Source organism: Typha latifolia, chromosome 7 (genome assembly GCF_019914945.1).
Source record: "Typha latifolia isolate L0001 chromosome 7, TyphaL0001v2, whole genome shotgun sequence".
NCBI classification, from domain to species: Eukaryota; Viridiplantae; Streptophyta; class Magnoliopsida; order Poales; family Typhaceae; genus Typha; species Typha latifolia.
Window position 1 is genome coordinate 10,547,030 of NC_133092.1, and position 72,089 is coordinate 10,619,118.

A 72,089-nucleotide genomic window follows, 5' to 3' on the forward strand; every position below is an offset into this window, starting at 1 on the left:
AGTTGTTTGGGTCCCTATGGTGAGCCTCTATAAATATGTGGAGGAAACCCTAATTGGGTATGATCTTTGATAATTGAAGTTGGCTTTGACCTTTATCTCCTTCTCAACTGTCTTTAGCCATTGGTGCCCTCTCCCACCTCTCTTTTTCTACCTCCCAAGTCTTTAGTCGGCTTCCTCTAATTCCTAATCCCTTTCTTCTATATCAACTTCTCCCCATTCACAGCAAGGAGATAACCTAGCACTTATCTAGCCATTGGAGGGCTAACAAGTGAGGGTTTACTTGACCTTCGACCACTGTTCGGCCGATATCTTGAGATCTAACTATCTAAATTCTGTGATCGTAGATTCGTTGGAAAGATCTTCCCAAGAGCGACAACATATCCAAAATTTAGGAAGATTTATCGATTAGATTGTTCGCAGATCTCTTCGAAAGTTATGAGCCTAATGGAGTCCAGAACTATTTCGGATCAGATGACACAGAGACTTTTTTTTATACTTTTGTAAGAATCTCTGATATATTTTTCATATTTATTTAGCAATTGAACTATAACATCCCGTAATATCATAAATTCAGAAAAATAAATATGCTCCAACACATGCATGCCTGTGTCTAGTGACCGATATGGTATCTATATACCTATATGTATCCAAAAGAAAAATATAAGTACGGTAAGACTTTAGAATTTTTAAATATTAAAATTATCAATGAAATTATTGTGCTCTTTTAAAAATACCATTTTGATAGTTAAATCTGACCATATAATTTAGATAAGAAAAAACTATTTTAACCCTTATATGAATTATTAAAAATAGTTTATGAGTACAATGAAAAATCTCATAATTTATTTATGTGAGACAAAAATTATTAATAAATATTTACAGTCTAAACTTAAGAGGGGCTTAGCCGCCTAGGTGATGTAGGGGGACCGATCTTCTAACGTGATCCAGAAACACGTGTATTCCGGTGGGCCCCATACGTTGTAAAGCTGTAACGTGATCCGAAGACTCCGTTTAAGTCGATCTCTCGACAAAATAAACTCCAGAATCTCGTCCAGGTACGACAAACCTCACTCTGTTCCCCGTTTCCCGTCCACGTGCATCTCCCGGATTAGAAATAACCCCGGTTTGGTGCATCCTACCCGGGCACCAATCACACGCCGTCACGCAGGTGCAACGGTTACTCCATCTCTCCCCGCCTCACCCTCCAACCCCAACAAAAATTATCCTCGCGACGTGAGCTCTTCTCGGCTTCCTTCCGTAATAAATAATTTAGTTGTTTTTGTTTTGATTTGGCACTTTTGGCTGAGTTAGTTTTGTTCCGGGGGGCGATCTGAAGACACAAACGATGGCGGAAGTGGAGCAGAGCAAGGGTTGCTGCGGCCATGGCGGAAAGGGTCCGGGCTACGCTTCGCCTCTGGAAGCCATGGCGGGGCCTCGGGAGTCCTTGATTTATGTCACTTGCGTCTACAATGGTAAGGAATGACAAGAAAAAGATCTTGCCTTTTTGTTCTATTTGATCCTTTGGTAGAGTGGGGTGGGGTCCTTCTGATTTGTTGTCTTTCTTGCAAATTACCACCTACATCATCGAGGTTTCCGTTTCCCCTTTATGTTACTTTTTTTGAGTATCCAAAATTACGAACGGCATGAAAATTATCAGGAATATACCTTCAAAATTTTCGAAGTTAAAGGGAGGCTTTAATATTGTTGATACGATTCAAGTGTAGTTCGTCGTTGACTGCTGATTGAGATAAGAAATATAGTTTTCTGGTGCTAATTTTGAGAGTGATGATCTAACTTTTTGGTGTCGGTAATTTTGATCTGGGCTTTTTCGATTTTGATTTTGAAGTCTCATTCCCTTTTTATATTGGTTAATTTCCTTGGTAATTTTTATATGTAAGAAATAAGAGGGCGCTTTGGAATAGTAAACTTCGAAATGAAAATCTTCTTTGTATATACTTTTAATACTGTGCTATTGAGAGATCTCCACTCTCCTTTCATGCTTGAACTCTAGTTTTTTACATGCACTTGCATTTGTTTAGTATTTTCTATGTAAGCAATCTTTGTTTATTCCTTGAATAGTCAGACAATTGGGAATATCAGATTAGGAAATTGGAAAATTAAAGCTAAGAATAATCACCACGGGTAAGAGAAGATGAAAAAGAAGACTGGGTCTGTTGGTTGGTTGTTTTGCATCTGGGATTTGATAACCTTCCACTTGACTCCTTATGTAAAGGAATAAGTTAAAGGGTGAGATCAGGAATCTTGATTGTAAGTAATTGTAACTATGCATTATGGCAGTAAAAGATAATTCTACAAGGTTTTGATTATAATCATGCTTTTGATTTGGTCACATATGATTGAATTTGAAATCGTATTGCTTTCTACCTAGCGCATCTTTTGCAAGTTTAATGAAATACATCAATCGTCTTTGATGTTAGGGGCTATTTGATACGAACCGGGTTAGATTGGATCGCATCATGAGGATATTGGACTTGATGGATCGTGCCTATTTATTTTTAATTGATTCATACTTATATAAGCCTTTAAGGCAAGTCTAGTTAAGCAATGTAAGCCACTAAGGTAAGTTTAATTAAGTCATGTAAGTCACTAAGGCAAGCAAGTCATGTAAATCTCTAAGGCAAGTCCTAGTTCGAGTCGTATAAGTCTTTAGGACTAAGTCCAAATAGGACTCATTGTACCCGATCTTTATATATGAATTTCTGATTGAATTCATTCCAAAGCCATTAGATTCGAAACTTCCAATTTTCTTACCCCTCAAAATCTTAGTATCATCCTACGTCTGGATTGGTCTAGATCTGGTCCATAACATTGGTATCAGAGTTGATCTTTCAACCTTCATCTACTTTTATGAAGATATCTTCTAATTTAGCCATCCGATCTGTGGGATATTAGAGTCATTAGAAAGATCTTTTTCAGGGCTACAACCTATCGAAATTTCATATCAATCCAACAACCAGATCTACTGAAAACTCTCTTGAAAGTTCTGTATAATTTTCTGTCTAGAAACTGATTCGAATTGGGTCAAGCCGGTTCGTATCAAATTGGTATCAGAGCTGATGTTTTTCGGATGATGATTAACACGTGATCTAAGATGAACACGGAAGGAGCAACCATAGAGGACTAGGAACTCATCTTTATTCATGTGGGTATTTCCCTAATGGCACCGCCATCTCCAGCGATCGTTGGCGAAGAGCCACCAGCAGGCAAAGGCATGGGTAGAGTCCATGGACTCATTGTGAGAATCATTGAAGAGAGTAATGGAGAGCTCCGAGAGAACTGAGAAGGTTGGCCAAGCCTTGACGGCAATTATCCTAGCTCGACACCACCCTCCTGCGCAGCCAGAACCATTGGCCATGATGGAACTAGCCACCCACAACTAGACAAACTCCACCCTTGAAGGAGATGGAGGAGAGCTCCAAACTAGCACAACCACTCCTCCTGCCATGGTGGAGGTCCCTCTACTACTGTAGAACCTTCCAAGGACCCATACCCTAACAATCACCTTCTCTGGCAGCCACCCTACTACACGGCCGTCCACCACCACTCTTGGCCATCTGTCACCCTCCGACGACCACTGTAATGTTGGATATTTACTTTTCCGCCCTATTTAGACCTCCCTCCACTATTTTATTTGTCTTTTTATCTAGACGTGTGATTTAGGTGAAATTAGAGCCATTCCATGATTATAAGTTCATAACGCCAGCCTATTCCCTTTCCTCACAAGGCCTATATAAATCTCTCTATCCCGGTCAGAAGTAGAAGGCGTTCTAGTAGGATCCTCACATATATAAAAATATTAAACCCTAAAGTCCCAACTAATTTGTTCGAATCTCTGAAATCTATGTATACCCTCTTCCCTCCATTTGCTGCTAACCAGTACTACATTCGCCAACCAATCTGGATAAATGAAAGGACAATCTTCCATTTTGTTTGGATGAGAATACCTTTTGTTTGAAAAAAAAGGAAGTTCTCATTGATTATGAGATCCCGCATGGGCCCTAGAGGGGGATGTATTCACGAGGCTATCACCACCTAAATTTTCATAATTTTTTTATGTCCAGATTGGTCAAGATCTAGTTCATAACATTGGTATCGGAGCTGACCCTCCGACCTCTATCCACTTTTCTAAAGATATCTCTTAATTTGGCCATCCGATCTACGAAAATTTAATTCATTGGAAAGATCTTTTCCAGGGCTACAACCTATCAAAATTTTATATTGATCCAACGATCAAATCCACCAAAAACTCTCTTGAAAATTCTGTACAAATTTCTGTCCAGAAAATAATTCAAATCGGGTCAAGACGGTTCATATCAAATTGGTATCAGAGCTGACCCTTCGATCTTCATCCACTTTTTTTAAGGTATCTTCTAATCTAGCCATTCGATTTGCGGGATATTAGATTCATTAGAAAGATCTTTTCCAAGACTATAACCTGTCAAAATTTCATATCGATCCAATGACCAGATCTACCGAAAACTCTCTTGAAAGTTCCGTACAAATTTCTGTTCAGAAACTAATTTGAATCGAGTCAAGCCGGTTCATATCACTACTCTTGCAGAGCAGCACAAGACTCAACTGAACGAAGAGAATATATTAATTCTGATCAATTGAATTTCTGTATCAATGATAATGATTACATTTTGATATCTTTTCTTTTTTCTGTTTATTACCATTATAACTATTATTCTACATTCCATAAAGTAGTTCTAAGGATTTTTAAACTGTATTATGCACAGGAACTGGAATAAACAAACCTGATTATCTGGCAACTGTGGATATTGATCCTAACTCACCAACATATTCTGAAGTTATTCATAGGCTTCCCGTCAGCTATGTAGGTGATGAGTTGCATCACTCTGGTTGGAATTCTTGCAGCTCTTGCCATGGTGACCCATCAGCAATTCGTCGTTTCTTGATCTTGCCTTCATTAATGTAAGTTGCATCACATCCATGTGATTTCTCCCGTTGTTGACTAAGTAATAGTATTTAAGATCTCTTGATTTGATTTGCTCTGTTCTTGCTATATAGGAGCCTAAAAATTAAAATTTTACGTATGATATTTTGATATACCTGATAAACTTTCTTGGCAGATTGATACTTTCATATGAACCTGTAGGAAAGTGAGTGCATTTTTTCTTGGAAACGAAATATTTCCTCTTTATCTTATGAGTACTAATTGACCAGCTACAGTAGTGTCCCTAGAAGAAAGAGGGTAAAATTATACTCCACAATTCCACATTCAGTTGTCTAATTATTAATAAGAATGCAAAGATGTAGGTCATAAAAGAAGACCTATCCTTCATCATTATAATTGATGATACTTGAGTCCTAGATTTTTGAAGTGTAGAAGTGTGTTGCCTTCAAGGTCTTTGTGGGAAAGTACAACCCTTGGATCAAATAGAAATGTCAATGAAAATGAAATTTGTGAAGTTCATTAGGGAGTAAACTTGTTTTGCTATTATGATTTGATACAACACTTATTTCTTTGTTCAAGCATGTTGGCCCGACTAGGCAAACTTAGAGAGGGGGTGAATTGGGTTTACAAACGAAATAAAAAGATAAAGTATGCAAGAATAAACACAAATTATAATGATAATGAAAAATTTAAAGCTTCATGCAAATTGAGAGAATGCAAATAAATAACTTTAAGTTTATGTGTATGATTATGCTATGAAAACTTAAATGAAATAAGCAAAGAAAAGAAAGAAAAATATAATAGTAAGATTTATAGTGGTTCGGCCGATGTCTGCGTTCACTCCTCAAGGTTCTTTCCTTAAGAATTTACTATGCATAGAAAGACATACACCAGTAGCTTACTAATATTCTAGCAACTTTTACACAAGATTTATCCCCCAAAATCTTTTTTCTCAAAACAACTTTTGCAGAGTCAAGAAGCCCACCAACTTCTTCTAAGAGATCTATTCGATCTCTCACCTACAAACCACAAGGCTTTTCCACCTCTATAAATCACACTGTGTAATAACTCCCAAAGAGTTTGATTTATAAATTAATCTCACTAAAAGAAAGAAAACTTGTCAAGTGGGAACTTCTTTTCTTCTCCAATATAGTCTGAACTAGATTACTCTTTTTTGTATCCTCTAATTTATTTTTAATTTCCTTCAACATGAGGTTTAGATCTTCTTTTATAGGCTTGAGAAGGCTCTCTCCTATTTAAAATAATTTAAAACAATGAAAACTATTTTGCAAAGCATTTAATGGGTACAGATTTTGGTCAGATTTTTTGTTATGCCTTGCAACACTTTGTTGACAGCTAAAACAGTTAGATTGGACTTTGTGATCAAAAGATAAGTTGAAGATCTTTGAGTCATCCTTCCAACCTAAGAAGAATTACATCAAAAATAATATTTTTCTGAAAAATTATGGTTAAAAGAGTAAACTGTGTCTAGAAGATGTCAGCCTGAAAAACAACTAAGAATAATCAATTTGTAGGCCCTATTGCACATAGGTAATATCTGAATTTCAAATATATATGTATATGAAAGTTATAGAATATCAAGTATTTTTCACAGATGTAATATTATATTTATTAGATCACTATAAAGAAAGTTATAAATAATAAACCAGACATGTGTCAATAATGTATTTGTCAGAAATACAGTTTTGTAATTTCTAAATTGTGACATAAATTTGAAAACTAAAACCTAAATTTTTTATTATATAGCAAAGAGCTTCTTAATTACTATTTTAACTTGGTTGGTATAATCAAAATAATTCAATTGTTGTTATGATCAAAATCAAATAGTAAACTATTGAAATCATAGGGCTAACAAAGCATAATGTGTAGCTTGATTTGTGCGATTAAACCAAACAATAATATAGATGCAAAAGACAAAAGAAGATAGAAGATTTATGTGAATAGTCGTCCTCTTTAAGGAAGATCAATCACTATATTCAACCCAAACCAAAACAACCACACATGAAATTTTATGTGCTCCCCTAAATTGTCGCAAGCCTATATAATTATCACAAGCTTTCTCAGTGCAAAACTTCTAATAGGTTACCAAGCCATCTCTCATTCTGCCCCTGATGGGCTATTTATAGCATTCGGGTCTTCCTTTTCCTTTAGAAATAGAATACTTAGAACTAGGGGCATACTCGAGCTGATCTTGATTGACTTTCTTTCAATTTGATCAATTTTCGAGTTGATCCAACTCGAGCTTTAATAAGCAAAATAGTTTTTCCAAATTAAGCTGAATTCAAGTATGATGCAAGCTTAATTCAAGTTTGAATCAAGGTTCCTAGTATCGGGATCGGGAATGGTATCGGCCGTCCAGAAAAACGATACGTATCGGCTGTATCGGCCGTTCGTATTGGATCGGACTATTTTTTAATTATATAAAATTCTAAATATTATTTAAAAATACTGAAAAATCAGAAAAATTTAGAAAAAATGACAAAAAATAAGAAAACAAAAATTACTCACATATGAAGTCTAAAAACTTAAAAAAATATATTAACTTACTCAAAATTTAAAACTTTGTTAAATACCGAGGCGGTTCTCGTAAATTTTTATAGTCTTCATCATCATAATCACCATAAGTTTGTAAATATTGATGTCTGGGACCTGATGTTCCAAAAAGTGATTCCATTATACTAGTTATATTGTATGGATCTTGTTGTGTGACTTGCGTTTGAGGAGGATAATAACCAGTATTTGGATCTTGTGCCTGAGAATACTGAGGATACTGAGGATAATAACTAGCATATAGATCTTGTGATGGCTCCAAATAATAAATATTCGATGTACCATAATCATAGGAACCAAAATGCATCTCATGACGACGTCGCTGATATATATATATATATATATATATATATATATATATATATCCTCAGTTTCTCTATCTTCACTCCTTATGCCTCCTTGATTTTCCTCAACAAATATAGATGGAACGATCTCACCACCATATGTATCATCAGGACTATGACTAGTACTAGTAGGTATACTATCTCTCGCTGCTGAATGACTCGTACCAGCCTCTGCCCTCGTCATGGTCTCCCCCAATATTTTATCTAACCATGGGTTATTTCTGTCATCTAATAACCTGTCCTCTATTTCTCTGATCCATGGAGTCAAGGGGTTTTCTTCATTAAAAACATGATTTAAATCAATCAGTTGTTCATTTTCTGCCTTTCTTCTTAAATCTTTCCCTCAATCTCATATTATAATGACAACAAACTAACTTCTCCAATCTTTCTATTGTCAATCGGTTGCGTCTTTTTGTGTGGATTAAGAAGAAAGTACTCTAATTTTTTTCACAATGTGATGAAGACACAATTTGACTTAAAATCTTCTTTGCTATTGGCGTCAAATTTGGTGCCTCCTCCCATCCATAAATAGACCACCATTCAGCTGGAGTGTTATGAGATATAGCTGCAGCAACTTTAGTAGTACTGAATTGCCCAACTCTCAATCTATATCTCTCCATCTGAAATTAGAAATATATTATTAGCTTATTGATTATATTGAAAGTTAAAACTTGAAACAAATAATAATAAAATTATTTAATTGAATCATAACTCATTTTTTTATCGCACAGGATTTGTTTATGAATATCGAGCTCAAGCTTACTGATTACCTTTCTAACCCCAACAAGACTTCACTATCATTATTGACATTTTTAGAGAATTGAAATCTTAGATTAAGAAAATACCCTGTAGAAATTTAAAATTTGTAAACATTCAAATTTTTAAATATTCATAAATAAAAGTAAATTAAAACTTAAAACTTAAAAGCATGCTTACCAGCAGTGTGTATATCTCTATGTAGTTGTTTGTTCAATCTAAAATCAATCATCTTCCACCACTTCCTATAACTTTGGCCCACATTTTTTTTATTGATTCTTTAGCTATGTCTATTGCCTCATATAAGAAACCCATCTCAGACTTGTCATCACTGTCTATAAATCTTAATACTTTGACAAGAGGCTCAAATACTGTGGTGGCAATTGTAATATTATCCCAAAATGTATTTCTAAGAGCCATATTTTTTAAAATTTCACCTAAAGATTTATCTTTAGGTTTAATATTCTTAATTTTCATAGACCATTCCTGTGATGTAAACATCCGCATAATATCATCCTTGTAGCGCATGATGCTCTCCAAGGCTAAAAAGTGAGTGGCAAATCTAGTGACGCCGGGTCTGATGATCTCCCTACCACCAGTCATCTGCCTGAGTAAATTAAGAACCTAACCATGATTATATATAAAATTTGTTAACCTCTGACCTTCACATATGACCATGTCAATTTCAGACTCTTTTACAATATCCTCTAATATCAGATCAATACAATGTGCAGCACATGGCGTCTAATATAAATGAAGTCTTTTAATCATCAGTAAATTTTTAGCAGCTTTATAATTTGCCCCATTATCAGTAACCACTTTGACTACTCTTTTTTCACCGATTTCTTGTACCAACTCATCCATCAACTGACAAATATAATCTGCATTTTTGAAATGAGCAGTCGCATCCACAGACTTCAAAAATATTATCCCCATGCCAGAGTACACTAAGAAATTAATTATATTTCTTCTGTTTTATATACTCCACCCATCACACATCAGTGTACAACCAAATTCATCCCAATACCGTTTAAATGTCTCAATATAAGTATGAAGTTTATCTACCTCTGAGTCAAGATATTTAGTATCAATATCATTTGAATTAGGAGGGGGAACACTAGGCCCTACTGATTGTATATCATCCACCATAGTGTGATAGTAAGGGCTATCAGCTACATTGAAAGGAATATGGTTGTAGAAGAAAAATTTGGAGATAGCTCTACCAATGTGTTTTTTTGCATTTTTAATTCCTTTGAGAGCTGTCTTGATTGAAGTCTATGTACGACCCCTTTTTTCTAAAGATATATATCCATTGGTCCAATATTTTCAAACTCTGCTGTAACACCAGGAGTCCTATAGGTAAAACTGCTGCCCCCATATTTTCTCTCTCCTTGTATATTAACTGATCTAGATCTCTAAAAGTTACCACCAGTGCTTCTTCTCATCTATTCCTCTTCTCTATGCATATTTCTGCTCTCTTTCATTACCTTCCTCATCCTCCTCACTTTGCTCACTGCTATCATCATCAATGTGTACAAGATTATACATCAATTCTTCATGAATCATTGACTCTCTTTGTTGTGCAGATTGTTTATCCTTCTTTTTGTCAATTAAATAAGCCAACATCTGCTTTCTAACTTCTAAAGACACTTGAGTGCAAGCTGCTACATTTTCTTGTCTTCCAGCTAAATGTTCTTTCAAACGGCTGACACCACCACTCATTTTCTTTCCACACCAGTTGCATTTAACGTGTCTTTTATCTTGCCCAATAGTGCTGCAATGTTGCCACCCAATGTCGGTATCATATGACTTCTCTTTTGGAGCCATTGCTATTTTATCTCTGCAACTAAAAAACATAAACAAAAATCAAAATAAAATATAAAATAATTTAAAATTTATGAGGCATAACTGAATAAACAGCACCAGGTGGTGCTGCTGCTCTGCTGGCAGAGAAGTCTCTGTTGCAGCTCACAGCAGCTGCTGCAGCACCTGCAGTAGCAGCAGTTGGTGCGCAGCAGCATCTACTGCAGGTGCAGCTGTTGCACAATGGAAAAAAATAACTGAAAAAAAATTTACCCAAGGTCGCCGGAGATCGAGGTCGTCGGATAACGTCGCCGAAGGTCGAGGTCACCAGAGAGACGGAGATCTACTCACTACTCAGTCACTGGTGAGAAAGAGAGTAAGAGATCCGTGAGAAAGAGAGAAAGAAAGAAAAGAGAGAAAGAAAAAAAAGAGAGAGAGAGGAAAAGAGAGAAAGAGAGAGAGAGAGAGAAAAAGGAGAGAGGCAGGTGGGGGGTGGGGACATCAATTATTGATGTCCCTCGGGTCAGATCCGGGTCGGATCCGAGCCGTTCTCACCCGTTTCGGTCGGGATTGGCCGAAACGGCCGATTCCGACCGAAACGGATCGGGTTTCGGCTGAAATGGCCGAAACCGCAGCCGAAACCAGTCCGATTGGTTTTGGCTGGGATCGGGATCGGCCGAAACTGGGAACCTTGATTTGAATTGAATAAGCTTGATGGGCTATTTCTTTCAAGTTAAATTAAGCTAGTTTGATCAGGTCACATCGTCATGAGGTGCATCCCAATGTGGGGTTACATAATCTTAGCACCTTCAAGTCTTGGCCTCCTTCATCTGGGTTACCTCCATGAGTTTAAAGCACCTTCTTCCAGTGTTGTTATGTTGATGTATACATGAGTTTATCTTTTACTACTTCCTGTCATTTCATATTTTTACTTGTGAGGTTACTTTTCTTCTGCCTTGTAAAGGTCAAGCCGCATATATGTTATTGACACTGCCACAAATCCAAGAGCCCCTTCTTTGCATAAGGTGGTCCATCCTGAAGATATTGTGCAGAAGACTGGACTAGCATATCCTCATACCTCACATTGTCTTGCATCTGGTGACATAATGGTGTCTTGCCTTGGAGACAAAGATGGAAATGCAGTTGGGAATGGCTTCCTCCTCCTGGATTCAGATTTCAATGTGAAAGGGAGGTACTGCTTCTTTCTTTCAGAATGTTCATTTTCCTTAAGAAGTACTATAGATATAGAATTATACACACTCACATGAATCTTTTTCTCTGATCACAAATTTATGACTCATTATTGGACATAATAATCAAATTATCAGATCTTTACCAGCAAAATGGAGTTGGCATCCTTGACTTTAGTTCATTCTATTGAGCTGGTAAACTGATCTTTCTGTAGTTCTTTAAAAGAGAAGTTTATTGCCTTTATAGACTTTTTGGAAGTTAAAATTATATTAGTTGCTCAAAACAAATATAGTTTGGCAAGTATCTTTCGCGTTTTCCATTTAAAAAATTGAACAACCATGTAGCTGTAGAAACAATGAAATATGTATTAGTTGCTCTATGAATATAGTTTGGCAAGAATCTTTCGTGTTTTCCATTTAAAAAATTGAACAACCATGTAGCTGTAGAAACAATGAAATATGTATTAGTTGCTCAATGAATATAGTTTGGCAAGAATCTTTCGTCTTCTCCATTTAAAAAATTGAACAACCATATAGCTGTAGAAACAATGAAATATGCTGAGGGTAGTTGGCACTAGAAAGATTAAAGGTACTGTCCTTCCTCTTCTTTTACTGATTATCTTTTTGCATCCTCCTCCTTGGCTGAGAAGAATGAATTTGTGATTTCAACTTCAACCTACCTATATTTCATATGAACCCACCATTTTACATTGAATCACACAAACACTCTACTCAAGCTATTGTGGGAATATAATGACAATAGGAAGGATGTGTTAGGGTGTTTTCTCCGATTTAATGAAAATTGAATGGGTCAAACTAAAATAATGAAAAGACAGGGTTAAACTGCAATAAGTAAATAATGTAGGTTTAAAATGAAAATGAAAATATCCCTTTGAGTTTCCATGTTCTTGTAGGAAATAGAAGTGATGCCCATTGACCTGGCACCTCCACTTTAACCTCCATCGTTATTGTTGCTCAAGTCACAATTCACGTTAATTAACTTCTACTGCATAATAGCCATTGGTCTCCGGGAAAAACACTTGCAGGTTTGTCATGACTAATTTATGAGGACAACAACAATGTTGCCTAGTATTTAGAAGAATATCCATGTTAAAAACTGCAAAAGTTCCTTATGCTGCAACATGCAAAGCAAACTTCCTTATATCTGTGTTTATACATATTTATCCTATTGTTATTAGATCCATCGACATACCAAGTTACTGAAAATGTTATCTTGTGAGTTGCGACCAAGGAAACAAAATGTCTCAGGATAATAGGAGAATGATAGGCATTGTGTCTATCTGTTCTTCACCATCCACTAGTACTTGGCACATGATTATTGTTTCTAGTGTATTTAGAGGATAAAATATTTATATGACATTTTGAGTTTGTCAGTTAGTGTGACAATATGATCTGCCTTGTCTGGCCAAGAGGTAGCAGTTCGAGCTGCAGAAACAACCTATCTATTAATGAGGGATAAAACTGCATACATCTTTGCCCTCCTTAGAACACACAGTAGTTGGAACCTTGTGCATAGGGATGTTGTTCATGTTACCGAACATGTAATGAGTTATGACAATTGAAATTGTTTTTCAATTTGGAGATCTTATTTTCATTTCCTATTGACTAATCCTAGGTGGGAAAAGCCAGGTCACAGCCCATTGTTTGGCTATGATTTCTGGTACCAACCTAGACACAAGACAATGATCAGTTCATCGTGGGGAGCTCCTTCAGCTTTCAAGAAGGGCTTCAACCTTCAACATGTTCAGGATGGGCTTTATGGAAGACACTTGAATGTGTATAGCTGGCCTGATGGTGAACTGAAGCAGACATTAGACCTTGGCAATGAAGGGCTCCTTCCCTTGGAAGTTCGTTCTGAATCTGAACTCTTTATATTGATGTTATCATATAAGATCGTGTTTTTGTGGTTTATTATTTTACTATTGTCATCTACAGATAAGGTTTCTTCATGACCCTTCAAAAGACACTGGCTTTGTTGGATGTGCTCTGACTAGCAACTTGGTGAGGTTTTTCAAAACTAGAGATGGATTGTGGAACCATGAGGTTCGTCCAAGTTCTTTGTTCATGAAATGTATAAAGTTTCAGTATGCAAAACTTGCACCAACCACTAATCTCTTTTTAAATTTATAGATTGCTATATCAGTGAAACCATTGAAGGTGCGAAGCTGGATTCTCCCAGAAATGCCAGGGCTGATAACTGATTTCTTGATCTCACTTGATGATCGGTATCTTTACTTTGTAAATTGGTTGCATGGGGACATTAGGCAGTACAACATTGAGGATCCTGCAAAGCCTGTATTGGCTGGACAAGTATGGGTTGGTGGACTTCTTCAGAAGGGAAGTGATGTAGTCTACTTAACAGATGATGAGAAAGAATCACAGTTCGAAGTTCCTGCAATCAAGGTATATTCTAGTTAGATGTTAATGGTCAAGTAGCGCTGGCTATTTTCATGTCTTGTGTTTGAAGATGTTATTTGCTCCTTATTTCTGGTAAGAAAATTGCTTTAATAAAAGAGAAGTAAGGAGCTGAAAAAAGAAATATTCAGTCATAGGAAGAGAAGAGGTGATGAACTTCCACTAGAGATAGAGGCATTGCCTATAAATTATGATACAGAGATATTCAAGCAACCATGAATATTATAAGAGTATAATGAAAACAACCATGTCTTTAGTCCCAAGTATTTCGGGTCAGCTAAACTATATAAGAATACAAGGGCTTCTAGAACTGAAAATTGTTTGGCAGCACAGTTCAGTCATATTTTATTTCCTATAAATGCATCTCGTGGCATCAGTGATTCAACCTCCCATCTCCTAGTTCAGTCATATTTTATTTCATTTATGGGATTGTTTAAAATCAAGACTAGCATATTCCGATGCATTTTCAAATTTGGATACTTGTAACTCTATATAACAGTGTTGCATTATGCAAGAGCAGTTGATTAACTAGTGATATCCTTTTCTGATTATCAGGGAAATCGGCTTAGAGGAGGACCGCAAATGATTCAGCTGAGCCTAGATGGAAAAAGACTCTATGTAACCAACTCTCTCTTCAGCGTATGGGACGATCAGTTCTTTGGTCCAGACCTCATAAAAAAGGGTTCTCACATGTTGCAGATTGATGTGGATACGGAGAAAGGAGGGCTTTCTGTGAATCCTAATTTCTTCGTTGATTTTGGTTCTGAGCCCAACGGACCGTCTCTAGCCCATGAGATGAGGTATCCTGGTGGTGACTGCACTTCTGATATATGGATTTAAGGATGTTTCATCTTTGATAGAGGTTGAATAAAAGTTAATTCCACGTCATGCTGTAGTACTCACTAGAGTAATATCATGGTCTTCTATAACTTTCCCAGGATCTCGTCTTTATAATGTAAAGACGATTTGCTACTTCAATGCAAGAAACTCTCCCGTTGGCAGTCTAGCACATGAGATGTGCTTGTTCTTCTCCCTAAGAAATTTACTTTGAGTTGTATGCACAATTAAGTTTTAGAAAAGTTCAAACTTGACATGCTTAGATCTAATGTTCCACCTGCTCAATCTTAGCTAAAATGATGTGTTCCTCCTATATTTAGAATTGGTATCTCCTTCACAGTATCAAGTTAGTTTGCATCCTTGGATTGCTGATGAAGTGATGAGTGAACAAATAATTTATTTGTTTTCTCTTCATTTTGTAATAAAAGAACAAGTGCTTAGCATTGCTGAAAGCTATCTATGAAAAGCAAATAGGGATTGAACCAATGCTTAATACCAATTAAAATTGACAGAAGCATTTGGAATAGCGTCATATGCCTTAAAATTTAGCATCATAAGATGCAATTTATTGCAACCATAATAAAGTAAACCAAGGAACTTGATATGCAACAATTATAAAGTCAGCCAAGTAACTTCATATATTACAACAAATTAATCTGTGGAAACATCAAAATATAACTGAGACATATTCTGGTAGGAATAATTTTTGCTATAACTTACTTTGACTGATTATCTTAACATTAAACTATGTGGTTGATTTAAATCTAGGAATGAGATAGGAGTTCTTTGAATTAAACTATTTTTACCATTAAACTTGGTGGTTGACTAACTATCGTTTTTGTCTTCTTCTATAATGCAAAACTTTTTTATTTTTATTTTTTATTGTGGTTTGCATCAGTTCTTTGAATAATTCCTTGATGTAGACGTTAACGACTAGGTGACACTCAAAGTGTCAAGTTATGAATGGCCTAGCTTCTTGGTCCTTGTGACCAATTCTGCAGTCAAGAAGTTTGTAGAAAAGATGAAGAAGATCTATGAATAGTTTCTCTAAGGGCAAATTACAGTTTACCTCCATATAATTTGGCTTAATGTTAACAACTTTTTTTATTTTAAACATAAGTACTTAATTCTCTATAATTCAAACTAAGTTATAACTACTAGAGTTTCTATCCAAAATATATAGGGCATACGGTGAAATCAACATGGTTCATATGGCAGAATAATTCTTATCGAATTTCTATAGAGATAATTGAGTCTTTTTATATTTCATTAATAGTTAATTAATAGTTGCAATTTGGTATGGATCACATAAGATAAACCGTAATGTACCCATAATCTAAAAAAAGAATAAGAAAATGGTTGTGTTTGAGATGGTATCTAAGGCCTGTTGAGATCTTCTAAAATTGATAATTTTGTTTGCTTGAATCTGCACGCAATGCTTTAGAATTTTTCAAACGATTGAGATGTCTCGAGTGGGATACTAATAAGATATCAACATCTTTCTTTTTTTCTCTTGTTGTTTTATTGTGTCCACATAATCACCTGATACTGCAAACTGACATTGCCATTTGGATGTATTCATTTGCATATTTACTGAGTAGAAGTTATAAAAAAAAATTCAGCAATATTGATGTAATATTATGATGCATATCTATTAAGAAAGGCATATACACATTTAATAAATTAGATATAGATTAGGGTAAATACGCACTTGGTAAAGTTGTGTATCATTTTGTTTTGAAGTAAAAGTAAAATGCATTAGGAAAGGGACAAAACTACCCCCCACAAAAAGAAAAAAAAAATACAAGCCTTGCTATGGCTGAGGAAATGTCAAGCAAAGATGCCCACACTAAAAAAAATGGATTAGATTGGGAGTTTGGTAGATCTGTCATAGTTATGGTTAGAAAGGAAGGAGAGGAAAAAAAAAAGAACTGAGCCAACAATTACTTGATTACATTCACAAAAAATATGGTTCAAGGGAGAGTTGGATGACCAATGCATCACGATCCAATAACAAGGCACAAATAGTTCACAAGATTTCAGCTCCACCGTTAAGGCAGTTGATGAGAGTGAGTGAATCGAACTCAATGCAGATCACTGAGTAGTTCAACATAGACAAGCATACAATCAAGCTCGAAGGGCCACATCCTCTGCTTGGATAGCATTAATATAGCGGATCTATTCCAAACTAGCAAATAGAGGACATCCATTAGGGTCCTGAATGATGAAATTATTACCTCCCATGGAGTCCCCTAAGGTGTAAGCTCCATCGATATTAAATTTGTTCCACTTAGGAGGAATAGGGAATGACCTAACTCAACAGGTGATATAGGAGAATCAGTTACACAAGGAAGAGGCATAATCATCTAGCATGGCCTAAATGTTCTACAAGATGATCCAATCACGGATGATCTATCTAGAAAAGCAAGTCGAGTTCCTTAGTTTCCAAATTTGCCATAGGGTGCTCACTTGATAACTAAAAGGTTGAAACTAGATTGGTTGGGTTTGCAACAATTTGCCCTCCTTAAGCAAGCCACCATCAACATAGGCCTAGTTAAAGGAAAAACATAGATGGGAGCTGATGCAGTTTAAGTTCTTGAGGCTTTGAAAGGAAGTCTGGGTTCATATCTAGATTAAGGCATGTGCACAGGGCCGGCTTGGTAGGGCTTTGGAGTGTCTTTAGTTGTGGGAAGCACGTCTAAAAGTAAGAGATAACCGACTGAAAGTAGATGGACCCTGGGAATGTCTAGAACAGCATAGGGCTTAGAAAGAAAATGTGGACAAGGCTCGGACAAGACAGGTGAACCCTCGAGTTTGATCTAGATGTGCAGTCTTGGCCAATCCTACCAAAGAGTGTCTCAGCTTGTAGATGGTGAGTCTATGAGCCTTGAATATTTGAGGGATTGTGGCATGTCCCTAGATAGGGTCTTGGCAAGGCATAGCTCAAGGAACATGAGGTTTAGAACTCGTACATGGAACAAGCACTTGGCTAGCTTAAAAGCATGCGTAGTCTAGCCGTAGGAGGTGTCTAGGGATTTTTTGACTTATGTATGTAGATAGACTCATCCAGGAAGGTGCCCTAACATAAGGGAGAGTTGTGGAAAAGGTGACTTGGACTTACGGAGTCCAGAAATAGATGGATGGCCAAGAGTCTAGGGATTTAAGACTCTCGGGTAGAGGTGCACAAATCACATGCATTAGTAGGTGGGCATGTGCATGGTTTGGGTAGCCGCAACTAGTTCTATGGCTAGTGAAGATGTAGGGTTTGCTCTCGATAGAGGTGAGGATGATAGAGAGAGAGGTGGATTAGAGGAGGACTCACGATGGGCAGTGGTGGTGCTCGGCTAGGTGGAGATGGCAGCTAGGAGAAGACTAAGCCAATGTTTTCTCAAGTTGGTGGTGGAGATGGTGGCTAAAAGGATGGTTCCGACAATGGGGGTGGTGATAGAGGCTAGATGGTAGGGTGGTAGGGTGGATACAAGACTGAGGGCAAAGATGATCTTTCTAAAGTTGCACTCCATTATGATGAGCTGCAAAGCAAGGTGAAAGGAAGATGGCAATGTAAAGAGGAGATACGACTAAGGTTACGGTTGGACGAGAAGGGAGGAAGGAGAGGAAGTAAGAGAAGGGAGAATGACTAGTTAGATTTAATGAATAATTCCATTTAGACCCTCAAAACAGTCACCATTTTTTACATACACTACACGAACTTTTTTTTACCACATACACACTTTGATTCAAAATAATTTTTGGTTTAGAGGTTTGTATAGTTACCTTTTCTTTTCTTAGTTCAAGGGGTATATATAGAATTTTATTTATTTATTTAGGGGGCATATGTGGGTAATAAAAAAGTTTAGGGAGTCTATATGAAAAACAATAATAATTTATGGGGTATAAGTAAAATTATCTCTAGGTTTAACTCAAGCATGACTCAATTAGGGCTCGTCTAGTGAAGCCCTAGTACATGGAGAGACTGGAGAATGGTGGCCAATGGTTGGAACAACCAACTGAGGGAATGGAGGCTATGGAGCACTAAGGTTCCTCTTGGTCTAGTTAAGTGTCGGGCTTGGTGAAGTAGCTACAAACTAGTGGTCGGCATGCTCAATAATAGGAACACTGAATTGGGCCTTACTAAATACTAAATTGATACGACCCGATGATTGGGCTCGATCAATATTGCCTAAGCTAGACCAAATTGCAAGCTAAGGTGGCATCAGGTCTAGTCTAGAGCACACATGTGAGTTGGTTGAGTGGGCCTTTGGCATGTCTAAGCCTAAGGGGGGTATATCCAAACCTTGGAGTGGATCAACTGGAGTGGTGAGGACCCTAGTAAGGGTTGGATCAATGCTTGGCTTGAGTATGGGCCTAGGCACGGCTTAGATGCAAATGAGAGTCTTGGTTGGGCTTATGGGTGCATGCACAAGTTGGGCTGCATTGGCTAAACTAGGGTTGCATCTAAGACTTGAGGGAGTAGTCGACCAAGACTGAAAAGTCTATAGGAAAGGCCTATCTAAGGCTTGACCTAGGTGTGGGCTTGGGCAAGGTCCAAACGCAAGGAATAACCTTACTAGTTGGTAGGGGCGTGTAGGCTGGGTTGGGCCGATTGGACCAATGACACATCCAAGTCTTGTAGGGGTGATTCTAAGGTGAGGAGGTGGCCTACTAGGTTGGGGAAGGCCTTTGAAAATGTTGAACCAATGCTCGATCTGGTGTGCGTTTGAGCAAGGCTAGGAACCTAAAGAATGACCCAAATATAGCTGGTAGGTGGAGAGGTCGGACCAAGGCTCAACCCAAGTGTAAAGTGGTTTTGGCTCATGCTAGATGGAGAGGATGGCCGAGATGCAATAGATGCTCTAGGGCAGTGTGTGATGGCTAGAAGTGGAGACAAGGAATGGTCAATAGGGCTACCAATAGAGGTGGTGGTTCCATTTGCTATGCCATATCTTCATGTTTATATGACTTTAGAGGCGATAGGATAGGATTATGCACCTATGTGGCTACATTTATGATTGATAAGGCCTAGATTTATGTTACTTCATCTAGAGAAGAATGAGGTTGTTCTTCGATATGACTGATCACCATTTAGTAGAGAAGAACACATCATGACCATCATGGATAAGAGATCAAGGATTGTACGATAGGTCAGACAATGCCACAATCAGTGTCAAGAAGCTCCCTATCATCGAATGTGTAGTTAGCATGATGAAGAACGTGGCTTTTATACCATTGATGCGGCCCAAGCTTGGGCTTGGATTTAGGGTAAGTGCATAGGGTAGGCCTACTAGGGCTTTAGTACTTCACTAGATTTGGTGAGCCCTTCCAAAGATAGAAGATGGCCCAACTAAAAGTTGATGGACCCTAGGAAAACCTAAGGAAGCATAAGGCTCAAGGAAAATGAGGAACGCGATAGGTGAATCCTTGGGTTACCAGATGAGCACAGTCTTAACTAGTCCAATCAGGGAGCGTGTCTCGACCTATAGATAGTGAGCTTGTAAGCCCAAAGTGTTTGAGGGATTGTGGGACAACTTTAGGAAGGGTCCAGACAAGGCATGACTCAAGGAACACGAGGTTTAGAGCTTGAAAATAGAAAAGCTAATCAGTTAGCATAAAAACATGCACAGTCTGACCTTGGGAGGCATCTAAGGGTTTTATTGCTTAGAAAAGTGGATAGGCTTATCAAAGGGCACCCTAGCACGTGGGAGAGTTGTGGATCAAGTAGCTTGTTCTGGGGAGTCCAAATATAGAAGCATGGCCTAGAGTCCTAGGAATTTGGGACTGTTGCCTAGATGTTGTGGACTTCACATGCGTGCTAGGTAGGTGGGCACATGCATGGCTTGAGGGTGGCTACAACTAGGGTTTGGGAGTGGGTTTTTGTGGGTGGTGGTGACATAGGGTTTATTCTAGATAGGAGTGAGGATGATAGAGAGAGTGGTGGCCGAGAGGAGGAGAGCTCATGGTGGCCCATGATGGGTGGAGATGGCAACTAGGAAGAGGCTAAGCCAATGGTGTTATTTGGTTAGTGGTAGAGATGGCGCTAAGAATATGGTTTTAGTAGTAGGGTTGTGATAGAGATCGGCGATATAGAGGTGGTAAGGTAGAGGCGAGATTAAGGTAAGGATGCTCTCAGATAGAGTTTTGCTCAGCTATGATGGGTCACATGCAAAGTGAAGGAAGAAGGTTGTGCAATTAGGACGGGCGACTAGGGTTAGGGTTGGACGATAGAGGAGGAGAGTGAGAGAAGAGAAGAATGAGAGACTAATTAGATAAATTCAAGCATGACTTAATAAGGGTTGCTTTCCATATATATATATATACTAACCTAACTTATTGGACTTGGCTATGGACTCAAACTAATTAATAATGCAAATAACTAGATCAAATATAATAAGCAAAAGATAACTCAATCGACTTCAAACTCGAGCTATCTTAGACTCGAACTTGGCTTAGACCATAACATAAACGAGACATGATAGCATTCTAGATGCAAATAGACTGGGGGAGCTTGAGGTAGTGATAGGAAAGGTCCTCAAGTTTTGTAAAATATCAAACATATCTAATGTCTAAAGGAGCATGGCGCAAACAAGCCAAAGAAGCTTCCACATGAAGGTTTTAATGCAATGGGCAATAGAAAACACCCAATTGCGCTCCTAAAGTAGGGAGGAAAGGAAATGAGAGGAACTCATGGAGGGATACTTGGAGGAGAAATGAGCTAGCCCTAGTTAACAATCGAAAAAATAGAGGACTTCCTAACACAAGAATGCCAACGGTGGAAAGGACTTCCTAACACAAGAATGCCAACGGTGGAAAACACTGCACTTGGCAAGGATAAGATCGTCCCATAGAGAAACATAAGATGACAACAACTCAAAAGCTTTCAAGACTAAGGTCTTGAATCCAGCCTCACGGGCAAAGTAATAGACAAGCCCAAAGGAGAGATGAAATTCAGATTTAGCAACATTCAACGTTAATTGATAAAGAAGTAGGCCTTGAGAACCAAATTAATGCTATCAAGGTTGGTTTAGGTAGCGCTATTAATAAGGAGTAAATCGTCCACAAAAATTAAATGACAAATTGACTGGCCTTTGCCCAATAAAAAATCCTCAAATGACACTCAAAATTGTGATTCATCTTACTTATCTCTCTCTCTAGAAAGGAAAGACATTAGATAACCAAAATTTATTTAAAGTGGATGTCACCTTATAATGGAATTGTTCACACAAAACATGATACTAGAAGCATTGCTTCTATTGTTCTGCTACATCTAGGCTCTCTTTACATATATATGATAGAAGAGAAATATATATTAGTCTGTTGCGTTTACATTGCGAAATTGAATCTTAAGGATAATATCAGTTGCACCTCTCATCTCTACCTAAAATTCATGAGCTATCTTAACATATTCGACTAATATTTCAGAAGTATCACTTTCTAAAGGAATTTGTATACCTCAACTTGGTTTCATTCTTCCAATAGAATGCTCCTTCTTTACCATCATGACATTCCTTCCACCAAGTACTAGCAGTTGACCATAATTAACTAATACACCAACAGTGTTCCTAAGAACAACTCCAATTTTTAAACAAATTCAAACAAGTAACTCATATAAACTAATGATCAAATAGCAATATCATATATGCCACCATTTTGAAGACTACCTCAAACTATCTCAAATTTAGAATTCAAGAACTTATCAGCTAGAGAAGAGATGGCACTTGCTTTGCTCAAGTTGTTCTTCTCCGGTGTGGCTACTTTATCAAATTTAGCATCTTTTATAGTGTTCAACGGATCAGCTCTAGTTGTAGTTATATTTCTCCGGCTCCTCCAAATCCCAGGTGCAATCATCAATTGTCTCTTGTGCCTATTCAAGGAGCAAGTGAACAACATGTTCAAATCTCTTGGAGATGGACTGAGTTCAGCTGCAAGTAGTGGATCGACAATTGTTGGAAATTATCTCGTCTCTGGAATGTCTAACTTCACGGCGACGGCGGTGAACACGGTCTCTGAGGTGGTAAAAGGTCCAGAGATCTACAACGTCTGCAAGGAGATTGGCAAGTCTTCATGGGAGATGGTAGCAAACATATCATCCAGTAATTGGGTTAACTTCCTAAAAGCTGCCAAACTTATCATGGAAAATGCACATTAGTATCTCACAAAGACACCGAGTGTAAGCTTTCCTCTTCTTATAAATATGATTATGTATCAGTACTTCTACCTCTTGATGCTACCCAATTCAGTATTTATTCTTTACAAAGTTGCAAAATATAATAGCATCAAATATTGATATTACTAAGGCTCCATCAAGATAGCATGCATAACGATTACAATGTCAAGTAACTAAGGTTATATTTGAATCCACAAGGGACGAATTCCACAGAATTTTTGTAAATAGATTCTCTTTTGAGGAATAATTCTAAATGGGATTATGCGCGTTCAGTTATAGAGAAATAAGACTTACAATATTGGAACATAAGCTATTAGAGTCATTGCATTTTGCATCTTGTATAGTTGATGCATTGTTGTTTCATGATTTTCTCTTGATTGAAAGGTTTTTACATAAATCTTTGTGCATGAGTTCTTTTGGTAACTGTTTTATTTAATTCTGTGGTCTTACAAGATCTGATTACACAAAGAGTCCAAGCGAAATTTTGTCGATATGTTCATGTAGTAACGTTCGACAATAATAGAGAAATTTTTTACTTAATGCATCAAATGAATTCATATGATCAATGGCCATATATTATGAATATGAGGGCAATCCAAAATCAATTGGCGTGCAAAGCCTACTCATTGATAGCTAATCTTGAAATAAATTATTTACAGCTGTATAATAACTATGAAGTTTCAACTTCTATCTCTCTCTAAAAAATCTATCTTTTCTCTTAATTATTAGAGACTAAACAATTTAATAAAACATGTACCCACATGTTTAAAGGTTCATGGTCAAAACAGTGGATATAATGATAAGATTTGGCACTAAGAGCATGTTGGTGATTGTAATAAATAAGAAGAATAGTATAAAAACTCCAAAGACCCAAAGTTGTATGATCTAACAAAGTATATCTGTTCTAAAATGTAAGCTAGAAGTGAAGTGCCAACCAACCTCCAGCTTTGGCAGAAAAGAAGATTTCCAAGGAAAACTTTCAAGGTTCAATATATAATCTAAAGTAAAGCCAAGTAATTAAAAAAAAAAAGATTTTTACACTCTATATTTTACATATTGTGTGATTCACATCTCATCTTTGAGGATTTTGTAATCCGACTCCTTTTTTTTTTCTTATAATTTTTATTTAATACCATAATATTATTTTAATTAACTGATATTAACTAAATTACTAAAATATTCTCACCTCCCTATCCCTCCATTTTCTTCTCCCAACCACACTACAACCACCTTCCCTCGTCCGTCCTTCTCCTCCTCGTCCTCTTCTTCTTGGCCCTCCTCTTCTATCAATCCCATAGAGAAGATGGGAGAAAATAAGCTAATTAAGGTGACACGAGTAATTTAGATATTTTATAATATATTTAATATATATAATAATAGAATATTACTTTGTTAGTATTTTTTATGTTAACTCAGGGTACTAAATTAAAATTATATATAAAAAAGAAGAGTTGAGTTATAATATCCTTAAAAGACAATGTGTGATTCAAAAAATAAATAAAAATGTAGAGCGTGATTTATAAAATTTTCTAAGAAAAAATAAGAATGGACTAACAATTGGAAGGATTTTGTGCTCAATTCTTATTATGATAGATGCTTTCCTCTAAAAATTATACTTCAACCTTCTGCTCCCATTTCTAGCAAGATACCCTTAAAACTAGAGATAGTATTAGATGTGGCATCTCTTATATTATAGCAATGGAGAATGAGGAAATTTTGCAATTTATTTGTATTTAATATTTTAACTTATAATAATAGACTCTAGTGGGCATCGGATTTGTGCAAAATATGTATAGACTATAAAAAATATATACACTCATTTTTATATACTAAATTAAAAAATTAAATATAATTAAATTGCAAAAACCCACACTAGAGAATGGAACTAGCATTTGGACAGATAGATAGGCTTTTGTCGTATCTATTCAACCTCTGTTCGCAAATACCAAGTGATGCCGCTATTCTTGAAGAATTTGAAGAGCTTGCTTCCTTGAAACAAGATTTATTTTTTTATTTTTTATTAATTGCTCTGCAGATCGAATTAGTTGGAGATTTAATGCACATATGATTTTCTCGGTTAACTCATATTACAACTTCCTCAAAGTATTTTGGGGGGCAAAGATCTTTCATCTCTATCTAGCAGAATATGGAGTTTAACCCTTTCCTCTAAGGTAAAGAATCTCTTCGGCTCCTCAGTCTAAACAAGCTCCATATAGGAGTAAGTTTATCCAAGAAGGGGTTCCTTGGCAAAGCTCTTTTCTCTCTTCACTCATTTTCTGTCATCTCGATATCTTTATAATCCTCCCTTCTCTCTTGTACATTCTTCTCCTAAAAATATAATTGATATCACAAAACGGAGACATTTAGAGCAAAGATCAACAAAGACAACAGCAAATTTATAATAAGCACATGAAGTCTACACAACATAAGTGTAAACAAGAGAGCTTTCACACTCCAAGGTTGCCAAGAACAATATTTGACGAGTTATTAGAGTAAACAAATATGAAATAGAACAGTTGAAATTCTGAGTAGATCGCTTCAAAACGAATGATTATAATATTTAAGTAAGAAGAGAGGAAAAATGAAGAAAATAATAGTCAAATAGACCAAATCTAAGAATAGGTGCCAAAAGGCAGAAAAGCCGCACTGGTTTCTGTTTCTTCTATTAAACAAGATCAGCACTTAACCATGTCAAGAAGCACTTAATTATAAGTGGTTTTTAAGCTGATAACATGACTCAATGCTTTCTGTGTAAAAAGTCTAAGCTCTCCTTGATATAAGTCCCTTCTCTAGCAATAACTACCCTCACAAACACTGTAGACAAATTAATAAAAAGAAAAAAACTGAAATACAACTAGATGCCTCCTTCAAAAGGAGCAAAATAAGATATGAATGAATCGTAATAGTCATTCTCTTCTTCTTTTTTTCCTTTTCACCCGCTCTATTGTACATTTTGTTATGAAAAGATATACATAATACAAATCAAAATTGTGTGCCACTAAAGCAAGCCTGCTACTCCTCTCACTGATCCCAACTAAAATTCAATTACCGAATAGATGAAAAGATTCGATCAATTTCCCCAGTTCATGCTATAACTTTGATTAGTGCATTTAAAATGAATGTGTTTCTTCTCAAAACGATTCACTAAATTGGATATACACAAGGAGATGTTCAACCTTTCGCCCAAGTCCTGCAGTTCAGGCACCACCCTATTGGGAGCAACGAGTGGTAAGATATTCCTCCCAAGAGTACAGGGCAATATCCCTGGTACGCATTGCTGATCAACAAGTCTGAGCATTTATCCAAAAGAACAGCTGTAGCAAGTAAAGGCAGCTATAGAAACAGGCTGTCTATCTTGCTGCCATACCCTTCAGGAACTTCTGATCATCATTTATGGCATAACGGAAATGACAGGTATCAGAAAGGGATGACATAAGGTAAAGCAATAGCATCTGCTTCAATTTGTACTGCCTCAGCCCACACCAGGGGTGTTTCATCAACCTCAGGCTTTATCTTGGGCTTTGGTTGAAGGTGATTGCTAGCAAAAAGCCAGTTTTGGTCATCAGATTCAGGCCATTCTTCAATTTTGGGAACAGAGTATATTTGGCTGAGATACTTGGAATCTGGATGAGGTGGTCTATGAAAACCTTCACCATTCTCAACAGCAACTACAGAAACTGGAACCTTCGTGTCAGTTGGAGCTTTCTGAGAATCTGCAGTGCCATTTATATTCTGTTCCATATAATTTAGTTGTTTCTCTGCCTTGATATTACTTAAGGAGCCTGGCTTGCTAGAAGAAATAGGTGCTGCTACATGAGATGACGGCAATATTCTACCATTCTCCACAGAAAGGTTGGAGGGGACTGTTCTTGGGAACTTAGCAGGCTGCTTGTCATCTTCTGTATCACATTGCAAATGTAACTATAAAAACTGGAAGAACAGCTAAAAACCATAAAACATATCGCACTCTAAGGACAAGAATATCGGGCAAAAACAGAAAACATCTATAGAAACCAGAGGGAACTCACCATGTAAGAAACCATTCGTCTCAAAGTACTTCCTCTTCTTGGAATTTTCATCAGTACCAGCATATTTTCCATTGTCCTTGTCAAGGGCTAAGGACTTTGGATTATCAATCTGATGATTTTTACTACTTTCTCTAGGTTTATCATGTTCTTTATGTTTTTTGTCACCTTTCTCCTTTGTTTTCTCCTTTTCCTTCTCTTTGCGTTTCTCTTTATCCTTTCTTTTTTTCTTCTCATCCCGATCCTTACCCTTGTCCTTGACTTTTTTTCTGTCATCAGCTTCTCTCCCTTTGCACTTTTCCTTTCCTTCATCCCTTTTTTCTGCATTTTTATCCAGGTATTGGTCTGTTCCAACATCTCTTCCGCATTCTGAAATAATACACTGCGGAAGACCTTTTTCCTTCTCCACCACAGTTGCAAGACCCACGCCCTCAATTTTCCTGTGAATAGAATTGGAAAAACTTTCTGCTGGTTGCCCCTTCCCATCATTTGTTCTTTGCACTCTAATACTTGTATTTGAAATAATTTTGTTAATTGTGCCACTCCGGGTCCCTGCAACAGCTGCAGCAGAAGTGCTGTCAGATCTCTGTAGAGAACTAATAGGATTCTCCACCGTTTGGTCCACTCCATTTCCTCTTTGTCCTGTATTAGTGAGGCAAGGGGCCAACTGATAGTTTGATCCTCTTTCCTTTTGCATTGAAGTTTCAGAGCCCAAGTCCTCTGATTTCCTTTGAATTGAAATAACAGCATTATTAGTCTGTTGTTCCATCCCAACATTCTTTCGTTGTGCAATTCCAGAAGAGATAGGAACCATCTTACTAACAGTAGCTCGTTCCTTCTCCACAGCAGTAGCAGCACCAAAATTTTCAAGGCTTCTATGAAGTGAACCAGTCTCAACCATTCGGCTTGCTGCTCCTTTTTCTTCATCTCTGATCCTCCTACCCAACTCCACTTTGAATTTAGAATTTTTGGCCTCCTCAGCTTTCTGGCTGCTCTCTCCAATCCTTTCTTCATGGTGAACCTCAGTCTGCTTTCCGGTCTTTTCTTCAGATGTCCTACTTTTATCCTTGTCCTTGCCCTTTTTCTTGTCCTTATGTTTTTCTTTTCGGTCTTTCTTCTCTTTGTGCTTATCTTTACTTCGATCTTTGTCCCTCTTCTCTTTACCTTCTCTTTTTTCTTTTTCCTTCTTCTCCTTCTTATGTTTCTTCTCTTTGTGCTTCTCCTGAAAAGAGTAGTTCATTTCAGATTTAGTAACAAGTTAAGCATAAGGTGAGCAAACTAACCATGATATGAAGAATGGAATAATTCAGATAATTTAGAACAGACGAGAAAATTAGAATCAGGAGACCTAATCCCTTGTAAACTGTTCAGTGCTACCATCCCTAACCAATACTGACGGATTAAGGATTCAAGAGCAATTTACAATCATCAGAATGGCAGTTATCTAGTTATTCAACAGTCATGAAATAAACATCTGATTACTTGACGTCCAACGAAGTAACTGTGGAATAACAATTTAAAGAAGTCTGTTTTACTTCGAGACCCAGAAAAGGGCAAATAACAACCATAAAGGCATAAAAGTTGCATTATCTAAACACAGTAGCAAAGACAACAAATTCGAACTAAAATCAAGTTTCAAGATCTCACAAAATGCAACTACAATCTGTCCACAAAAATAATATATATGAAACTACTCAAAATAGGACCCTAGGAAATTCTCTGAAAACTCTCGCAGAAGAGAATGGCTCCATCGGGCAGTCAAGATTAAACACCCTCCTTATTTTGAAACCAAATTAATTAAAGATTTGCTAAATGAGATGGGATGAAAGAAGACATGGTGATTAGATATAGAATGGAGTGAAAAGGACTACAGATAACATTTTAAGATCTTGTGTATCGGAGATATAAATTAGCAGCCAAACAGGTCCAATTCAGGGCCTTAGAGATGCCATGTTTTAATTCTTCAAACATGGTTAATGATGAAGAATTGAATTAATCTACAAAGCAATTGTCTAGTTAATAGTTCTTATTCACATGCTACCTTTTCATTCATACATTCTAGTCTTTTTTCTTCTTGACCTCAAATATCTTCCTTAATTTACTGTGCTATAATTTTTCTCTTTTGTCCACATTGATTCCTATGCTTAAAACTCCTGGAATTTGGCTGCTTCTTAAGCCACAAAGCTATATATGAATCTTTTACTTTATCTCCTTTAGAATTAGAACAATCTTTTGCACAAGAATTAAAAATATTTCTTTTACTTCTTGTTTTTCTTTTCTTTACATAAACTTTTCCATTTATATTATAGAATCGGACGCTTGACCTTCTTTCAGTCTCCAAAAGATTAGTTCATGCAAGCCAGTCACCATTTTATGTTCAATTAATGACTACTTTCTCTGTTAGCATTTGTTTGGGCGAGAGACAAAATCCTCAACAGAGGTCTTTCCTGATAAAGATCTTCCAATTCATACCAAAGCTTCACCCAAGGATATAAAGTAGAAAGATGATAGTTGAATATAGTTTGCATCCCTAACAAATAGGCAGCAGTAAGAAAAAAGACTTCCTTTTGGCAGTTCAGCAACAAAATACAATAGGCAATATTTAGTTCCAAAATAACCCCCCCGCCCCGGCAGACATTTATTAGTGACACCAAAAATAGAAAATACAATGCTCAGAAAAATTAATTTGTACAATTATAAAACATAACTGGAGGTGAACAAGTAAAATTATATAATAACAGGTAAAATATACTTGTTTAAAGTTCACCATTCATCAAGCATCAGTCAAAAGGTAGTTCGTGAGTCAGGGTTCTTCAAAACTCTAACTACAACACATGAGAATAATCATACTATGGATGCAATGAATTGTATATAACGTTCGAATAACATAGATACATTGGAACTCCAAAACGGAAAAAGGGCCAAAATAGCTGCCAAGTGAAGATGCATACCCAAATTTAGAGACACATAAGACAGTTCACTAGGAAACTACTTTAGATATCTTTAAACTTTGAGAGATAAGTAAAAAAAGGAAAACAAAGGTTAATAACTAGCAGATGAAACCCAGTTACCAACTAATCATTTTGAATACTGCTTTCTAAAGGAAAATTGGAAAATAATAGAGAAAAAAGGATAGACGTGAAGTAAAACAAGAAAAGTCACAAATGGTACGGTTGTAAAATCACGAGATAGCATACTTAAGATCTTGAAACGAAATAGTATGTTTTATTGATTCAAAAAGAGCTAGAGATAAAAAAAAGGACTAGTTTTATTGACTTGAGCTTGGCATATCATTCAATTCATAAACCACAACTATTATTCAACTTAAATGAAAGGACAAAAAGAAAACCAGAAACACTAAATTTCATATTTTGAAAAATATCATTTATTTTCAACATTCCATATATACTAGACAGTTCAATCAATAAAAAGCTAAAAGGTTCCAAAATAAAATAGCAGGCAAGAATCAATATTTTCTTTAACGCAAAAATCATCACTAGATTGACACTTACTACCACAGGTGCAGCATAGATAAAGAAGGTACCTGAATAAAATGACCCAGTGAATGCTAGTTATACAATGGACAACAATATCAAGCATAATGAAAAGTGTGCATGCAGCAGAATAGGTGTGTCAGATGCAATTGCAAAAAAAATCACTTAACCATTGTTGTTATTCACCCTGCCAAAAGCATAGTTCACTGGTATGGAGAAACTTCAGTTAATCAACTACCAAGCAGAATTGCAAATAAACTATTTTGAACACAATTCTTTCAATTAATCAGTTATGAGAATTTAGCAGAGGATATGTGAACCCTATGCATGTTGAGCCAGCCCCTTATGTACATATTCATTTAAAGAATCATTCCAACATGTGGAACATGTTGAATAATATATTAGGAAATAATATAGTGTGACTATAACCACACTGCTGCAAACAGAATTGTCATGTGTAACTGTTGCGAAGTCAAATGTGAGAGGATGGTCCCCAAGCAAAAAAATGTGAAAATGTAAATAGTTAACTTTAGACTCTTGGTTCCTCAATTGGCTTAAATTTTCTGTTGGATAAGGGTTCTAAAGTTTGTATCACACCATCTTTTACTTGGACTAGGACCTCTCGTGCCTCATTAACAATTGGTATTAGCGTAGATGATTTAGCGGCCGACTTGAAGGTTACAGTCTCATGGTAACATAATAGGTATCCGACTGGTATAGCTAGGCCTTAGGATGGGGCATGACCACAGCAGATTGACTTGCAAGCTCAGTTGCACTTACTGGATAAAATAAATTGTAGATCGGGACAAAGGTGCAGATTGACTTGCAAGTTCAGTTACACTTACTGGATAAAATAAATTGTAGATCGGGACAAAGGTGCAGATTGATGCACGAGCTCAAATGAGAGGGTTTCTATTGATGCTTGAAGAATGAGCATGAAAGATCTGGATCATTAAAATGAGTAGGACAATGGGAAGAAGAATTTGGCTACATTATTTTCCATTCCGATGGCCGAATATTGTTTAACACATAATCACGATAAAGTTCAAAGTTCAAACAAGTAATACCTCTTTTAGGACTCTTGCTTCTAATAAAAGAATGATATAGAGAATCGATAAAGCCATTGAACATATGACAAGCAATCTTGAGTATCAAATCATTATTATTACCATCCTAATTCTTACCTAATATGGGTCCAGCTACAAAAAGACAATGCAAAGCTACCAATTAAGAAGATCCTACAAAAGAAACAAGCAAGGTTCAGTCTGTGCAATACTGCCATAAATTTAAAGATCTCTAAGATCCTACTGTCTTTGTTAGTAGGGAAATCTAATTTCCCAATGACAATTTAGGATAAGAACAATTTCTTAATTTCCTTAGACTTGGTAATATTGAAGGAAATAAGATATCTTGCACTAGAAAGAATTTAACACATACCTAGGGCAAATAAAAGCTATGAAGAGCTATCAACAGACAACATAATATAAGGAAAATTCTGTAAAACTAAAATTCCTGACATGGCAGAGTCGGCAAACTTTTAGGATGAAGATGTGGCATTAAATTCTGCTAAAATAAGGATAAGAGGGAACTTTCATTCTAAGCTGGGATTACAAAAACAAACAACAACTAGCTACAAATCCAAACTCCATTTACTATTTTTGAAAATCTAAGTTGCACTATGACAAACCAGCGTCAACAAACCTCATTTATCAAAAGATAGCAAGATGCTATTGAAGAGCATGTCTTTCTATTTCATGTGGTTTTATGCATCAAACTACAACTAACAAGTTAGGAACGATTTGGTGAAGGAATCACCGTTCTTTCCTAAGAATAATATATTGGACATAATAATCGTAACTAAAGCCAGAAAGTTTATCCTAGGCTAGTGTTTTAAACATGACTTAAACCTTCTCTATGTTGAACACAAGTTGCAGAAATTTCTCAGACCAGAAGATCATCCCAAAGTGAATAAACCCAAGTATTTCTATCATTAAGCAACTTGAAGACATGTTTAGTACCTTCCATTTAGATATCATATCTAAAGCTGCACAACTCTAGGGAGGAGCAAAATCACAGAAAATTAGAAACATGTCAAGTAAGTAACAATCAATTATATTACAAGCGCCTCCATTCCAGATGGAAATGTATCAATGCTTGACCTTTTCATCTCTTCAACAAGGTCTCATCATGAGTATAAGCTTTTTTGCAACATAGTTAATACCTTATCCATAGCAATAAAGATAAAGGATCAAAGAGGTCGGGCGTAACATCTTGTCCTCATCTAATATAGTAAGTACTTTCATATATATATATAAACCATTAATGGATGTAAGAATCAGGTGAACAGCCAAAGAGTTAAGCTAACAAGTGACAGGTAATCTAATTAAAACAAACTTGTAAGATATGAACCTTTTGTAACAAGTCTGCGTGCAAGCTCCTTGGAACTTTTTCATATCCTGGGGGAGGAAATGGAAAGCAGCGAGACATCGCACGGTGGCCCTGGATGGGATATAATTCCTAGTTTCCAGTACAGCAGTTCCAGGAAGGGAACAGCCTGCCAGTCATACACTTGCCCATGCACCATGTCCTTGCACACATTTCCAATTTCAGAACCTTTCTACTGCCAAAGTATCACGATTCGCAACCAAGATCAACAAGTCAAAATTCAAAAGGTTAATTTTCCTAGAAAACAAAATCCTCAACCCTACTAGTACTACAGCAAGAAAAACACAACTCCAACTCGAATCGAACCCCGACTACTCTAAGTCACCAGCCGAGTTGCCATGCCCAACACAAATCAAGATCTGGGTTTGCGAAATCAGCATCATCCACCTTCAATACTCACTTGAAGAGACTACACCAAGACTGCAGCGAAACCGCGATGGTTTTTAAAGTGCAGTCCTCTTCCATCTCCTAAACCATGCGTCCAACCCCAAGCAAGGAAACTAAACCGACATCCCCTCGACGCAAGAAGCCCAAATCCTCTCGATCTAGCCGGAGGAGACGAATCCAACTGAGGAAAGATGGGGGTAAAGAGAGGGAAATCGAACTCTATCCAAGAAGAGAAGTACAAAATACAAGGGGAATGGGATCCGGGGGGGATCAAAATTTCCTACTTTGAGCTGCGGAGATCCGGAACTGGGGAGGGAAATCTCCTATCTATCTCTCGCCCTCTCCACGATCGATCTCGGGATAACTCTATCCGGGTTCGGAGATCGCTTATTCCGGGTGATAATCCGAAGGTTTTATTCTCCTTTTCCGTGGGGGGAAGGGGGGAAGCTGCGGCCCCTTTTGGTCTCTCGCTCGCTGATCAAAAACCCCAATGGGGGAAGACAAGGGAAGCAAGAGGTGCAAAGGGGTCGACGGAGGGGTATTTATATCCCATAACTGTGGCTAAAACTTGGGTATATTTACTATCCTTACCATTTCTGGAGCATTCAGATCGCCTGTAGACAAGGATGTAGGAATTTTCTGGCGCGCGTGTTTTGCACTTCTACCATAGGTTTGAAGGTTTCTGGCGTAACAAATTCCTGCATCGATGTGTGTAGATGATCACGTTAGGGGAATAGGTTGTTAGTGGGGGGAGCCACATAGCACATGGCAAGTGTTTTGCAATAAAAATATAAATAAACATGGCAAGTGTTGGGTTTTTTCTTCTAGTTTTTTTTCTTCCTTTCTTTTCTTGGTTTCAGTCTAAATGTGATTTTAGTCAAATTGGGAACCTAAATGTGGCACCATTTGACTAGCTTAGAGTCTTAGAGAGGAGATTTGGTGAAATAAGAAGAGAGAGATTACTTGGTTTGAAAACTAGCTTCTCGAATAAGTTTTATACCGGCATAACTATGCTCATTTGTTATACTTGTACTTGTACATAAGTGATTATGTCGGTATAAAATATTATAAAATATTATGGTGTTTATTTGAGGAAAAAAAGAAATTAAGAGAGAAAAATTAAAATTAATTAGAGAGATTTTTTAAAAAGGTAGAATAGTAATTAATTAATATAAAAATAATGAATGGAATAGGATAGGTGAGAAAAATATGTGTTAGTGAAATAGGACTTAGTATAAAAAGACTTATATTAGAATAAATTTTTTTTATTATACTAAGTGAAGGTTTTTTTTCGAATTTTTTAATAGAGAAATATAAGGTGGCAATTTTGGATCTGATCCGACAACTCAGTACGAGTTCGAAGATGGCATTTGGATGTAGTTTAACTTCAAAGCCTGGTTAATTACTCTTATTTATTAATCTTGAATATGATATTTTTAAATCGGTTTAGAAAAATTGGGTATTTAATTGTAAATTAGGATATGATAAATAGAAGTTCTAAATTTAGTTAGTATTTTATGGTGGAGGGATGATGAGATGAGAGAGAAAATTATTGAAAGAATAGTCAATTAAAATGATGTATTTTTTAAGGGCAAAATAATAATTAAATTTTGTTGATAAATATAAATAGTTGATGGATGAGGAGAGAAGGAAGTAGAATGTGTTTTAAGTAGACTGCCCTTAAACCCTATTTTACCTTAATTTAGTGATTGATTACTATGTACACAGTTAGAAAAAAACTCAAGCTTAACCCAAACGCAGCCCAGGCTTTAGCTAATTAAGTTTCATTTATTCTTTTCAAAGTTTTGATTACTTGTAAAGGAATGATTAGGTTTATATCAACTCAATCTCACGATATACTTGACGATCACATCTCATTATATTAGATAATCAATTAATACAAAATGTTTAAGTTGTTAAGCTAACAAATCAAACACTTCTTGATGAGCATGTTCAACAGATGATCCTACCGATTTTGAATCTCCTTAAAATTAATAAAATTTTGCATATAGCACGCTGTTTTGTTTTAACGAAATTATGGTTTGCATCCTATTTTTTTACTATTTATAAATCGAGTCTTATGATTTAGCATATATGTGTAAAAAATACTCTGGATTAGATTTTAAATAAACGCGGTGAGAATATTCTCTTCAGTAGAAATATTTTATTTCTAAAATAACTAAAATATCCTTAGTATCACTTAATTGAGAATATGTTTTTAGTATAATAACTTAACTCAGAGATCTTGTTAAGTTTAAATAATAGATCTAATAGGAAAGTTTTTTTTTTGCACATTTTTACTAAATTATATGATTCGATTTGTAAATAGTAAAATATAAAGTATAAAGCACGATTTCATTAAAAAAAAGAGTGTTATAAACAAATATCTTTAAAATTAAAGTAAATTTATAGAAGCACCCCAAAGAAGAAAGATGCCCTAAATCAAGGTAATAAAGCAAATTAATTGACCTAGTATTATCCACATCATGTGATCCATATGCTTATGCTTAACCTTTAATTGAAGCACTTATAATTAAATCACTAGGTACCATGCCAAATTGGACTCATCTCACTCATCTATGACCCACTTTTTCAGTGGATAAAAACAAAATTTTGACATAAACTGTGATGGTTGACTCCATCTAACAATGGGCCACATTTAATTAAATAACTACTGTGAGCTATGAGCAGGGTTAACAACTAGGGCACCTAATTTGGTCACACTCAAAATAATAGAAAGACTTTTTGCATATTTATCCCTCAAGAGTTTAGCATTTATTATCGTTCACACTCAACTTCTACATTTTTCTTTTGAATGCCTTAAAATATATTAGTTTTCCTGATAAATGCGTTAAATTTATTGCAGATGTAAAATGATATAAAAAACGAAGAAAGGGGATCAGGTTAGAGGTAACTCAAAGTGTTTTGAGGCACTAAAGAGGTTAAATAATAAATATCCATATAATAATATATGAATAATACAAACAGAACAAAGGGTGTTTTTTTTATAATAAATTTATCTTTATATAGATGAAAAGGACAAGGAAATTATTATACGGATAATGATAAAGATATATTTATACTTCTGTATTAAATGGATCAAAAATTTAATAATTATTTAGTTTCAGGTAGTCAGCAAATCAAATAGTTATTTGCATCAAAAATTCACTTGGTTTTTGGTTTGGTTGACCCAAGGTTCTTTTCGGTTCCTCTTGCAATTTAGGTTTTTCTTACTTTTTTTTCAACTTTATCTTTTTTGTTATTTAGTGCCTCATTAAATATTGACGGGATACTATAAGAGAGAGAGAAATAACTCGTACTTATCTTCTTCTTCATCTTCTACTTCATATGTTACTGCTAATTATTCTTCTTTTTCATCATCTTCTGCTTCTACTACTCTTTTTCCTATTTCTTAATCCTTTTATTTTTCTTATATAAGTCTTTAATCGCTCTTTAATTAATAAAATAAGAGACTAATTAGAGATAGTTTAAACTATAAATTTTTGTCTGAATTTCATATGTAAACTATGAATTTCATACGTAAACTATGAATTCTTCATTCTACTATAGATATATTTCGAATCTGAAAAAACTCCAGATAAAAAAGTTCAAGATCATGATGTCATAGATTTTATCCAATTAGTTTCATAATTTTTTGACTTCAAATGATTATATTGTGAATATTTTTTCAAAACTGTGCACAATTGAAATTTCGTAGTTTAAGTATGAAATTGTACTTAAAGTATAAATTCATACTTGAACTATGAAATTCTAATTCTACATAATTTTAGCAAAATATTTAGAAGATATGCATCTGACATTCAAAAAATATAAAACTAATTGGATAAAATCTCTAACATCATGATTTAAAACTTTTGTATTTGGAGTTTCTTTATATTTGAAATATATCTATAGTAAAATAAAGAATTTGATAAGAAATTCGTAGTTTAAGTATGAAATGCTGACAATAATTTACAGTTTTTTAAGTATATATTGTAATTTACTTGTAATATTAGATTAGCTTTTTGATTTGGAGTTTTTTTAGATTCAAAATATATCTATAGCTGAATGAAGAATTCATAGTTTAAGTATAAAATTCGTAGTTCAAGTATGAAATTCTAACAAAAATTCATAGTTTAAACTATCTCTAATTAGTCTCTTACTATATTAATTAAAGAGCGATTAGAGAGACTTGTACAGAAAAAATATCTCTAATTAGTCACATTCGTAAATATAATAATAATTTTTATTGATTTTTAACAACTTTTGTTTTTTTATTTTACATTGTAGAATTTATATATTTCACCATTCTAATTTACATATAAACAAATTAAAAATAGTTTGAACAAAAAAAACTCCTTAATCAATATTTTTAAAATATAATTTAATATAATATTACAAGTAAATTACAATATATACTTAAAAAACTATGAATTATTGTCAAATTCTCATACTTAAACTACGAATTTCTTATCAAAATTTTCATTTCACTGTAAAAATTTCAAATATGAAGAAACTCTAAATATAAAAGTTCTAAATCATGATGTCATAGATTTTATCTAATTAGTTTTATATTTTTTGAATGTCAGATGCATATCTTATGAATATTTTGCTAAATTACACAGAGTTATAATTTCGTAGTTTAAGTATGAAATTCATACTTTAAGTACAAATTTCGTACTTAAACTATGAAATTTCAGTTGTCCATAGTTTAAAAAAAATATCCAATCCAACCGAGTCGTATCACTCCACCACGCTTTTGTTCACCTTGTCCTCAAGGTGTCAAGTCTAGATAGCGGTTCATGAAGTTGGATTCGAGCATCCAAGTTGCCTCGTCCACAGTGTGTCCGCACCACTCCACCAAAATCTCAGTTGCCCACCTGCCTTGGACTCGAGTGCGTCATCTGGCTAGGATCCGAATTGGAATAGGGGTACTCGGTCAAGCGTCAGACTCATCCGGATCAACCCTTATTGGCTCGGGTGGAACAGCTCCAATTGGCTCGGTATGGGGAACCCGAGTCTTAGGGCTCGAGACATAAAAAATCGGATGAATCCGTGCCTCCTCGGGTAGGTCTAGGTAGTGTGCCATGTGTCCAATCCACTCGATCACCTGATAAGGTCCATATAATTTTGGAGCCAACTTCTGATTAGGGATGGGTCTAATCGAGCTTTGTCGATATGATTGGAGCTTGACGTAGACCCAATCCCCAACCTAGAAGGACCTCTCTTGGTGCCGCTAGTCATAAACTTGCTTCATTCAGTTTTGGGCAACCACTAGGTACATCTTGAGTCTCCTCAACACCTCATCTCGATCTCGTAAAATCGTATCCACCTCAGTTTGGTTGGCTTGGGCTGATGGCAGGTATGCGTGCAAGTTCGAAGCTGATCGACCATAGACGGCCTCGAATGGAGTCATGCCAATGGTCGAGTGGAAGGTCGTATTGTATGGCCACTTTGTCCATGGTAAATAAGATAGCCACTACCACGCTCGCTCACCGACAAAGCACCACAAGTATTGCTACAAACATCGGTTCAACACCTCTGCTTGGCTGTCCGTTTAAGGATGATAGAATGAACTCATACGAAAGGTAGTCTCTTAGAGAGCGAAAATTTCTACCAAAAATTGACTCACAAATATAAGGTCATGATATGAAACAATCAATTTTGGCATACCATGCATCTTGACCACGTCGTGCACATAAACCTCTGCAACCTTCTTCGTCGTGTAGGGATGCCCCAAAGCTGAAAAGTGTGCATACTGCTGAGGCGATCCACTACCACCATGATCACCGAATGACCTCTAGCCTTAGGTAGAACATCAATGAAGTTCATGGCAATGTCCTTCCAAACTTGTTTAGGAATCGGGAGCGGTTGAAGCAAGCTGATAGGTTTAGTCGATTCGGTCTTCACTCTTTGACACACCTTGCAAGCCCAAATGTGGGCTTACACATCCTTCTTCATTCCAGTCTGTCTGTAACTTTGGTTCAACCGTTTATAGGTGCGCAACACCCCTTCTTGTCCAGCCATAAGGGTGTCATGGAATTGGCGCACCAACTCCTTTCGCAACTGCTGAAAAAATGGAAAAGCCTGCGCTGAAATCGCTACCAACTCGGCTGGATTTGAATGCCTTGATAAAGCATCAATGACGCTGTTTTTGGTCCCTCTTTTGTATACCAACTTGTAGTTATATCCAAGTAGCTTGACACCCATCTTTGCTAGGTTGGTGTATGTATGCGTTGCCTAAGGAAGTATGGCAAACTCCTTTGATCGGTGAGGATAATGAAGCGATGCCTGATGAGAAAAGGCCTCCACTTGGTGATCACATGGATGATGACGAGCATCTCCTTTTCATAGGTAGATAGCATCTATGAACGCTCTGAAAGAGCCTTGCCCATGTAAGCCATGGGTCTGCCTTCTTGCATCAAAATAGCCCCAATATCGATTATTGACGCGTCACACTCAATGGTGAACAGTTTAGTAAAATCGGCTAAGGCAAGGACCGGGTATGAGATCATCGCCTTCTTCATGACTTTGAATGCGTCTCTTGCCTTGTCCGTCCAAGTGAATGCACCCTTCCGTAGCAAGGTCGTGAGGGGAGCCGCAACCTTGTCATAGTTCACCACAAACCAGTAGTAGTAGCTGGCTAAGCCGAGGAAGCTGCGTAGGTCCTTGGTACTCTTGGGCAGCGGCCATTCCACCATGCTTTGAATCTTCTTAGGGCCAACCTCCACACCATCTTTAGATATGATGTGGCCTAGGTAGTCGACCTTTTGCTGCCCCCATGAACACTTGGAGTCTTTAGCCTTCAATTGGTATTGCCGCAATAGGCCAAGTACTGTCCGAAGATGTCGCATGTGCTCCTCCCACATGCGGCTGTACACTAATATGTCATCAAAGAATATCAACACATATTACCTCAAATGAGGCCTAAAGATGTCATTCATTAAGCTCTGAAAGGTGGCGGGACATTGGTAAGACCAAAGGGCATAACAAGGAACTCATAATACCTATCATGTGTTAGAAATGCCGTCTTGTGCACATCGAACGATTCCACTCTTATTTGATGGTACCCTACCCTTAAATCAAGCTTTGAGAAGTAGCATGCACCCGCCAATTCATCTAGCAACTCTTCGATCACCGGTATGGGATACTGATCTTTGACGGTGATGAAATTGAGAGCTCGGTAATCTACGCAAAACCACCACGAACCATCCTTCTTCTACACGAGCAAGACTGGTGAAGAATAGGTGCTTTGACTTGGTCTTATCACCCGTTGGACAATATCTTTTGGACCATCTTCGTTATAGCCTCCTTTTGAATGAAAGGATAACGGTATGGCCTAACATTTGCTGAACTCACCTCGAGTATAATCTCAATACAATAGTCCTGCGTCCTAGGTGGAGGCAATCCATGTGGCTACTAGAATACATGTGGCGACACTCGGCTAGTAGCTGGATCAGTTGGCATTCTAATACGATCTCCTATTGGGCTAAGGTTTTGTAATAACCAAAAAAAAATTGGTGTTGCATGGTACAAGCTCGTGCCATGCAACTTGTGGGCGCACGTTGAGGGTGCCAGGTGCGCCCACATCCGCCGGCTCGGCCAATCGGGCCGGGCCAGTTGGCTGCGGTGGGCCCCGCCGCCTCTATAGCCACCGCACTTTCCCCTCATCCACCGTCTCTCTCCAACTCTCTTTCTCACTCTCACTCTCTTACCCTCTTACTCTCTCTCTCTCTCTCTATCACCTCTCTCTTTCTCTCCTCGCCGTCGCCATCGCCATCGCCGTCGCCGTTGTCGCACCCCTCACCACCTTCTCTCTGTAGCTCTCTCGTTCTCTCTCTCTTACCCTCTCTCTCTCTCTCTCTCTCTCTCTCTCTCTCTCAACCACCTCTCTCTCTCGAGTTCTCTCTTTCTCTCCTTCTCTTATTGACGCCAGCCTGCCATTGTCGCCGTCGTCGCCGCTGCCGCTACCGTCGAGGTGAGCCCCTCCTCTATTTCTTCTCTTCTTCTCTTCTCTTCTTCTTCCCCCTTCTTCTTCCTTCTTCCTTTCTTCTTCTTCCTCAGCTGCTTCTTCTCTTCTTTGTTTTCTGCAATAGTACTGGGCTCGGCCCAGCACTGTAGCAGGCCAGTGCTGGACCAAGCCCAACACTAGTGTAATAATCCTTATTTTTATTATTTGTTTAGATATTTCTTTCTTAATTAATACAAATAGATTTAGACATTAATTATTGGATAATAATATATATTCATCATTATGATTATTGTTAATTATAATTAATTAATGATTAATTAGGTTATAAACTATTACACATAAATATAGGTAATACTTATATTTATTTATTTACTTATATGTATATTAGATTAATAGATAGATTTGTAAATTATAATTATTAGATTATATTCTAATATTTTTATGATATACATTATAAGTAATTCTATTAATTTATTATATATTGTTATTTTTGTAACAAATAAAATACTAGGCTTATGTATTTATTTATTATTTTATAAAGTAATTGCTAATTAATCAAGATATACTTATAGTTAAGTTTTCATTTATATTTATATTTATATTTATATTTTTATCTGTAATTAAAATCTAGCTAGTTATAAAGATAAGTAGAAATTCTAAAACCTTCTAAATGATCATATATTACATGAACGGATTTTAATTAGATACACAGCTAACATCATACTACTTAAATAATTTCAGATTCTGACCCCCCTGTTCAAGACCCCGTGGACTTAGTTATCGAGGCTTGATCATTGTCGTAGCAACGTGAACGAGTGGTTGTTTAGTATTTGCAGTGGTGGTGAGTAGTCTTATTCCCTAGATGCCTTTCTCAAATTATATTATATTATATATTATATACATACATGTTTTGGCCTCCAACATGATTATATGACTTTATCTAGAGATGATTACAGTCGAGCATATTTTTATCATGCATAGAATTAGGCTAATTTTGGATATGAGTATGATGATGATAAATAGATATGATTAGAGATGATTATACTGTTATGACTTTGTATCGGAGTGATTTCTAGTTTGAGTGTGCATGTGATAGACTAGCAGGGGTATGCATGTGTTAGATACATGGTTGGAGTCTACATTGCATCATTTTTCTCTTGATTCCTGTTCCACCTAAATTCTCGTTATGCATTGACTCGCTATCATACTGGATATATGCATGTGATCTGGCATTTAGAAGGAAAACATGAAATATGATTGATAGGATAGTTGATAGAAAGCGTGGGGATACCCGAGTAGGCGCCAGGGTTAGGGGTGCTTGGAGTGATGATTATGGTCGCTGATATGCGATATCTCGTGGTCCATGTCCGAGGTTAGTTGAGTCTGTGCGCACAGACAATCAGGCACATGCCATTCGCCAGGGCATATGTGGTGAGTTATCCTCACGAGGTTTCTATCAACTATGTGGGTGCCCGATCTAGATGGATGTTGATACCCTTAGCGAATGACAGGGTATAGTTATATTTGAGATACTCCTTGCGGATGACAGAGTATGCTCGGAGCTTTCGAGCATAATGTTGAGATCGGGTACTGGGTGTTGATTGTACACAGTGGTCTAGTATGATGATATTATATTGAGATGTCGGTGATGATTGTAATGTTGAGAAATGCATATGATTTCATTATTATTTGGTTACCTAATTATCGAGTGATCAATATGTATCATATATGGTTGCATTTGATAACATAGCATGGTCATAGTTGCCATGCATCATGTGTCATATTTGAGAGAGAGTTGTGATGATAGTATAACATGGAGATCTGTTTACTTATTGTCGAGAATTATATACTTTTATTAGTTATGACATATTATCTACTTTTCATTTATATTATTGAAAATACATTCACATATTTATTCATGACATGATGCTCTTTCTGATTCATACTATCCAGTACATGATTTACTCTCTGTTTGGTACCACTGATTCAGGGTAAGGTCTATTTACTGAGCCTTTTGCTCATAACTCTCTTATTTTCTTTTCTAACCCCCTTAGATATGTGGTACGTGATAGCGATTTGAGATATCTTGAGGAGATATTTTAGAGCGAGAATGAGGTGAGCTATAGACGTGAGATGGTATAGAAAATAGTTTGACTAGATATTGAGTTGTACCATTATCTAATATTTATATTTTATTATATCAAACGATAATTTGTATAATACATGTCAGATTATAGTGTACTTGTGTATCAGTTAGTGGTATCTTGATGGTTTGTTATGGTCTGTGTAGGTCCTGCTAAATTATGTAGTGGTCTAGTGTATATTATTGTGGGCTTTAATATTCACATGTTAATAAGTTTATTTGGTTGATAGTATGATTTATTTAGTGTTGGATTATGTGAGCATAGATATGTTAGCAGGCAGTATTTGATGATGTCATGATTGTATGTGCACAGGAGTGTATCTGTGCGGGACGAGCCCCGCTAGTTTTGTCACATGCGTCGCGCGTGCCATGTGCCCGCATGGGCATGCATGCGCCAATGTCGGGTGGGGGCATTACAGGTTTGATCCATCCCGTTTTTCAGATCTGGATAGGATCTAGCGCGGAAATTTAGAAAATAAGTCCGAAAATTCTAGTTGTTGGATCGATGTGAAACTTTGACACGTTATAGCCTGAAAAAGAGCTTTTCGACGGATCTAGTTTCAGGGAAATCGGATGATAGGATCTTTAGATATTGTCAGATAAGTAGGCAAACATCAGAGGAGTTTGTTAATGGATCCATGGATGGAGGCACGAGATCTTAGGTGATGATGGATGGTGGTTGACTGGCGGTAATGGGGTGGCGCCGATGGGTAAGTGGTGGTGGAAGGATTATGGATGATGGAAGGGGTTAGGGAAAGGTAATAGAGAGATTAGAAGAAGGGGGAGGAGTGGGTGAGTGGCTGGTCGAGGGAGGTTAGAAGTGGCGACGCCGGGGAATGAGAGAATGAGAGAGAAGAAGATGAAGGAGACTAGGAAAAAACTCAATTCATTCAATAATGACTCCTTGGTTGCCATCCACACCTTTAGAGGCTAACCAAACAATTCAAAAATGACAATTATTAACCCTAGAAATAGTGGATTTTTGCCTATCGCGTTCGAACACATATTTTGTGTTCTTTGTATTTGCGAACCTAATGCAAGCGTTCACGAACGCGTTTGAATGCACTCCACCCGCGTTCAAACGCGACATACAGAAATTTTTTTCTTTTCTTTTTTGGAAACAAATACTAAAATAAGAATAAAAGACACCCCTAAACTGTATCCATGCTTGAGATGATATCGGTGAAGTCCGAATCGTATCAATCCACCACGCTTTTGTAACCTTGTCCTCAAGGTGACTCGAGTCAAACTTGCTTTGTTCGGTGGGTCATCTTCAGTTGAGCTTAGATACTTTTACTCCTATTGGCCCAAGATGGGATTCGGGTCCGTCTACATTGAGTCCACTTGGTCTCGGCTGGTCGAACCAATTGACTCAATGTCAGTTCAGCTATAGAAATCTGGTGCATCCGATTGCGCTCGGGAGGTCGAGTTAGATGTAGTTGGTGGATCCTGATTAGGTCCGCCCAATGACTCGAGTTAGGTTAACCTAGCCGAACTGACCGTTGGTTGTGCTCATAATCGTTCTAATCGTTCTACTCACTTAATGGATTAGGATCCAAGTTAAATGTGTCCTAGTATAAGCAAACTCGACTTAAGTCAAATAGAGGGTTTCTGATTAGGTCCCTTATTTGACTTAATTGAGTCCCCAAGTCTAGAGATGACTCACACTTGACTTGACCCCTTTGGCTCTTAGGTCCAACCTAGCTCATGTCTAGCAATTCAACCTGGTCAAGCCCAACCATGTAGCCATCTTGAAATTCTAACCACTTAGGGTTTTCAAAAAAATTGAAATACCTAATATTTCTCCCATAATTCCCTCTCTATCAGCCGTTGCCATAGGAGTTGCCTTGGCATGTGGCAGCCATGGCTGAGTAGTGACCACCTCTGATAGTTGCTTTGGTAGGGTTCCCGGCGGTGTGGCGGCAGTCGACGGCGATGGAAGGCCGAAGTTGGCCCAAAAAATGAAATCTTCATCTCCTTCTTCTCTGTCTCGTCACAGCCACAGCAAGGAGCCTTTGGCCATCTGGAATATAAATAGCTGCCGGTGAGGTCCTTCTTGGGGTGGCGACGGTTGACTGCTGCAGAAGGCTGAGGTTGACAAAAACAAAATCTTCATCTCCTTCTTCTTTATTTAGTCGCAGCCATAGCAGGAAGCTTTCGACCATCTAATTGAGAAAAGCAGCAGCTCACGAGGTCTTTATGGGGCAGTCAACGGCCGATTTTGCCGTGGGTGGAAGATCGTGGCCTTCTCCTTCAAGTTGTAGTTTGGCGGGGAGCTACAACGTCATCTTAGGTGATGATGCTGTTGCAATTGACCGTCGATCGACCGAGGAGAATGGTGGAAGGTCGTTGGAGGCCATACGCAATTTCTTCCTGATTGCCGACTCGCTGTGGTTGCAAAGGGAGGTGGTGTAAGGCGGCCCAAGTGTCGGAACTCGCGGTTCCGGATCATCTCCCTCACTACCGATGAGGATTCCTGATGAGGGATATCCAGCGACCATGTGTGGTCTTCCTCCATTCAATAGTAGTTCGAACGGTTGTCGACTCATTGAAGAACTCCGTTTTGACATTGAAAGAACATTTCCAATTGTCGAGCTCGTCGAAGGAAACTGCTGTCTTGAAGCTGGACTCTTCGCCATTTCTGCAGGGATCAGGAAGGGTGCGGCCGCCTTTCGTGGTTTGTCGGCGAGGTCTCTAGTGAATGGGAAGATACAGAGGTTCCGAGGGCTGCTATGATGGTTGAGGATCCCATTATAGCCGGTGGCGATTCATTGCGGCTGACCATGGGTCAGGGTGTAGAAGCTCGATCTTATTGAATAGCCAAACTCTCCCTTATTTTTGTGGGGAACGGGGAGGCCGTGGAGGATGTTGGGTATGCTGTGAAGGGCTCCCCATGCTGCCTTGTGATTGCCATGCTTGTTGAAGAAGGTTTAGGCTATGCCCATATTTCCCGCATCATCTCTATCATCATTTGAGTATTGATGGCCATTTGCTTGAAAAGAGACTCAATCATAGCTTGAACGCTAGACTCTTCCATATTCAGATTTGGTTGGGCGGTTCCACAGGTGAAAGTTTCTACAGCTGTTTCCCCCTCCTCTACTAGGGAAATCTCATCTTCCTCATTTTGCCGTGCAGCCATGTCTTTGGTTGTCATCATAGGAAGCGCGTGTCTAAAAAATGGTGGCTCTAATACCACTCTTGATACGATCTCCTCTTGGGCTAAGATTTGATCCATCTCGTTTTTCAGATCTGAATAGGATCTAGCACAAAATTTTGGAAAAGGAGTTCAAAATTTCTAGCCGTTAGATCGACGTGAAACTTTGGTACATTGTAATCCTGGAAAAGAGATTTCCAACAAATCTAGTTTCAGGGAAATCAGACGGCTGGATATGTTGATATCGTCAGATAAGTAGACAAACATCAGGAGAGTCCATCAATGGATTCGTAGATGGAGGCATGAGATCCTAAGTGATGATGGATGGTGGTAGACCGGTAGTAATGGGGTGGCACTAGTGGGTAAGTGGTGGTGGAAGGATTATGGATGATAGAAGGGGTTAGGGCAAGACAATATTGAGATTAGAAGAAGGGGAGGAGTGGGCCGCCCCTAAGGGACTAGGGTGAGTGGCTGGTCAAGTGAGGTTAGAAGCGGCGACGCTGGGGAACGAGAGAACGAGAGAGAAGAAGATGAAAGAGACTATGGCAAAACTCAATTCATTCAATAATGACTCCTTGATTGCCGTCCACACCTTTAGAGGCTAACCAAATAATTCAAAAATAGCAATAATTAACCCTAGAAATAGTGGATTTTTGTCGATCGAGTTCGAACACGCTCGATCGCATTCGAACGCACATTTTGCGTTCTTTTCTATTTGCGAACCTGATGCAGGCGTTCACAAATGCATTCGAACGCACTCCATCCGCGTTCGAATGCGACATACAATGTTTTTTGGAAAGAAACACTAAAATAAGAATAAAAGACACCCTTAAAGTGTATCCATGCTCGAGATGACATCAGTGAAGTCCGAATCGTGTCACATTCATGGTTGAACTCTATTGCCATAATGGTGAAGTCGAAGGTGACCGGTCCAAGATCCCAAAGCCATTGCACCCCAAACACCAAGTCAGCCCCTCGTAGAGCCAATAAATAGAGATCAATTAGGAAGGCATGGCCCTGAATTTACAGTTGGACCTTGCGGTATATGCCCTCCGTTCTCAACATCGAAGCCATTGGAAATGAAACGCCCCCGCCCGGCACGGGCACGGGCACGTGCACGCCCATGCACCCACACGGCACGCACAGTGCACGCGACAGGTCGGGCGGGGCCCGTCACACACAGATATTCTCCTGTACACATATAATCATGACATCATCAAATAAAACCTACTAACCAATCCATGATCACATAATCCATCACCAAATAAATCATACTATAACCAAATAAACCGGTTAACATATGAATATCCCAGTCCACAATAATATACATTAGACCACTACATAATCTGGCAGGACCCACACAGGCCACAATAAACCATCAAGATACAACTAAAATAACTAATACAAAATTACACTATGATTCGACCTGTAATATCCAAATCATCGTCTAATACAAAAGAGTACAAATATCAAATACTGGTACAACTCAATATCTAGTTAAACTATCATCTATACTATCTTGCATCTATAGTTCACCTCATCATTTTTCTAAAATATCTTCTCAAGATATCTCAAGTCGCTATCACGTACCACATATCTGAGAAGGTTAGAAAAGAAATAAAAAGAGTCATGAGCAAAAGACTCAGTGAATAGACCTTACCCCAAATCAGTGATGCCAAACTTAGAGTAAATCATGTACTGGATAATATGAATAAGAAAGTAGCATGATGCCATGTATGAACATGTATATATGTATCATCAATAACATATATATGAATGAAATAAATTATCATGAATGAGCATATTATATTCTCAACCAAAAATATATTACATGATGAAATTACCATATAACATCACCGAATATAACGACATATCATGTATAACAATTATGATCCAATGAAACTGGTCACATTAATGATGATGCATGATGCATGCCAACCACTAGATAATCGTATATATCGAGGCCAGATATAATCCACATATCTCTCACTATCACAATCATCTGTCTCAACTCTAAATATCATTCACCATGCTGGACTATGGTACCCAACCCCAAACTCGATATACATCATGTCACAAGCTCAGAGCATCCCCTGTCATACGCTAAGAGCATCTCTGTAGATGAATCATACCCTGTCATACGCTAAGGGTATCTCTGTAGATAAATCATACCCTGTCATATGCTAAGGGTATCTCAGAAGAAAGTAATCATACCCTGCCATACGCTAAGGGTATATCAATGATAGTTGTACCCTATCATACGCTAAGAGTACAACCATCAGCCATCACCATACTCTGCCATACGCTAAGATTATGTCCAATACCAGTCCGGACTAGATACCGTTCCAGCCATCACATCATATCACATCACATCACATCACATCACATACACATGTACTTTTATGATTTCCTATGCATGATAAATTATATGCATATATCCACTACGACAACAGATCATGCAACTCAGGAATTTAGGTAGTAAAGAAGCCAAGAGAAAAATGATGCAATGCCGATTCTAACCATATATACTTTTGCTAGTCTATCACATGCATACTCATGATAGAGATTATCCCGACATAAAAACCATAACAGTATAATCATCTCTATATATCACCAATGTACTCATATCTCAGATCAGCCTAATCAAATGTATGATAAAATATGCTTGACTGAAATCATCTCTAGATAAAATCATATAATCATGCTGGAGGCCAAAACATGCGTGTACATAAGATATAATATATCCTAATTTGATAAATGTGTTTAGGGGATAAGACTACTCACAGTTTGATCAGAAGACACAAACCACGCATCTCTCACGTCCGTCAGATAACCGAGTGACACTCATCGCTAGCAAGGTCCACGGGGTCTTAAATAAGGGGGTTTGAAATCTGAAAATATTCAAGTAATATTAATTAGTTGTTTGTCCAATTAAAATTAGTTCAAATAGAATATAAAAGTTTATTTGGTTTAAAAACACTTCTTTCACTTTGCACATAACTAGATTCACATTATAGGTACGATTCAAATATTATGACATACTATTATTATAATATACGAAAAAAGGTTCATTTCTTTTTATTTAATATTTTAAATATATAATTATAAAGTAAAAGCTAAACAATTATAAATGGGATATAAGTATAGATAAGATCTATTTATAATAAATTTATATTTCTTAGTCTATTTTGATTAATTAGAAGTTATATAGTATTTACTTAATTATGTAAATTAATTAATTAATTAATAAGACTAGTATCTTATTCTACACACAATAGTATATAATAAATTGTTAAGATTACTGAAATTGCATATATTATGAATATCAGTACATAAATCTAATAATTATAATTAAAAACACTATTTATTAATCTAATAGAAATATGTTAGGTTTTTATTTGTTGGCAATTGTGTACAAAATATTCTAAGTGTATTTTTTCATGTATATGAGCTTTACACAAGTGTAGAATATCTCTGGTTTGAAGAATTGCAAGATTATTGGAGAAAAGCCATCGAGTTCACACTGCGTTAACAAACGCGTTCGAACGTGGGTACTGCGTTCACACAGACAGAGAGCTGCATTCACAAACGCGTTCGAACGCGGGTACTGTGTTCACACAGACAAAGAGCCGCGTTCACAAACGCGTTCAAACGCGGGTACTACGTTCACACAGACCGAGAGCTGCGTTCACAAACGCGTTCGAACGCAACCTGAAGAATTCAAGTTGTCGCGTTCGAACGCACTCGGGCCCGTTCGAACGCACTTGAGTTCAAGTCATGCCGTTCGAACGCACCTGGGCTGCGTTCGAACGCACCAACGAAGTTTGATAAAATTGGACTTTCGTGAGTACGGATAAGACTTGGATTTGGCTCTATCTTGTTGATCATATATAAGGATTATGATGCCCTATCTTAAGGGTGGTTGAAGAAGCATTATTGAAGGAGACTTCTTGAGGCTACATCGGTTCTTTAACTAACAAGGTTCCACTCATCTACAAAAGTTAATATTTCGTCTTAAGGGCTATCTAGACAAAAGATCAATCTCGAGGGTTACTGAGATTGGACTTCAATCACGAGAAGCGGTGAATTGTGGGTTCTAGCGAGCAAGACTGAGAAGAACAAAGTCGTTTGGATCAATGAGTTGTTTTGTGAGTCAGTCTTGTAACTGCTACTATTCTAGTGATTGGTTTTGATCTGAGTTTGGATCCGTGGTTTTTTCCTGTTTGGATTTTTCCACGTTAAAATCTTGGCGTTCATCTCTGCTTTCGTTCTTAATATCTCTACGGACTTTTACTTAAGCGAACGAGTGATATCATTGCCTAGTATTTAGATACATACTTGTGTCTAGGGGTTTTTTCAATTGGTATCTGAGCAGGTTCTCTCTCCTTTGAGAGAGATCAGATAGGGATGGATTTTAATAGAGATGGACCATCATCTATTAGACCTCCTATCCTAGATGGATCAAATTATGAATATTGGAAAGCTAGGATGAGAGCTTACTTGAAGTCTATAGATGAACGAGTATGCTTTGCAATTGTGAACGGTTGGAGTCCACCAATGTACATGGTAGATGATAAACTTGCTGATAAACCGATAGAGTCATGGGATAGGTCAGACTATGAAAAAGTTGGATGGAATAGCAAGGCAATAAATGTAATTTTTAGTTGTGTTTCCTCGAAAGAATTTAGAAGAATCTCTACTTGTGAGATAGCAAAAGAATCTTGGACAATCTTAGAAACTACTCACGAAGGAACTATGGCTGTAAAACTTTCTAAACTTCAGAGGTTGACTACTAGTTTTGAAACTCTACGTATGGAGGAGAATGAGACATTTGATGAGTTTTATGCAAAGCTGAGTGATATAGTCAACTCCAGTTTCAACCTAGGAGAGAAAATTCCTAAAAGTAGAATTGTCCATAAGATCCTTAGGTCTCTTCCAGAGAGGTTTCAGGCGAAAGTTACAGCTATTGAGGAAAGTAAGGACATCGATTCTATGAAAGTTGAACAATTGGTAGGAAATCTACAAACATTTGAGGCCAGCCTTTTAAAACCGAGGAAGTCCAAAGGGATGGCCCTATCCACAGTTGAACAAAATATAGAGGAGTCTGATGATGAAGGTGATTTAGATGTTGAGATGTTGACTATGTTTGTCAAAAAGTTCAATAAATTCTTTCGGAAGCCAAACAAGTTGAATGCTGAAAAATTTGAAAAAAGTAAAGCCTTTGTGAAAAAGAAGAATACTGTGAGTTCGAATACAGGTGGTAGCAACAACAATGTCAAACAAAAAAATAAGAATTCTGAGAATAAAGTTCAATATTTTGAATGTTCTGGTTTTGAACACATCGCACAAGAATGCCCTAATCGTCTTAAGAGAAAGGGTAAAGCTATGAAAGTTACTTGGGATGACTTAGATGAATCTGATGATGATTCTGAAAAAGACGAAGAAAACTTTGTAGCCTTTGCCTCTTCTCTGCTTAATATTAACTCTGTTGTTGATACTGATAGTACAGATGATCTTGATATGCTACCAGCTGAGGAAGATGAATCTGAAATTCAAAAGGCATATAATGACTTGTACTTGGAGTCGTTTAAACTCAAGAAAAGTAATCTTAGACTACTTCAACAACTCAAGGTAATTGAACTAGAAAGAATTCAATTTGAGGAGAAGTACAAATTGGAGCTTGAACGTGTCAAAAACCTTTCTGAACAACTTGACAATGCGAAAAATAAAATGAAGGCTGATGAAATTAAACTAGAGCGATTGCATAAGGAAGTGACATTTCTAAAAGGGAAGAACAAACTTGACGAGATTCTAAAAGCTCAGATCTCTAGAAAAGACAGGTATGGTGTTGGATACATTGGAAATTTAAAAAATAACAAAACTGTCTTCGTTTCTGCAGGTATACAAAAGGAAGAATACCTGAAGTTATCAACCGCATTTACAAAGCAATCCTGGATGAATGCTTCTAAACTGAAGTTGAATATACAAACTGCTGAATCTTCAACGGCACCAAAGGTAAACTTTAGTCACACTCCTCGACAAAAGGTGAGTAGAAAAGATTTTGTTCCAACATGCTTTCATTGCGGCATTCTAAGGCATATTCGACCCCATTGCAAATTTTTGTAAAAATCTAGAAGTGCTTTCATTTATGGGATGAAAACAAAGGCCATATGGGTCAAGAAAAGTGACTTGAAATGTTATGTTGTACATACTGCCTTGAAAGTTTTAAATTCTGACTTGTGGTAATTAGATAGTGGTTGTTCAAAACATATGTCAAGCGACAAATCCTTATTTTCTAATCTCGAAGAACATGAAGGGGGAGTTGTGACATTTGGAGATGGTAACTCATCCAAGGTAATAGGTAAAGGAAAGATAAGTACTCCAGGTATTCCTATTCTTGAAAATGTGTTTTATGTTAAGGGTTTGAAAGCAAATCTACTAAGCATCAGTCAATTTTATGATGAAGGTTATGAGGTAAAATTCTCCAAAAATGATTGTACTATTCTAGATTATGATGGTAATGTTATATGTTTTGGATCTAGAACATCTGATAATTGCTATGTTGTTAGAACTTCACATAATCTGAAATATAACAATGCAAATCATGCTAGAACTCCTATGAGTACAACTACCAAACTAGGAAAAGACACTTCAGGAAAAAGTGTTGATCAAACACTATATAGGAGCATGATTGATAGTCTTTTGTACTTAATTGCTAGTAGACCTGACATTGCATTTAGTGTCGGTGTGTGTGCTAGGTTTCAGTCTGAACCTAAGGAGTAACATTTGTTTGCTGTGAAACGTATCATAAAATATGTCAGTGGCACAGTTGATTTAGGTATCTGGTTTACTTATGACTCGGGAGCTATCATATCTGGATACACGGATTCTGATTGGGCAGGTTCATGTGATGATAGAAAAAGTACCTCAGGTGGATGCTTTTATATTGGAAACAATCTGATTGCTTGGCACAATAAGAAACAAAACTCGATATCTTTATCTACTACGGAGGCCGAGTACATTGCAGCGGGAAGTTGTTGTTCTCAGTTACTATGGATGAAACAGATGGTCAAAGATTATGGCATTGAACAAAATACTATGGTGCTTTATTGTGACAACATGAGTGCTATTAATATATCGAAAAATCCTGTTCAACACTCGCGTACAAAACATATAGACATCAGACATCATTTTATACGCAAGTTAGTTGAAGACAAAACAATAGCACTAGAACATGTTGAGACGGAGAAACAGTTGGGTGATTTGTTAACAAAACCTTTGGATTTATAGAGATTTGAGTATCTTCGTACTTCTTTAGGAATTTGTGCTTTGGATTGATTTTCTTTTTGTTTTGGTTTGCGTGTTTTAGTTTGCATGTTTCATTTTTATGAGTTCTTTTCGTTTCTTTGTAGGTTTTCTTTACTCTGAAATTTTCTTTGGTTTTAGTTTCAGATTTGTCGAGAGTTTTTGGTAATAAAAAAAAAATTAATGCACTCCTAGATTCAATAATATGCTCTTGACATATAAATATGATTTTTCTCTTGATTATGAGTTATTATATTCAATTTTGTCATCTTGTAGTATATTGTATCATTTCTGATTTATTTACTCTCTCGACTTCTATGATAATTATACTGAAATTAATGCACCCATAACGTGTGTATATTCTTGTGTGAGCATGACATCATGAAATTCTTTTTAAATAACTTACTATTGACCTTGATTTGCACAGTTTGACCTCATGTTTAGTCATCACAAATGTGTTTATAAAATATCAATGAAAAGGGCTACAATGAGTTAGTGTGAAAGCCATCTTGTTGAGAGTCCAGTTTGACTCAGTACATTGATTGCAAATTAAATAAATTTTTGCTACTTGTGTATATATTATCACACATTGTTTGATTTGTACTATAAGAAATGGGCTACCTACTCATGTGTGAAAGCCATCATTGCACCTATATTGGTTTATGTATAAAAAATAATACAGGAAAAATTCCTGTTCGATTATGGCGAATAAGTCGAAAAGTGCAAATTTAAATACTAAGTCGGTTTGACTACTGTGTTGTATCATTGTTTAAATAGGAAAGTTTATTTAAGAAGAATATTTCATGTTATCTATGCTCACCTTGCATATGTATATTGTTATGATCAATCAAAATTAATTTAATTTTGAGTGATGCATTAGAATTGATTATAATATGCTTTTGATGATTTAATTGATCTGTGTATGACTTATTTCATTCGATTGTCATATTCTATGTCTTGAATGTATTTTGAATATTTAGATGTGCATCTCCAAAAAGATTTTTTTTGATTTTTTCTTAGATTTTATTTTTTACTTAAAAAAAAAGGGCGTTCGAACGCAAATTTTTGAGTTCGAACGCGGTGACTGGCGCGTTCGAACGCGCAGACTGGTGCGTTCGAATGCACTAGAGGATTCTTTAAATATTGCGTCCGAACCCAAGGGTTTTCATCTTCCATCTTCCAAACCCTAGAAACCCTTCATTTTCTCCCTTTCAAATCTTTAAGATCTTGCTATTTTCCATCAAATTTCTCACTCCAAACCCTTTTAAAGGGTCGTTCTCCTTCGGATCTAGCATCTTTCGGCCGAATTTCTTGGTTTTTCTTCATTTTTGCGAGGTATGATCATTCATCAATTTTCCTATTTTTTATTCAATTAAGTCTCTTGATCTTGATTGATTTCGTGCGTTTTCGAGTTTTGATCACGTTAAAGTTACTACCTTGATGTTTCTTGTGTGATTAAACATGATATCTTAGCATTTTCAAGTGGATGATGGATTTCATTTAGGGCCTTCATGGTTTCTTGAATTATTTTGGATTTCTTGCTAATTTTTTTGGTTGCTTTGGGCATGTATTGAACTTGCATTTTGTTTCTTTCTCAAGAATGCCTAGAAAAGCTGCAGTTTCCAAGAAACCTAGGCTGCCTTCCTTACCTACTTTGGCTCCAAAGTTTTCTACTTCAACGGCTGTAGGGCGATACAAACATAATTTTAGGACTCGTCCTGTTATGTGTGAATGACCCGTGGTCATTTCCGATTTTTCTACCTTGGGGATAGAACAGATATTTACTGAGCGAGGATGGTTATCGGTGTGTCGGATGAGCGGAACTGCTTATGTGGAAGTTGTTCGGGAATTTTTTAGTAATGGCATGGTTTTAGAATGCTGTATTCGTTCTACTATTTGTGGGGTGTCTGTGTACTTGGACTCCGATGTCATTCGCGCTGAACTTCGTCTTCCTGATGGTGAGTTCCAGTATCCCACGTCTGCTCCACTTCTTGATGTCGATGACTATACTGGCACTATACTGATCAAAGGGGAACATTGGAAGGGGAACATGATGCCGCATGCGAAGCTGACACCAGTGGCTCGCATGCTTCACCTGTTTTGTTTGTACAATGTCACCCCCAAGACTCGACATTCAAGCATTAGTCTGGATTGTGCATTTCTTCTTCATGCAATGTTATCTGGAGTCTCGATTAATTTGGTTGCGGTGATCTATGATTCAATACTCACAGCTGCACAGAAAGAAGCACTTACCGTTTGGCATCTTTATTACAAATTTGTGCACTCAGAGTGGGGTGCGTGTGGATGCTTCGGAACCTTCTCTTACTTTGCACAAACCGTTGGATCGGATTACTCTTAAGCGGAGTCAAGCTCACGACCAGTCATCTCCTCTCAAGCCGTCCTCTTCCGCCGCTGGTCGCTCCTCGCACCTCGACAGTTCTGATGATAGCTCTAACGGTGACACATCTCACTCTGAGGGGGAGTTACCATAGTACTCTGACCATTTCGATCAGCTTAGTACTCAAGTGCAGGATCTCCATTCGGCAGTGAATGATTTACGAGCTGAGCAAGCTCGTTAGGGGACTGTCCTTGATTCTGTGTTAACGATTCTTCAGCGTCAGTTTCCTCCGAGTTCCTAGTCTTTGGCATTTGTGGCAAAAAGGGGGAGAGTGTCTAGGTGTCTAGGTGTGTAGGGGGAGCATGGCAATAGGGGGAGTTTAGGGGGAGCTTATTAGAGTCTTTCTGTTTTTCTAATCTTGCTTATAACTTTGCTTCTTGCTTATAACTTTGTTTGGAGAAATTGTGAACTTTGTCTGTTTAAGTACTTTTGAACTTATGCTCCATTGATAACTTGTGTTTGGATTGTTTATTCATTTCAAGTTATTTTCACTTGATCTTGGATTGATATATGTTTATTTGCAGGGATTGATGTGCAAAATATTCTAGTTTTTGTTGATTGCTCAATTTGAAGTTTGTGTAATATCTTGCAACCTAAATGTTTTGTCACAAATTGCCAAAGGGGGAGATTGTTAGGTTGTTATTTGTTGGCAATTGTGTACAAAATATTCTAAGTGTATTTTTTTCATGTATATGAGCTTTACACAAGTCTAGAATATCTCTGGTTTGAAGAATTGCAAGATTATTGGAGAAAAGCCATCGAGTTCACATCGCGTTCACAAACGCGTTCGAACGCGGGTACTACGTTCACATAGACAAAGAGCTGCGTTCATAAACACGTTCGAACGCGAGTACTGCGATCACACAGACAGAGAGCCGCGTTCACAAATGCGTTCGAACGCGGGTACTGCGTTCACACAGACCGAGAGCTGCGTTCATAAACGCGTTCGAACGCAACCTGAAGAATTCAAGTTGTCGCGTTCGAACGCACTTGGGCCCATTCGAACGCACCTGAGTTCAAGTCATGCCGTTCGAACGCACCTGGGCCGCGTTCAAATGCACCAACGAAGTTTGATAAAATTGGACTTTCGTGAGTACATATAAGATTTGGATTTGGCTCTATCTTGGAGATTATATATAAGGATTATGATGCCCTATTTTAAGGGTAGTTGAAGAAATTATTGAAGGAGACTTCTTGAGGCTACATCGGTTCTTCAACTAACAAGGTTCCAATCATCTACAAAAGTTAATATTTCGCCTTAAGGGCTATCTAGACGAAAGATCAATCTCGAGGGTTACTGAGATTGGACTTCAATCACGAGAAGCGGTGAATCATGGGTTCTAGCGAGCAAGACTGAGAAGAACAAAGTCGTTTGGATCGATGGTTTGTTTTGTGAGTCAGTCTTGTAACTACTACTATTCAAGTGATTGGTTTTGATCCGAGTTTGGATCCGTGGTTTTTTCCATTTGGGTTTTTCCACGTTAAAATCTTGGCGTTCATCTCTGCTTTCGTTCTTAATATCTCTACGGACTTTTACTTAAGCGAACGATTGATATCATTGCCTAGTATTTAGATACATACTTGTGTCTAGGGGTTTTTTCAAAATATAAATACATAGTTACATCAAAATAAGTATTATCTATATTTATGCTATTTATGCATAATATTTTATAACCTAGTTAATCATCAATTATACTAATTATAATTAATAATCATCATGTTGAAGAATATATATTATTATTAAAATAATTAATGTCTAAATAATTTATCTACATTAATTAAGGAAGTAATACATAATTAAATAAATAAATGAATATAAAATAAAGTAGATAATAAAACAATGTCACTAGTGCTGGGCTCGGCCCAGCACTGTGCAGAAAAGAAAGGAGTAGAAATAGAGGAGTAAGAAGAAAAAGAAAGAAAGGAGAAGAAGGAGAAGAAGAAGGGAGGAGAAGAAGAAGAAGAAGAAGAAGAAGAGAGAAGGGGAGCTGAGGGAAAGAAAGGAGAAAGGAAGAAGAAATAAAAAATAAGAAGAAAGAAGAAAGAAGAATAAGAGAAGAGGAAGAGAAGAAAGAGAGGAGGTGAGGGAAGAGCTTGTGGACCCGGGCTGGTGGGGAGCACACTGGCCGCTGCTGGCCAGCTAGCGGCCGGCCTCTCGCCGGCGGCTCGGCTCCGACGAGCCTGAGCTCGGGCGAGAGAGAGTGAGAGAGAGAGAGAGAGAGAGAGAGAGAGAGAGGGAGGAAGAGTTTCTCACCGGCGGCGGCGGCTTTGGGAAGGTGGCGGCAGGCCGACGTTGGCAACGAGGAGTGCGAAAGAAAGTCGAGAGAGAGTGGAGTGAGAGAGAGACCGAGAGAGATAGATAGAGAGAGAGAGATTTAAAGAGAGAGAGAGAGAGGAGGGGGTGGAGGGGGTTGTAGCGGCGCCGGGGCCCGCCGGGCCAGCTGGCCGCAGCCCGTTGGCTGCAGCAGCGGTAGCGGGCGCGTGGCGCCCCCACCACGCAAGCTGCGCATGCAGCTTGCATGGGCACGAGGCCGGCCACAGTGTGGCCGGTCGCGTCATGCCCAATTTAATTATTTTTTTTTTGGGTTTGGGTTGTTACAGGAAAGCTCCGACTCCAATCCCAAATGTCTCACCATCCAAGAATCCATAGGATTGTGAATACTTCCTGAATCAATAAGGATTAGGACTTTATTCTTCTTGATCATACCTTTGACTTGAAGAGTTTTTGGAGCTGTCTCGTCGGCAAAAGTATGAAGGTAGAGAGCGGCTTGGACATCAAGTGGGCTATCCTCTTCGGCTTGGCTACCTTCCTCCTCTTGCTGACCTTCTAGATCTTCTACGGGATCATCCTCGATCACCTCCTCCATGAGCATGATGGCAACAGACTGTTTGGTGCATTTGTGGCCCAGTACGAAGCACTTGTCACAATAAAATCGTAGGCCTTTCAAGCACCGATCTTCGATCTCCACTAGTTTGAGACATCGGTCCAACATCCGTGGCTATCCCCTAAGGTCAGGGGCTGTCCGTGGTTGGGGTGGCTGATTGGAGTTTGGTTGAATCCACCCCGAATGCACCACACCTGAGACCGACGGTCTAGGGTTAGGGCGCGTGTCGTTAGTGGTCCACGCTGGTCGATGTGTCACTTTAACTCCCGTATCTTCTCTTCCATCATTTGAGTTGTTGAGAAGACTTCCAACAAGGTAGTAGGACGAGTCGCCTTGACTTCCGCCTGGATATCACGACGAAGCCCGGAGATGAAGGTGCTTTTGAGAGTAGAGTTTGACCACCCGTGAACTCGATTGCTAATTCTTTCGAACTCCTCTTAGTAGGCTCTTACAAAGGTCTTTTAGGTTAGGTTCGTCAAGGTGGCTTGGAAGTCTTCATAATCGGAGGGTCTGAAATGCACATAAAGCGCATCGTAAAACTCCTCCCAAGTAGTGAAGGCGCGCGCGCGATGTGCTTCTTGAAACCACCTCACTACTACGTCTTCAAGGTGGAATGAGGCCATAAGCACATTTTGGTGGTCAGGTATCCCTTGATACATGAAGAATTATTCCGCCCTATAGATCTGATCCAATGGGTCGCCTTTGCTGAATTTAGGAAAATCAACTTGGATGGTTTGGGATTGTAGCATTTGATCGCGTCCTTGGTGAAGCAGCCCATGTTGCTAGACTCTTGGTTGATATGGGGGCTCCTCCCTTTCCTCCCAAGGTTCCTCCTCTTGGTATGGGGCCATGAGAGCCCTTAGATGCAAGGGCGGCAATTCGGCACGGCACCCTTGCAGTTCGGCGCATTGCTGCGATGGTGCAGCCAAGATTGCTCCTTGTTGGACCCGATCCTATGGTAAGGGACGCTCCTTTGGTCTTCGATGATGATCATGAGGTGGAGGTCGACGATCTGGTTGGGCAGCAACCGATGGTGGAGCCACAAAAGCCGCAACCCTGGCTGTTTCTTTTTTGTTGTTTCTAGGCGGGGTGCCGCCTTGATTACTTTCCCCACAATTGGTATGCTCAGGTGTACGCCCTGGAAGACTTTGGTTCATGTCCATAAGGGTCGCCCAAACAACAAATTAAATCCCCTAAAAGGGCGTGTTTTAACTAGCCCAAGGCGGTTCGGATGCACAATTCCCGTACTCTATTTTTGTGAAAGCATGTAAGCATTCGAATGGTGCGTTTGAATGCAGGTTTCTGACGTTCAAATGCCCCCCAGCAAAAGGCCTTATTCTCTCAAGCAAACACAAACTAGATAAATAGAATCATCCTAATGAACACAATGCCGCGAGTGGATCCAATTCGACTAAGTCGTATCATCTTCATTCTGCCGTAGATATATTTCGATCTAAATGAATTCTGAATAAAAAAGTTCAAGATCATGATGCATAGATTTTATCCTATTGGTTTTATAATTTTTGGACTTCAAATGATTATCTTGTGATTTTTTTAAAACTGTGCACAACTGAAATTTCATAGTTTAAGTACAAAATTTGTATTTAAAGTATGAATTTCATACTTGAACTACGAAATTCTAATTCTGCATAATTTAACAAAATATTCAGAAGATACATCTTAAAAATATGAAACTAATTGGATAAAATCCGTGATATCATGATGTGAAACTTTTGTATTTGGAGTTTCTTCATATTTGAAATTTATCTATAGTGAAACTAAGATTTTGACAAGAAATTCATAGTTTAAGTATGAAATTTATAGTTTAAGTGTAAAATTCATAGTTTAAGTATGAAATTCGTAGTTTAATTATAAAATTCTGACAATAATTCACAGTTTTTTAAGTATATATTATAATTTACTTGTAATATTAGATTAAGTTATATTTTTGAAACATTAATTAAGAAGTTTTTATTTATTTAAACTATCTCTAATTTATTTATATGTAAATTGTAATGGTGAAATATATAAATTTTGTATTGTAAAAAAAATAATGAAAGTTATTAAAAATTAATTAAAGTTGTTATTATATTTACGAAAGTGACTAACTAGAGATATTTTTTTGTATACAAGTCTCTCTAATCGCTCTTTAATTAATATAGTAAGGGACTAAATAGAAATAAATAAACTATAAATTTTTGTCGAAATTCGTATTTAAACTGCGAATTTTATACTTAAACTAAGAATTTCTTGTCAAATTCTTTGTTTCACTTAGATAAATTTCAAATATGAAAAAACTCCAAATACAAAAGTTCTAGATCATGATGTCACGAATTTTATCCAATTCTTTTCATATTTTGTCGGGCTTTTACCAAAAAAACCCTAAACTGTTTACGTTTTATAAAAAGTAGATGTTGAACAGTTTTAGTATTTTCTAAAAGGAACTTTCGGTATTTTTATCTAATAGTAAAAACACTGATAAATTTAGTTTTTCAGTAATAGTAACTATAAAACAGATATATTTTGGTATTAAATTTGAGGTGTACTATATTCCAGTAAAATTTGGGAGAGGGCTAATTTGGTCAAGAACCCTTTTTTTAAGACTTTAGTATATTTTAAAACTTATGTATAATACTAGTTGCATTCTGAAAACACTGTCCTTAATAATTGATTTTAAATTTTCTAAGCAATTTTTAATATTTTCATATATTTCATTGACCTAGTTAATAACTTATATTTACAAAAAAAAACACCTAATTTTGTAAATAAGTTTTAAAGTGAACCTGAGATGTAAAAAAATTAGGGCAGACTTAAAATAATAAAAAACTCTATCAAACTGATTTTTTTTCTTAAACAATGATTATAAAATGGAAGATGTTTTATTACATATCCAATATATTGGTGATTGGTGGTGCATATAGAGTTACTAATAAGTAAGCATTTAAATTAGGGGTGGCAATCGGGTCGGGTTAACTGGGTTTGGGTCGAGTCAGGTTCGGATCGGGTCAAAGTAGTACTAACACGAACACGACCCATTTAATAAACAGGTCAATTTTTCTAAACACGAACATGATTCGTTTATTAAACGGGTAACACGACACAACTCATTTAACCCGTTTTAAACGAATTATATTTTTCATACAACCCATTTAACTCAAAACGAACCGTTTAACCCATTTAATAAACATATTATATTTTTTATTCAAATCAATACAACCTGTTTAACTCATTTAATTAATTTGGGTAAAATTTTCATTTAAAACCCTGTATTAAGTGAATTTTCTGTCAGTATAATATTGCATAAAAATAGGGTAGCTAGTGAAAATAATTATTCTTTCATTTAGCACCCTATATACTACTAATCCATATAACACAACACCCATTTAACAAAAATATCACACAGTTAACAAATCCATTAGATTTACAATATTATGGGAATATTTAGTAAAAATAAATTTATTAGTAGTTTCCGATGAGGGAGGCATCGTCGGGGTTGGTGAAGCGGCGACGACGGAGGCAAGTCTCCAAGAGCTGGCTCCCATGGCGACGAGCTCCGGATCTGCTAAGGAAGACGAGGTGGGAGAGGTCAGAGGTGGTCAGTGCGACCGGAGATGGAGAGGTGATGGCAGGTAGAGATGGGGACGGAGGCACCACGGCAAGCGGAGACAAAGACGGAGGCACCGCGGTAGACGGTCGCGGCAGGCGGAGACGGAGAATGGAGATAAGGGAGGCGGCAGGCGAGGGAGGCAGCAAGCATGACGATAGGTGCGAGAGACGGGAGGAGGGAGGTGCGGCGGTGCTGGAGAGAGAGACGGGGTGAATTTTTTCTTTCAAAATGTTGAGATGGTTGGAGAAGGGGAAGTGGAGAGATTGAGATTTGAGAGAGAGGGTTAGGTTAATATTTATAAATACATATATAAATGGGTTAGCGAGTTGACCCAACCTGACCCAATCCGATTTTACCTGTATACTTAAACGAGTCAAACAGGTCAAAATGGGTTAGTTGTGTAAACCCGAACATGACCCGTTTATTAAACGGGTTAGGTGGATTGACCCGTTTACGATCCGAACCCAATTATATTAAACTCAAACCCGATTAAGAGCTGGATTATGACGTCGGGTTATTGGGTCAGATCAAATTTTGCCACCTCTAATTTAAATCTTAGTGTGATCGAATAGAAAAATGTGTTACAATTTAAAGTATGCAAATTTACGGAGCTTTTGCAATTTAATTATATTAAATATTCTAATTTATAATCTAGTGTATATTATATGTATAAATTATGTACCCTTTATTATAATAAAATATAAATTGACTATAAAAAATATATGTATTCAGTTTTATATCCTAAATCGAAAAAATAAATACAATTCAATTGCACAAGCGCCACATATATTTAGACATTTTGCTCCTCTGTAGTTAGGACTAAAATTAAAGGTGCCTTTATTTATGCCATTTAAACTATTTATATTTTTAATCTATTCACACTTATTAGTTTTTCCATCAAAATCAACGGTCAAAGTAATTTTCTACTAAACTTTGCAAGCTTTTAACCATTTTGCCCATCATATTTATCTTATTCTAAAATTGTAATAGCCAAAATTAAAAATGAGAAATATCGAAATGAAAGAAGCAAAAAAGATATTCACAAAAAAATTACTTTTCTAAATAGTTGATGTAAAATAAAAAAAAAGACATTTCGATCATTTTATGTTAGAATTAGCATACGTTAGACAATTGTAAATATGTTAGAACCATGAAAAGATGAAGTGACACAGAACATACCAAGAAATTATACCCGTTTTGAAAAGATGTTATTCGAAATTTTTGTTTGTTCTAGAAATTATGAAAATTTATATTTAACACCCTTTTTTCTTATTTGCAGTTTACATTCTACATTTTCAATACCAATTGAGCACTCTATTTTATCATATATTTCCAGAAAATGTTCTACTGTTAATGTTCTCTTAATTAAATTTAACCAATCTCTTAGATTGAATTAATTATACTAAAAGATTACCAAAATATTCTTAATCTACTTAAAATACCCTAATTAACCCAAAATACTAGACTCAATCCATACCTTAAAATGGCAGTGTTAAATACAAATTTCTCTAGAAATTAACCAACTACATTGGGTCTTTTTCTCAAACAATATTTTAATATTTTATATTTATATAAACACTTATTAGGAGCAGTTTGGTGCCATGTCAAGATGCTGCATCTGTAGTGTTAAATGACTAAGAAACTATCGTGAGAAAAAGGTCCTTAAATCTTTCCCTTAAATCTTTCTTCTATTCTTCCTATCAAAATAAAATTCAAGGGAGATAGGTGAAACACCCACCACCAAATACACGTATCCTTCATGTGGGTAGAATCCACATGGTTTTCACGTGACCTGTTGGTCAAGACATCCACACGTTCACTTAACGAGGGCTTCCTCTGCTCTAATTCACCTCCCCGGCAGTATGAAGAGCTTCCTCCTGGAGGAGCCTTCGAAAAAGGGGAATTTTACACAATAACAAGATAAAGATCCTACATTTCCACAAATAATACAACAAAAGGAACTCAAATTACACACGCCACAACAACCCTCAAAATACATATTCATATATCACCACAAAGTAAATGCCCGTGCAGAGGCTACAATCCATCTAACTTATTTACAACAATAAAGTAAACGAAAGAGACTATAAATGACTTTTCACCGATTTCTCCACAAACTTGGGGTCATCTACGAATCTGAAAATATTTTCAACAAATGTGGTGAGTATAAAGCCCAGCAAGTATACATATTTACAATCTAGAAGTAGTGTAAGAAAAGATGTCACACAATTTACGTATATGCCAATGAGATAATAGTCCACCCATGCAACATGTCTATCAAGTCCTTATATATAAATCACATATAATATTGAGGGAAGACATGATATACATTGTTTAAAACTATCAAATCCTTTCTCTCGTGCTCCCACAGACTCATAGGCATAAATCATCATTATATGTTCATCGAGTTATCCACCACATCATAAGCACATGCTCATAAATCATCTCATGCATCAAGGAGGGATAGACATCTAGCGATAATATCGCCCGCACATGCCTAACGATGCTGCCTATAATTGGTTGTCTGTGACCAACAGACTAAGGATCCTAGTCGTAAGCCCATATCTCCCTCTCTAAAATCATCGCCATCCATAGCGAAATAGTCAAGAGCCATTAGCTCATTAGTGGATGCCATGATCTTGCGTCATTGGGTACTGCTAGGTCTAAGACCCCTACCTCCCAATCATAGTTTCATCGTTTGAATGTCATTCAGGCTAACGATCTCAGGCATAGACCGTTTATCTCATAGGCACCATACCATGAACTTTACCCTTAACCTTGCATTGAGTTAGTGAGGGGCACTGCTTAGTCAGGACTTAACTACGTGATAATACATGCAAGTAGTGCAATAATCACATCATCAATCATATGACATGTACATCAAAGTTATCATACTCAGGTATGCACCAACAATCCATAAATAACTATGAAGCGGTAAAGTAAATAAATAAATTATTTGCACACGTGTGATTTGCATGTCATGAATTCATAAAGTCAACATCACATCAATGTTACACTATTTCTAGACTATGGAGGATTTACTTACCTGACATCACTTCCAAGTAAAACTGCACCACGGGATAATCCTCACACGGTACTAAATCTATCTCGATAATGAAAGTAACAATGTAAGCACACCTTTCACTAATTAATTAATAATCCTACTAACAACCGATACTTGTATGGATAGGTCCACGTAGGATCTCCTTATATTTATTGATCATGTAGAGTTAGTTTATTAATCACGATGATTTGACACACTATTAAGGTTCACTAATGTGATCATCACATTTACCGCTTCACTCAATATTGTCCATTTAAATTAAAAAGAATATATTACATTCAATTAACTTACTTTATTGAATATAAAAGCTCCTCTAATATAATTACCAAACTCTAATTAATATTAAATTCCCATTAAAGCAAATTCATAGAAATACTCTCGTACCACTGCCTCATTTATTTATATAATAATTATTATGGCTAACTAGACTACCTTCTAAAAGTGATCAATACTTAAGACTCAATTGACAAGAATAATGAATAAGATGATTAACATAAATTTAAATAATTAAGGTGCTACTAATCTTCTTAGACTAGCTCAAGGCCAAGCACAAATCCCCTAAGATTGGGCCTGAAGCCTCGAGACAACTAGGCCTAAAAGTTTTTTGGGCTGGGCCTCAGCCCGACCCACCAAATCATCAGAGCTGGGCTAGGCCGCAGCCTAACCCACCAAATCACCAAAGCTGGGCTGGGCCGCACCCAGCCCAAGTCCCCCACACTCCCCTCCCTCACCTCCAACCCAAAACAAACAAGGGAGAGGCTACCGACGGCAAAGGGGAGCACACTAGCAAATGCCGAGGGAACTTGGAGGAAGGAAACCGGAAGAATGGGGAGTCGACGAGCAAATCGTTGGCCGACCAAGGTGGCTAGTAGTAACGAGGGACCCTCTCCATAGCAGGTGGCCTTGGAGGTTGCCATTACAGATCACTGAGCCACGAGGGCCTCGAAAGTCGACTAAACCTCCTACAGAAGGAGAGGAAACTACCAAGGCTAGCACGGGGAGGCACAAGGCCATCGGCTGGCCGATCCCCTGACGGGAGAAGACAAAGACATTTTAGGCTAAATTAAATACAAAAATAACTTCACAATACGAGAGAGAACTCACCAACGAGTATCTCCACGGTGAAGGTAGGCTCCAACGATGCCCTGACGTGCGGGAAGGAGAAGAGAAGGGCGGCGGCTGCGGGGTGAGAGAGAAAGGAAAGTAAAAAAGAAGAAGAAGAAGAAGAAGAGAAGGGGAAGGAAAAGGAAAAGAAAGCAACACACGTGTCGGGTACATGCGCTCGCTTTAGTTAGTTTTTTTTTTAAATAGTATAGGATGTTACAATAGGATTTCTTATTTCATTAGGTTCATAGATATGGAAAAAAAATAAAGACAAAGAAAAAAGGAAAAAAAATATAAGCAATTTGGTTTAGGAAAACCTATTCTTACTAGGTTTAGAAAAATTAATTTAGAATCATATTTTGAAAATTGAAATCAAGTAAGAAAAGGAAATTCAAATACTGAGATTGAATAGTAAACATGGAAAATACACCACGACATTTTTTTAATGTGAAAAATCTCATAAAGAAAGAAAAATTATGAACCTATCCAAAGCTGATCGATCTATTTCACATAAAAATAAGATTTACTTACGAGCCCTCCCAAAACTCCAAAGCCTATGTGTTTAAGTAATCTTTTAAACAAGAACCATCTACGTAACTATTCTTGTGAAAGAAAAGACATCTCTTTGGGAAACACCCAAACTAGGGATAATTCTTCAAATGCAATGTGTTAATGGTTGTAGATGAATGGTTCAGCTTCTCGGATATTTCTAGATCTTCATCAATTGAAGCTCAAGAATTTAAACATATGAAGAAGCTCTCCTCACACTTTAATAAAAAATATGTTTTGTGAGGAAACTAGAGAACTCTCTAAGATTAGACTTGAAATTTCTTGAGTCTGCACTTTGACGAATACCTCACCCTCTGCCTCTAAGTCTCTTAAATAAAGGTGAGAAGCATATGTAGTTCATACTAATAGAAATTACTAAAGGAAACTCAAAGTTCTTTTTAGAATCTGAATTTTTCTTTATTGTTCTACGTGTGCCATCCGAATACCCTTAAGTGTCATCCAGATGCCATTTAATTATTCTATGTGTGTGTGATGTCAAAATGTTGCATAGGATCCTAACTTGACACTTGAAATAATATGTTTATGGAACTCATGAATCAAAAAATGATTTTGATATTGCCCTCTATTTGTGTAGAAGCATGCAATTTTTCAAATACATGACTTCAAACCGCATGTTAGTTAATTAATTAGATTGGTGTAGATATACTAAATGCGTTGAATGATGTTGTTAGCTATTTGCTCTCCATGACAACAATTTTGTACTCGCTAATGCATAGCTCACCTATTCGTTCAAATATATTGTAGAGTATCTCCAATAAGTTTAAAGCAAATCTAATTCACAAAAAAGGTCTATCAAATTTAAAGATCTGTTTAATTCCTAAGATTGTAGGAAAGAAGTATTTTTGTAACTATTGAGTATGTCTACAGATTTGCAAAATCTCGTCCGTCAAAAAGGTTTGAGAATACCGTTTTCTCCCGCCACATTGGGACTAAAGTTTATGTGAATCCAAAAAGAATTTGTGATAACAATTTTGTCAAATCTTAATATAAAATTTGTTTGTGAAATGGGATCTATTAAGATTCTAGATCCCAAACTTACAAGTTTATTTTTGAGGGAAAGCCCCACAAGCTATATTGATTCATTAACTTCTAAGATAGTGTGGTACATAGAAGAGAAGGGGGATAGAGTGACGACTCTTTAACATAAGCTTCAAAATTAATCTATAATAGATAGCATTACAAGTGGAACAAAATATTAGGCCAGAGGGATAGAAAAAAATATAAAAAATAAAGTATGACCCCAACAGATTTAGAAGTGTAGAGAATCCTTAGTCAACTTGCAAGTTGGGTCAAGCCTGCAATCCAAAAAATGACCTCATGGATCCTAAAAGTAGGAATATCCAAGATCTCCAACCTACAATAGATAGAAAGAGAAAGAGAAAATTACGACAAATTAAGCTTGAAGCGGCGACTATTAGGAAAACCAAAACTAGGATCCTACAAAAGGCACGGTGACTAGATCCTATCGACGCCTAGAGAGGCAGCAAGAGGAGGTAGGAGATGCGACACAAGGTGAAAAGAGCAAAATTGTCATTGGGTCAAGACCACTAAAACGGGCTGCAACCATGCACAGGAGGGATGAGAGCTATCAAAGTAGCAACTAAAGAGCACTCCATAAAAACCTGATGTGACAACAAAAGGCGATGGTGGTGCAAAAGAAAAAGAAATAAGGCACAGAGGTAGCACTTCGCCTCCAAAACCTCATGCCAAAACTTAGAGGAAAGGACATGAGAAGTGTAAAAGGGAGAAAATGGTTGGAGTTAGATGGAGAGCCAATAGGGAACTCGACAACCTTAGTGAATCAGAGCTGCAATAGAAGGAAGGGGAAACAAAAATAGATAATAGAAAGAAAGAGAGGAAAAGGAAGGAGAAGGAAGAGAGAATGAGGAGAGGATGGAGAAGAAACCATGACGAAGAAAAAACCTCTCCTTTTCTCTAGCCACTAGGCTAGGAGAGAGAGGAGAGGAAGGCACTAGCAATGAGAAAGACCGTCTAAAGAGAGGGGAGAATGAGGCGACCAAACCCTAATAGAGCTAAGGCTAGTGCTAGGAAGAAACAAGTTTATTTTAGCGAGCTTATGTTGTTGCACCAAACTAACAAGTTAAAACCTAACAATTAATATAGTGGTTGGGGGTCTTATTGAATGACTATTCCTATAGACCCCATTCATATTCTTTACCTCTATCAGTTATAAAAGTTTGGATAGTTGTAACACTAACATCTACTATGAGAAAATCCAAGTTAGGTCGCACGCGTTTCTTCCCTCTCCTACCCCACAAATAGCCCCTTGCTTCAAGCTTCTAGTGCAATACTCAGTACTATGCCAATATGATGTGCAGCTTGTAGACCAGCCACAAGCCAAGTGTCTCAAGCTTCCCCCTTTTCGCCCATATATTTTCTTCCCTCTCCACTATCTGCATTTCATTAGTTTACTGCCCCAACTTGCAAAAAACCTCTCTCTCTGGTTGGTGTTACCATCGCTGATTAGAACTTGGTGCTAACCTCGTCAACAAATTCTCCGATGAGCCATTGTCTCTCCCTTCCTCTAACTTAGTTTCTTCATAATGTATATGTGATTTCAAAATTCACTGCTGTGGGGTTTGCTTGGTTAAATTGGCCAATCAATGGCTTTTGACAGTGGGCAACTTATTAGAGTGTTTATGACTTAACTTGGACTCTTTTTAGACTATTAGTGATGCTCGAGCAAACCTAATTGCACTACCATTTTTCTAGTTTAACCTCTGAGTTATTCCACTATTGCCCTCCTCAAAACTCAGCAACCACCTTATCACATACCCTCTGATGTCCTCATCTCTAACAACATCCAATAGCATTGCTCCTCCTTTTCGTCATATCCAAACCATCTAGGCCTCCCCTCCCCTTTCTCACCCCATCATCTGTCATCTGTCATTTAATGCTTGTCAAACACTTATAATGTCATAATCTCATTCTCTGACGACCCTATCTTACCCCCTCTCTCTTTTGGCTAGCTGACGGCTAGTGATTGTTGATATTTTTCCTTCTCCTACCATTTTGGTGTTGTAGTACACATGAGAATATAGAAATATGGAGGGTTGGACCCCAACTAACTAAGCCTGACCCAAGCCATGCAAGTTGACCTTTGTCCTAAGCCCTTGTGGGCTGGGTTCTAGGCTCGATCTTGGGATGGGCCTAGGCCAATGGTTTAGTTAGGGTTTGGCATAGCTAGGTCAGCCCAATCGAGCCATCTTGGACTTGAGTTGACCTGCGTGCCTTTCTAACCCATTTTAATTTTGGTTGAGTTACTTAGTTTTTGTTATTAATTTTTTTGAGTTTGATTGTAATATGATATTATGCCACATGCTACTACCATATATGCATGACCATAAAAGATGAAACATCTACGTCTTATCACTATCTGACACCTCTCCAATTAGGATAAGTGGGGAGGAAAAGTATATTCTATTATGGTATAGTAAAGCTCATGCTTGAGGTGTCAGTTTATAAATTGCAGACAATCGAGTTGTATGTATGAGTGTAGGATGATGTAAACCTAATGGTACCTGATTGGGTTAGGGTGAGGATGCATTTGCTAATCCTTGTAGCTTAGTGGTGTGGATGCTTGTGCAAACATTGGTACGAGTGGTATTTGTGGTGATGAGCCCATGATTAAGGTTTTTAGTTTGCAATGATATACAATCAATTAATTATTCACCGTGTATAGGTAGATAATTCTACCGTTGGGGTCTAACCACTCTTTTAGGGGTGTTTATTTTGGATGAGTACAAGTGATAGCTAGTGGGCTAGTGCCAGACATAATAGGTAGATATGTGGATATTGAGGGAGTCGATTTGCACGTGAGCCAAACTATTTTAGCCAATATAATAATGCACATGTAATATGTCATACATTACATCTTGCCATATTAAATATTTTCTTGGGATAATTACACTTAGACTACTTGAATTATCACTATTTTTTATATTCACTCCTAAACTTTATTTTACTAGATACACCCCCTGAACTAAATCTTTTTTTTAGTTTAGAGGTTCATATAGTTATTTTTTTATTAGTTCAAGAAGATATATGTGGATATTTTTCTTAGTTCAACAGATGTATGTAGGTAATAAAAAGTTTCAGAAAGAGTACGTGAAGAGTAATGACCTCTTAATTTTGTGGGACCATCGTCTTTTTAGCGAATGTGAGAATATATGAATAGTTGTGATGTAATATTAATGTTGCTTTCTTAATTAAATTACCAAGTTTATTTATAAAATTTATCCTTGTTATTTACAATTCGCAGTTTATTTTACCTTGTTAATTAGGTTTCGCAGTTTATTGACTAAATTCGTCCTTGTTGTTATATATATTTCGCAGTTTATTGACAAAATTCATTTTTGTTGTTACTTAGGCTTTGTAGTTTATTGACAAAATTCATCCTTGTTATTTTGGTTTCGCAGCTTATTGAAAAAATTTGTCCTTGCTGTTAATTAGGTTTCGTAGTTTATTGACAAAATTGT

General features: G+C 37.2%; 3 protein-coding genes across 5 annotated transcripts; 1 reads left to right on the forward strand and 2 right to left on the reverse strand.

Annotated features, from left to right (window-relative positions):
* The first annotated feature begins 1,068 nt into the window (after nucleotides 1–1,068).
* On the forward strand, nucleotides 1,069–15,138 carry LOC140792220 (selenium-binding protein 1-like). Its single transcript, XM_073143074.1, has 8 exons — nucleotides 1,069–1,233; nucleotides 1,312–1,472; nucleotides 4,761–4,956; nucleotides 11,378–11,605; nucleotides 13,240–13,471; nucleotides 13,560–13,667; nucleotides 13,755–14,027; nucleotides 14,595–15,138. The coding sequence occupies exons 2-8, from the start codon at nucleotides 1,346–1,348 to the stop codon at nucleotides 14,877–14,879; spliced, it is 1,449 nt and encodes a 482-aa protein (XP_072999175.1). The 5' UTR covers nucleotides 1,069–1,233; nucleotides 1,312–1,345; the 3' UTR covers nucleotides 14,880–15,138.
* Nucleotides 15,139–25,930: 10,792 nt separating this feature from the next.
* Nucleotides 25,931–33,906, reverse strand: LOC140792073 (uncharacterized). Of its 3 annotated transcripts, XM_073142895.1 has the most exons (4): nucleotides 33,673–33,906; nucleotides 32,966–33,569; nucleotides 27,066–28,284; nucleotides 25,931–26,936 (listed from the first exon to the last, which is right to left on the reverse strand). In XM_073142895.1, exons 2-4 carry the CDS (start codon nucleotides 33,041–33,043, stop codon nucleotides 26,455–26,457), a joined length of 1,779 nt encoding a protein of 592 aa, XP_072998996.1. In that variant the 5' UTR covers nucleotides 33,044–33,569; nucleotides 33,673–33,906; the 3' UTR covers nucleotides 25,931–26,454. The 3 variants fall into 3 exon arrangements, with proteins under 3 accessions (XP_072998996.1, XP_072998997.1, XP_072998995.1); XM_073142896.1 differs by having other exon boundaries at nucleotides 25,931–26,933; nucleotides 32,966–33,906; XM_073142894.1 differs by having other exon boundaries at nucleotides 32,966–33,906.
* A 5,847-nt stretch (nucleotides 33,907–39,753) lies between these two features.
* Nucleotides 39,754–40,257, reverse strand: LOC140792831 (uncharacterized mitochondrial protein AtMg00860-like). The gene has a single exon (XM_073144050.1). The coding sequence runs from the start codon at nucleotides 40,255–40,257 to the stop codon at nucleotides 39,754–39,756; it is 504 nt and encodes a 167-aa protein (XP_073000151.1).
* Nucleotides 40,258–72,089: the final 31,832 nt, after the last annotated feature.

Bases quoted from the DNA above. Each gene is read 5' to 3' on its own strand.
- LOC140792220 (XM_073143074.1), top strand. From the start codon at position 1,346: ATGGCGGAAGTGGAGCAGAGCAAGGGTTGCTGCGGCCATGGCGGAAAG. The intron at 1,473-4,760 runs GTAAGGAATGAC...TATTATGCACAG, and splicing joins TGTCACTTGCGTCTACAATG to GAACTGGAATAAACAAACCT. The intron at 4,957-11,377 runs GTAAGTTGCATC...TGCCTTGTAAAG, and splicing joins TTGATCTTGCCTTCATTAAT to GTCAAGCCGCATATATGTTA.
- LOC140792073 (XM_073142895.1), bottom strand. From the start codon at position 33,043: ATGTCTCGCTGCTTTCCATTTCCTCCCCCAGGATATGAAAAAGTTCCA. The intron at 28,285-32,965 runs GTTCATATCTTA...TACTCTTTTCAG, and splicing joins ACGCAGACTTGTTACAAAAG to GAGAAGCACAAAGAGAAGAA. The intron at 26,937-27,065 runs GTGAGTTCCCTC...AATGTGATACAG, and splicing joins GACGAATGGTTTCTTACATG to AAGATGACAAGCAGCCTGCT.
- LOC140792831 (XM_073144050.1), bottom strand. From the start codon at position 40,257: ATGTGGGAGGAGCACATGCGACATCTTCGGACAGTACTTGGCCTATTG.